Source organism: Prosopis cineraria, unplaced genomic scaffold (assembly GCF_029017545.1).
Source record: "Prosopis cineraria cultivar Desert tree isolate PC_DT_omini unplaced genomic scaffold, ASM2901754v1 PC6, whole genome shotgun sequence".
NCBI lineage: Eukaryota > Viridiplantae > Streptophyta > Magnoliopsida > Fabales > Fabaceae > Prosopis > Prosopis cineraria.
This window is the reverse complement of record NW_026555337.1, coordinates 39,203,627-39,275,715: the sequence shown is the minus strand read 5'-3', so window position 1 is coordinate 39,275,715 and position 72,089 is coordinate 39,203,627. Positions and strand designations below refer to the sequence as shown.

Here is a 72,089-nt window from a genome sequence, read left to right as displayed (position 1 = left end):
TAATTTTAAATAAATTAGCCCTAAATCATCTTAGATTTTAGTACTTATTTGACTGCATGAAGCATATATATATATATATATAATTTGAAAGTTATCATCGATAATTATGATATATAGCATCGACTTGCTCTCTCACTGTTAACTCAGTGAAAAATTCGTGAAATTTCTTGAAGAGGAAATTAAATGCATTGTTTAACTATATGTTTTAATTATTTGATTTTTGGCTTAATTATATCCTGTTTTGGCTTTCAATAAAAAAGTCAAACTGATTGAATCAATGATTGGAGGGCCCCCAATTATTTCAAGTTGGAATCTTTTCGATGACATTTTTTTTTGCACATGATTTCACAATTTTTTTTTAGATCAAGCTCCATTTTTGTATGTATACATATTTTTATTGATGTCAGGTTCCTTAACTATTTGGAACAATGTGAATGCAAACTCTCATTTCTTGTTCCAAAATTATTTGAAAAAAAATATCTCGGACATACACTTAAGAATATTCCAATTATAGTTATGATACAAATAATTATGAGCCATGCCATTGTACTAATTTAAGTCATTTATGGGAGATTTTTCTTGATTTGAAATATAAGTTATTTTTCTTTTAATGAAAGATTTAAATACCTTATTAAACTTTGGGATTAAAAAATTAAGAGAGAAATTGGAGAAGACATCAAAAATAAATTCAATTTACTATATAGGGACTTTAACCATTTAATTTGATTAAAAGAATATATGGATGGAGAATCGTGGAATGATACCATATTTTTAATTCAAAACTTTAAAACTTAAGTTCATAGGTCTTTTCACTTTATTATATTTTATGGATTATAAAACCAACTTGTTATAAGACTTCCTATATTAACTCAAGTCCATTCATATCTAAACAACCTAACAATTTCATTTGAAATGAGTTTATAAGCTCCTCATATTATCAAAATTTTCACAAACTCATGCAATACAGGAGCCAACAAATTTTTTGGATTTCAAATAGTGCGGGGCACAAAAAAGTCCTGTGGACTCAGCCATGGCCAGTTCCAATCTCATTTTAAGAGTCATGAGTAATTATAGATTCTAGATACTTTGATATCATTTATTAAGAAGTAAGAGAGTGACCATCTAGAAATGAGAAAAAAGAACAAATGAGACAAACAATTTAACACTTCGTTGAACTTAAAGAGTATAAATTTAATTGGTTGAACTAACTAGCCATTTTTTTAATTGTTGTGTTGGTAGTTGTGATTTATATTTGAGACTAGAGCAAATGAAAAATACTTCATCAGGTCCAAAACATAAATAGTTTTTAAGAAAAATTCGCATATCACTAAAGTCCTTATTCTCATAAAAATATTATTGTATGCCCTTTTCACCCTTAATTTCAATTACTAATGTATTTTATGAGGAGTGAGAGAGAAATATATACAATGACAGGGATGGATCTAGAGTGAAATGTATGGGGGCAAAATTTCAAATTTTATAAAATATGAGGTGCTACAAGTAGTTTTACCATTTTTTGCAAGGAAAATTTTAAACCAAGTATAAAGGAAGTAAAAAATGTTTGGGGGGGAGCAAGTACCCCCATGCCTGCTTAAATTCATCTTTACACAAAAATTTATGTTAATAAATATGAGGGTTAAAATAAAAAAATTATATATACCAAGTTGTTTATATTTTGAATCAAAATTAGTTGAAAGAAAATACTTATATTTTGGATTAGAGGGAGTAGTTGATATATGTGATAATATTTACTAGGAAAAATGACAAAAAAATCCCTCCGAAATATATAAATGATAATTTAATCTCTCAAAATATCATAATTTTCCTGAAGTCCCTAGAAACTTTTCTGTTATTAATGAATTTATATAAATTATCAAATTGCCCTTGTTGAAAGTAAATGATCCACAACTTTCTTTCTTATGTTCGTAATAATGCAATAACAAATAAGGAATTTAACATACAAAGTTGTGATTTGTTGTTGCATTATTGTGAATTTAAGAAGGAAAGTTGCAAATATAAGAAGGAAATTGTGAATCATTTATTTTCAATAAGGCAATTTGATAATTTATATAAATTTATTAATGATCAAAAAAATTTTAAGAACTTCAGGAGAATTATGACATTTTAAAAAATTAAATTATTATTTATATATTTCAAAGGAATTTTGTTATTATTTTCCCTGTTTACTATCAAATATCAATTTATGCTGCTATTCTGATTATGAAAGAACGTGGGATGGAAACGTTAATGTGTCATTCTCTGTATAATATATGCATACTTAATGAGGACCGTGGCTTGATATGAAGATAGAAGGTGTGTCATTGGTGTGTGTGAGCATTAGTGATGAACAATTGAAAGAATCTCCCATCCTTTGTAATTTGCATCGGACTGGCAGATGCAATTTTTTATTTTTTTTGTAAATTAAAATTGTTTTAAAAAATAATTTTTAATAATATCAATTAAAATTAAAATTATATTTTATGTTTTAATTTTAAAAATTTAATTGTATTTAACAAATATAAGATATTTTTTGAAGGATTGGATATTAAAAATAAAAAAACTTATACACTTAGCCTTATATACTTAAGGTGCTTATTTCAATTAAATCAATATATGTGTATCTATTATAGATTATTTATTTTATAATAAAATTTTTTTATTAATATTATTAACATTTTAAAATTTACATGTCTTAATTTGATTGGATAAAAGTATATTATATATATAAGGTTAACACATATCTTGATTTAAGTTTGATTGGATAAAAAATTTCTTATGTTGTACTAGAGATAAAAAAATATAGTTAATATCCGTTGCTAAATGAATTAAAATATAGTTATTTTTACTTGTCTTGCTTTTTTTTAAAAAAATAAAATTTAACTTTTACTCTTGTCTCTTCTATTTTTTTAAACAATATATAAATTAATGTTCCTGTAAATCGTACCATGTCTAAACTCCTCCATTAAAAAATGTAATGTATTTTTTGTGAAGTTGGATATTAAAAATTGTAAAGCATTTTAAATTTTTTAAGGTATAATTATTATCTTTTTTAAAAGTACCTCTATTGATGAATGACTTTTATTTATTATAGGATGTTTAATAAAAGTAAATATAAAAAGATAGGATTAATTTATAAGTAGGTAATTATTTTATTGAGGGTGAAATTTAATTAAAAATATTTTATATTTTTTAATGAAGGAAGTAGTTATTATATAAATTTATTAAACAATTATTCTCTGTATCTATCTCGATATTAGCTTTTGAATCAGTTTTTATCATTAATTAATCCTGATCCAGGCATAATTGGCCGGGGAAATATAATATGAAATTTCATGAGTTGTAATGATGACAAGACAAGGGACTCGTATATATCAATAGAGAGAGGGAGAGGGAGAGAGAGTTGGAATCCTGCATGTGGAAGACAAAACATTTGTTGAGAGCTTGGGTTGTGAGTTGTCACTAAACTAGACTCATGACACAAAATTTGGTTAAAAAAAGTGGAAAACATTGCTAATAAATTTCTCATATTATAAAAAAAGAAAAATTGATGTACATTAGAACGTGGATTGATGCGACACTATGACAAATTGACAATCTTTGTACTTTTCTTCGTTTCATTGTATAGTTTTTGAGAAAATGACATAAAATTCCCTTTGAATTATCCAAATGACATATTAATTTCATAAAATAACATAATTTCTCTAATATTTTAAGAGATATTTTTATCATTAGGAAATTATAAAAAATGACACTTTTGCTTTTTATTCAAATTAAAAAATTTATAACTTTTCGTTCACAACTTTTATATTTATATTAATAACTTTTATTTCTAAATTGATACCAATTCAATAGCCATTCACAAGTCTTGATTTGTAAGTCCTGATATACATCAAGTGTTGAAAATTTGCAACTCTTCATTTACAACTTTTATTCCTACATTAACAGTTTTTATTTCTAAATTCGCAACAATTCAATAGCCATTCGCAACTCCATATTTGCAGGTTCTGATATACATCAGGTGTTGAAATTTCATAAATTTTTATTCATAACATTTATTCTTATATTAACAATTTTTATTTCTAAATTCACAACAATTCAATAGCCATTTGCAACTTGGCATTTGCAGGTCCTGATATGCATCAGGTGTTAAAAATTCGCAATTTTCCATTCACAACTTTTATTCTTATATTAACAACTTTTGTCTCTAAATTCGCAATAATACAACAAAAAATTGTAATTTATTAGTACTCTCTGTAAATTGACTAAATCATCATGGCTTCAACAAATGAAACACATGGTTTTCCCCTTCCGTCTCTAACACATCCACATCTCCTAAAACTCCAACCATTTTCTATAATTCAAGCCCATGTCCCTCGTCAAATCTTCCTTTGTAATATGCACTAGCACTCTCTTACAGTCTAGCTTTCCCAAGTTTGGATCCTTCTTCGGGTTAACCAACGAATCGTCGCCCCCTAACGCACTTGGACAAAGAAACTTCCATAGACGATCCACTTTGCCAGATACATGGCTTGATTCCGTTCGAACTCTATTAGTTCCTCACCCCAGAAAAAAGTTGCACCAAAATTAAAGCTTTCAGTGTCAGGTTTGATGGCTTTTCTAAACCAACCTGAATCACCATATGGTGTGCGATGTTAGCACCCGTACTATCCCTGACAAAGAATGCCTTCCCCAAATCAGTGTGATGATGAAGCAGAAGAATGCACGCCTATTGAGGCTTGGGAATTTTGTTTTATTGAAGGGCAATTTGGTCATTTTTTTAATTTCCTAATGACAAAAAAATCTCATGGGACTCTAGGGAAATTATGCCATTTCGTGGGACCAATATGTCATTTAGATAATTTAAATGAATTTTTTTGTCATTTTTTCATATTTTTTTGCTGTTATTTTTTTAAAAAACTTTCAAACACAAACACTACAAAAAAAAAAAACTTTCAGCGTGACTCTAAAAATTCGACGTTGAAAATGAACAATCTATGATGACAACATGGTGACATGCACTTGTTGCCGTGAAAGTCTGACAATCAACGGTGACTATGATTGTCAAACTTTTAAAGGCGACAAGTGTATGTCATCGCCGAAGGTCTACATTTCAGCAATGACATATAAGTCGCCACTAAAAGTTAACAATCAATGGCCACTTTAAAGAGTTGTTCCTGATTGTTAACATATTTTAAAATATATTATAATTTCTTAAAAACTTATGTTGTAAAAAATATGTTATAAGTTTCAATAGTGACATATAAGTCACCGCTAAAAGTTGACAATCAACGGCAACTTTTTAGAGTCATTGTAAAAAGTGAGAATGTTGCTGCTAAAAGTTTAATTTTGTATTTTCATTATAATTTTTTATTTTTTTAATCTAATATTTAACTTTTTAAGACATTGATTTTGTTGTATTATTCTAATTTTATAATAAATATATAAAATAACATAATGAGTTTTCATTTAATATATTTTATGGTTAAATTGTAACTTTAAAATAATAAAATTATTTTAAGATAAGATTAAGGTAATGCTAATGAGTTAGAGTAAAGAATTAAACCAAACCATATTATTTTACGTCAATTTTTGTTATCAAGTAATGTTTGGTTTAATTCAATTCAACTATTTAGGCTAATTTGATTAATTAATTTTGGTCAATTAACACCAAATCTAACTGAATTGATTAATGCATACCCCTATGTGAAGTGATAAATTCATTCAAAAATCTAATGTTTGATTTCTTTTTAATTTGGAACGCATATAATGTGGTAATGAGTCTCTATTTTTAAATATTTTATGATTAAATTGATATTTTAAAGTATAAAACTACTTGTTTATAATAATTAGACATGTGATAGTCAAATTTATTCATTTATAGAATGATATTTCATCTAATCTAATTGTTTAATTCAAATTCTATATTTAATACTAGTAACTTTATAACTTGATATCAGTTTAGATGTTCCTAGTTTGATGGCTAATGATAGGAAAGAGAAATATAAAAAGAACAAAAATGAGATATTTTAAAATTTTCACTTTTAAATTTTACAATATATGAAATATATCTATTTATGTGATGCTATATGATTTTTTTTTGTTTGATGCTATCTTGAGACATAAATGTAAAAAAAAGATAATATAGTGTATAATTTTTTTAAAAAATTATAACGTAAAAATAAAAAATAATTAAAAAATTAAAGTGTAATGTAAAAAAAAAACCAATTATGTTACTTAAGAGTTATTGTTAATTAAAATTAAAATTAAAATTTTAAATAAAAATAGCTAGAAAAATAAATAATTATGAACTAATTTATAATCATCTATGTTTTTACTATTTATTCTTAGATATTTTTTGTATTATAATTATAAATATAAATACTAAAATAAATAATATAATAACCTCAAGAAGTAAAAAAAAATTAAAATAAATAATACAAATGATATTGTATCAACTATATTTATAGTTTACTTTAGACAAATAAATAATATAATTTGCAATTTTAATAAATTAAAAGAATTAAATTGAAGTATTTAATGATAGTAATGATATTTTATAATATTTAATATTTAATATGTGTGTGTGTTTGTATAGTTTAATAATAATATATATAATTATATAATAAACTGCAGATTCATTCCAGCTTAGTGGCAAAATGGTAGGACATAAAAGGAAGAAGTCATGGCTTCGAACCTTAGACGAGGCAACTTGTGAAATGAAAATATAAAATGGTGACATGATGACATGGGGTGAGATGGGCGCCACGTGGCGTGAGGTGGCGGCTCCATGTGGAGGGGTGACTTGGCGCCACAAGTTAGGTAAAACTAACATTACTTTTTAGCGACGATAAAAAAGTCACCATTGATTGATAGTTTCTACGGTGATAAATATCGTCGCTGATTCTCAACTTTTAGTGGCGACTATTTTTTTATGGAAATAATTTTTTTTTGCGACAACATTTATCACCTTTGATTCTCAACTTTTTGTGGCAACTTTTATTGTCGTTGAAAATAGAATCAGTGATAAAAGCTCTCGCAGTGACAATGTGGTGACTTTTTATTGCTGTTGAAAGTCAATTTTTTTGTAGTGAAAATGAAAGTTTGTCTGTATCCAAATTAATTAAGTGACATATGTAAAGGCAAATATATATGTATGTATGTATGTATGTATATATGTATATGTATATGTTTATATAGTTAATCCATGCATGATCCTCTCCAACAAAATGAGAAATTTGAAATGCCTGATTAACACTCTATTTATAATTGTGTTTGTGCCACAAATTAAAGTTTCCTAACCTTATCATTATCATTACTATATATCAATATTTTGAAACTCGAACCGGGCGTCGAACCAAAAAGAGTAACAGGTCACAATTTTTATGGTTTAATCGGTTAGACTGATGGTCGAATCGGTGAAATAAAAATTTAATAAAAATAATATTTATACACACAAATATATGAACAAAACATTAATTTGTTGATAGTGTTAAGGATCTTGATGCCAAAGGCTAGACGCTTGGACTGTTGGAGCTAGAGGTAGAGGTATATCGATACAAGTTCATGATCTCAAAGCAAAATGCTGGAGCTGGAGACACGCCATCATGTTGTGACTCACAAGTTTCAGATCTCGATGCCAAAGGCTGGATCACCAGAGCCGGAGGAAAGGTCAGAGATTGAGCCTAGGCCATGAAGGAGAGATCAAAAATGAGATAAGAGAAGATAGAAGAAAATTAGATATTAAAAAAGGAAAAATGTGAATATGAGTGACTTATTCTAATTTTTTTTGGCTTTGAATTGGGTTGACCCGCTCTAGTTTTCAGATCAAATCTGGTTTTCTCAAAATTGGCTTGATCAACTCAAGTCAATCCGGTTCAACTGGTTGGATCAGGCCATTTTGATTAGCGGGTGGTGGTTGGACTGGTTTTCAAAACATTGCTGTATATAACTCAATTTGAATGCATTAGTTAATTAATTAAAGGCTTATTTCTTTCGATCATATTTATAAATCACTTCTAACATATTTCATTAATACTAAGAAAAATATTAAATCTCATTAACTCAATCTTAAAATTTAATAAATTTCCTTTTCTATCTCTAATAAAAACAAGAATAATTATTTTTAATAATTTTTTCAGCATTTAATAAGGATAAAAAAGTAAATATGAATATAAAAAATAATAAAATACCCTATAAATAGGATTAAAATTAGTCTTCACTTTTTGTTCTATAAATAAAACTTGAGGAGTGTATGCTATGCTTGTGATTGCATGTATTACTTGATATTTTGTTTGGCAAGTTCATGCATGAATTCATTAGTGTCTTAATTTGAGAGAATTATATATTGATGGCAATTTGAGAGGATTATATAACATTGATGTGATCTTCTACAATAGATGGTATCATTATTTATGAGTCATAAGTTATCCTTCAGATACATTCAACCTAATCTGATTTATTCCCTTTGATTTTATTTATAAAATAGAGGAAATTTTTTTAAATATTATTTGTAAGTCATGTAATTAAATTTTCATTACAAATTTATTTTTTTACTCTCCATTAAATGTATGCGAGATAAACTACTCTCTCTATCACATTTATAAGATAATTTTTTGATAAAATTATACATATTAATAAAGTTTATTAAATATACTTTATAATATTTATCTTCTTAAAGCATATAAATATAAATTTTTAATTTTTTATTTAATAAAACTTTATTTGTGAAACATTAAATAGACATAAAAAATATAATGAAGAGGGAAGGGTAATATTGAAATAAATAAGCTTGATTCATTTGGCTAAGGTAGTTGAATCAGCTTATTCTAAAGTTTTGAGTTCGAATCCCAATATGTGATGTCATGTTAAATAAATATATTAAAGGAATTCTCAAGTAACACGTGAGGCCACCGTTGGTAATAATGGTCCCAAGCAGCCAAGGTTTGAATTAGTTTAGGTGAAAGGTAAAAATATCCTAGGTTTGTCATGATACCAAGCAATGGAATAAAAATATTGAAATTATTCTAATTAAAACTTTATTTTCATTAAAGTAACTTATATTTTCAATCACCAAATTACTTTTAAAAGTATCTTATAAATTAAGATAAAAAAGTATGCATATATATATATATATATATATAATAGATGTAAAGTTAAGAACTTATTTAAATTTTAGATAAAATAATAATTTTTTGAGATTTTCCTTGATTTTCTAATAAAATTTATTTAGAAAAATTTATAAATGGGATAGAAGGTAAGTAATTGTTAAGTTTGCTGATCTGGTACAATACGATCATTTATTTCTTAAAGCTCTCAATGTTAATATCTCATATTATTAAATGGTGGATCCGATTATCAAATTTTCTATTCAGTGATACGAAAGCACTACAAAAAAGGTCTAATGATTTCATTTGTGGCCAAAAGTGCTTTATTAATATTATTATCTTCGTGGAAAGTTGCCAGATCCGTCGAGCTGGATTCCATAGAAACCTAAAACTGAAAATATTAAAATTTATAAAGTTGGTAACCATTTTTTTTTTTGGGGTATCTCCACAAATACAAAACTTAATGTCTCTATCAATTATGGTGCAACTAAAAAGGGGAAAATCAACATTCACCAAGTACTCTATAATATGGATATTTAAAAACAAATTATAATTTTTAAAGAGAAAATTAGCTCAATAGTCTCAAAAAATACAACTCTCATAAATTATAAATGAGGTTTTTTAATATTTTAGAATATGACCCATTTATAAAATTAATTAGATGTGTTTTTTTATCCTTAGAATAAATTTATTATTAAAATAGAATATATCTGATTTAACTAATCTTTAACTGACTAGATCTTTTCATTTTATCATCAAAAATCATATTGTGCTTGCTTCATTTTTTATTTATCATCTCTGGGTATTTTCTTCATAAGATTTTTTGATTTGATTTTTCTGGATCATCATATTCATCTTTCATATAGTGCTTTTTTTTTCACCAAAATTTTTGATTTGATTTGCTTGGATCATCATATTCATTGCAGAGCTTTTCTTCCCTCTTCCTTTCCGTTTTTCCTAAATATTACGAAGAGGATATTAGACATTGAAGAGGAAACTCCATTGTTGATCGGCAATACTACACTGTATATCAATGATAAATTAATTAGTAAGTTTTCGTTGATATGGTTTATATATCAGTGATATATAATAGTATATCACTGATATACTATCATAAATCAACATAACCATATAATCAGACATAAACTTGTTTATAATTGATATACAGTTGTATATTAATGAAGTAATATCGCATATCTGTAACAGGAAAAACACATTATCATTTGCCCAAAATAGATCAAACATAATTCACAAAAAAAATTGAACTCTTAGCTTATCATAGAGAATCAAATACCCAAATTAATAAAATAAAAAATTATGAATCTGTAGCTTCATTTTCCCGCCAGTGTGGTCTGTTTCGTCGAGTATTGTTGATGTATTTCACCTTGCATTTGTCTCTCATCATCATAACTATGGCTCATTCACACTACTTTACTATTTCACATTTATCTCTCTCACGTCAAGTTCCGTCTTTTCTCTCGCATTTGTCTCTCTCATTTAAGAGATTTCTTGTGTTTTTGAATCTCTTAGTATCTATAAAAAGGTTGATATTAAAAAGGGTAATTTTATAAATGAATTATAATCTAAATATTAAAAAGGCCATTTTTAAAATTTTAAAAAAGATAAACTTTTTTTTTTACTTGGTCTTATAATATAGGTTATTTGTGCAAAAGCCACTTTTTTAAAAATACCAATACAAATATTCAATTTTATTTTGAAGTTTTATTAAAATATACTTTATCAACAATAGTACATATTTTTTATGGATGGCGAAGTTTATTTTTTTAAAAAAATTAAATTGACTTGTATTTTTTAAAAAAAAAAGAGAAATTTTTTTTTGTAATTTTAAAAAGTTAAAATATGTCTATATGATTTAATAAAAATATTATAGTGATATACATATATAATACGGCATTTTATCTACTCCAATTAAAAGAACAAACTCTAATTAAAGAAGGGTATTGAAGTAATTTCCCTTTCAATTAAGCAACGGCCCCGCAAAAATCGCTCGAACCAGGGAAAAGCCTTTCGCGAACTGGAAGGCCGACTCAATAGTTCCATCATTTTTTCCTTAATACCCAAAATGTCCCTATTGTAGGGGAAAAAGAAAGGAGCATCCTACTGGATTTTGTAATTTGGGAAGGAAAGAAACTAGGAAGGAAGGAGCACCATAAATTAAAAAGATTGATATTTATTTAAATTCACAATAAGAAATATAATATTATTATACATTAATTCACAAAAAGAGTATGTATATATTAATTTTATTGTGTCATGGTATGTATTACAGGTGTCTTGGAATTAATATCTCCGTTAAGAAAATTCCAATGACCCACTGAAAAAAATGACCTTTAATTATTTAATTAATTAAGTTGTGAGAAAAACAGGAATCGGTATAATTGTAATTATAATTAGGTGGGTAGGATAAGCAGGGGAAGCCATTAAAACACCTTTTTTTCTCCCCTCAACAACACACCAAAGTTTTAAGGTCTAAAATCACTCGGTCATATATAATATATATATATATATAACCCTATAAATTTCTGTGCCTTCAAATCTCGATACCCAGTGATAAAGGTGCTTTCTTTATTCTACAGTTCTCAATCTCATCCCCTCAATGGCGGCAAAATTAGGACATGTGAAGGCTTGGGAAGAGAAAACGGTGATCTGCTACTTCCTTTTGTTTTCTGTAATAAACATGGCTATCTCAGAGGGAGTCATCACCGCCATTGGCACCAACGCTGGCGGCGGCAGTTCTATGCAGAAGCTTGGAGTTCAGAGACAACTGAACAAGTTGAATAAACCAGCTGTTAAGTCCATTAAGGTGAACAATTCCTCCTTTCTTATATCTAATTCGGAGATTTTCATGTTTCTTGACAGCTTCAATACTATCTGCAAGCCAAAGAAAATTGATTTTCTCTCCCTCTAGTTTAAACTTTTACTTCATTCGATCCAATTAATTAAGCAATATATTAGTTTTTGTTTTTTGTTTTTGGTTCTGGGTTTTATTGAGAACTACAATTTAAGAATGTTCAAATTAAAAATTTGGCGTTATTACGAACAGAGTTCTGATGGAGATATAATCGACTGTGTTCTCATCTCAAACCAACCTGCTTTTGATCATCCAGGGCTCAAAAATCATAAAATTCAGGTAAGAAAATTGACTTTTTTTTTAAATATTTCTTTAGTAATTCAAAATTTTGAAGTCTATTATTGTTGATTTGATTGAAGAGGAGACCAAATTTCCACCCAGAAGGAAGAAGAATTGTTGATGAAAACAAAGTGGGTTCAAATTCAAAGCCAATGAGTCAATTATGGCAGAATAGTGGAAATTGCCCAAAAGGTACGATTCCGATAAGAAGAACAAAAGAAGATGACGTAATGAGAGCAAGTTCCATTGAACAATTTGGAAAGAAGAAGCATCAGAATATCCCTCAGCCCTCATTTGCACAATCTCAATCTGAACTTGTCACTCAAAATGGCCACCAGGTACTATTAATATTGCCATTATATATATATATATATATATTCCTGTCATTTTCTTGCAGATTAAAATAACATAAAAAATAGGAGTATATGACGATGGGGAATATTGGGTATGGTAAAAAAAGTTAATCTATCATAATGTGACAAACTAACATTTTAATTCTTGTTGAGAAAGATGTCGATATTTAGTACCTGACAATGTAATACCTTGTGAAAAAGATATAGGTGTATATGATCTTTTTGCACACACACATATATATATAGAGTAAGGTTTAATTTATTACTTATTTAGCCATTAATTGTATTGTATTTATATTTTTTTTAAAAAAACTGGAATTGGGTTTTAGTTTTTTTTCCTGTTACTTTCCAGTGGTAAAAGTTTTCAACTTATTTCTTTAATTTCCAGTATGAGTCCAAACTCGAATCAAAAGAGAATGCAAAAGAAAAATGAGATGATGACAGGTAGACTTATAATTGTTTTTGAGAAATTTATTCATGACATGACATTTGATAACCTTGAAAGAAAGAAAGTAAAGTATGCTGAAGGCCCCGGAACATTTAAAAATACAATGAAGATGACTTAGATTTTAGTTATTTGCAAAAAAAAAAAAAAAGTGTGATGCTTATAACACCCCACATCTTATTTGTAAAATTTTAAAGATCACTTGTACATCATGATATTCGATAGAATTGTTAATTAATTCCTCTATATTAATAAATTGAATTCGATCAAGTCATTATTTAATGTATTTTTCTCCATTTTTTTTTCATGGTTTTGGAGCGTCTAGCATGCTATAGTATATGTTCAAGGGGACAAATATTATGGAGCCAAAGCAACCATAAATGTTTGGAAACCAGATGTTCAACAACCTAATGAGTTTAGCCTCTCTCAAATTTGGCTTTTAAGTGGCACTTTTGGTAAAGATCTCAACAGCATTGAAGCTGGTTGGCAGGTATATATATATATATATTCTTCAATTTAATTTCTTTAAATTCAATTTTTTAAAGAAATATTTCATTCAATATTATAAATAGATATACTATGGAATAATATAACTTTTAATTCATAAATTTTTCTTCAATTATTGATGTAGCCCTTGAATTTTGACTTAACACAACTCATTCCTTTTGTTTTATTAAATTAAGGAATTATATGATTGAGTTGTATCGAATCAAAAAACTATAAGGAGTGAGTTGTTTTAAATGAAAAAAATTATAAGGGCCGGGTTGTTTCAAGTTGAGAAACTATAAAAATTAAGTTATTTAAGTCAAAATTCAAAAACTAAATTGATAATGAAGAAAAAATTTGGGAACTAAAAGTTATATTTTTTCTACATACCATGTATCTTTATTTTTTTAAATTTCAATGTGTCTCACCTTTTGTATTTTGGAAAATTAGGTTAGCCCAGATCTGTATGGGGATAACAACACCCGATTCTTCATATATTGGACAGTGAGTTTAATTTAAAATTCATATATACCAGCTCAATTATTTGTCATATTTCTTTATGTCAAAATTCTCTCTACATTATGATTAATTATTTAATATTTTTTCACACACACATCTATATAACAGAGTGATTCATATCAAGGAACTGGATGCTATAATTTATTTTGCTCTGGTTTTATTCAAACAAATAACGAAATAGCCCTTGGAGCTACCATCTCTCCACTTTCTGGCTATGGTGGTTCCCAATATGATATCACCATTCTTATCTGGAAGGTACGTGCACGTGCCTTGTTTTTTTTTTTTTTTTCCATTTGACATTATGGCATATATATATATATATATATATATATAAAGGACAAACATTACCTAATTATAAATCCATTGAGCCTGGCGCATTTGGATTATATATGTGGATGTTGTTATTATAGAGAATCCAAAATAATTTCAACCGTCAAAGGATAAAAAGTCAGATAAAACCTTTTCCCTTGACATGGCGAATCATAATTCAAATTTTCATTAGCAGATATATTTAATATCTGATCATGATTTAAATATGATTGATTTTAATAGAACACTTGTGAAACATAAAAAAAAAAGTCAGATAAAGCTTCGATATAATTAATTAAGAATTAAATGTGTTTTTTTAATGATTGATCTAGATCAAAATAGATGCATTTTCTTAAGAAGTTTAGATCCTTTTGAGAACATTACACATGCTAGAAGAGAAATTATTCGACATATAACGTGACTACAAAAAATTAAATGGGTGCTGTCTCCATCTAGTCTCTGTATATCTTTTTGCACAATGTCCTATATTTTTTGTCCACATATGAGATTATTTAAATTCTTTTCTGGTGGGATCCATATACGTCTACTATATTCATATTTATTCATGAGAACAATATAAACGGACTTTCCTCTATTTATCTCTTATTATTCTATATGGTATATGGTATTTTCCACCAATATAGATTCACACATTTCCATGCTCCAATTTTTTTCATATTCATGACTTCGCTTGATAAATAATACACATGTATATATATAGGCAAAATACAATGGTAGGTCATGTACTTTAACTGCGCTTTATTTTTAGTTCTTATAATTTTATTTTGTTGTTTCTAATATTTTTAGTTTGATTTGTCTGCAATATTAGTCCATACAGTTTTAAAAATATATATAAGGACCAGATGAGCTAACATTAATGGAGTTAACTTTGCTGATATATTTAACTTTGTTAACCCCTTTCCTAACTTGTTTGTTAATCCCTTTCCTAACTTGTATTTAATCTTGTCTTTGTCTCTCACATTTTGTTTAAGCCAAATGTATAAAAACGCTTTTTTTCCCCTCCTTTGTGCCTTTATTTTCTAATCATACCTTGTTAATTTATTTCCTTGTCAACATATTTTTATCATGTTAGCAAAGTTACAGTGAAGTTAACTCAATTAGTTTCCATTAGCATAAAATTGTAAAGATTAGCATAAAATTTTGTGAGTAAAATCTACTTATATTTTCAAATATCTGTTTACAGTTTACTCGATGAATTCATCTTTTGTAAAGATTAGATTCATGTAAAAATCACTTGCTAAATTGTTGTAATAATGTGTTTGGTGAACAAAAACAACAAAACAGGATCCAAAACAAGGAAACTGGTGGATGCAATATGGGAACAACCAAGTTCTGGGATACTGGCCTGCTTCTCTGTTCCCAAATCTCTCAGACAGTGCAACAGTGATAGAGTGGGGAGGTGAAGTAGTGAACTCAGAATCCAATGGGCAACACACAACAACACAAATGGGAAGTGGCCATTTCCCTGAAGAAGGTTTTGGGAAGGCAAGTTTCTTCAAGGGCCTTCAAGTTGTCAGTGAGGATAATCAACTTGTGCCTCCTAGTGGCATTGCCACTTACACTGACCAATCTAATTGCTATAATGTTAAGAGTGGTTCTTCTTCTAGTTGGGGCAGCTACTTCTACTATGGTGGACCTGGCAGAAATCCCAATTGCCAATGATCTTTCAACTATTCATATTCATCAAAAGAAAGAAAATCAAAGTGTTATGTATATGGTTATACCGTTGGAATATTATTTTAGATATATCAAGGTGTCAATAGTTAACTTGAATAAATTTCTTTTTTCTTAAATTTTATTGAATTTCTTAATTTTTAAAATATATGTAAACTTTCTTTTTGGTTGAGCTATGGCCAATCCATGTCTCATCCTGCGCCTAAGTTTGGCCTAATTTTGTTGTGTATTGTCTTGCACGTTTTCAAAGGCTAGTTTGACATGTCCCCGCATGATTAGGACAAGGACGGCCAATTGGGACCAAGTATTTTTGCACTATGCCCGTATGTAGTGTTTAGATTGGTGAATTTGAATTTAAGTTTTAGATGTGAAATTTTACATTTTAAATCTCACATTTAAAATTTATGTATTTAAAATCTTGTGTTTGGGTAATTTAAAAAAATTTCAAATGAAGAAGAGAGGTAAATTGATATTCAAAGTGAAAATGAAAAATTAAAATTGACAAGTTTATTTATATTTTTTAATTAATAAGAGATGAAAAAAAATACAAGAATCATAGAGGTATCAATAGTGAAAACATGAAAAAAAACAAAATATTTAAAATGATTGGAATTTTAAATAATTAGAGTGTAGAGGGACTTTGAAATTAAAAAAGAATTATAATTTGAAATGGATTTGGATTTAAATTAAATATAAATTCATAAATTTTTGTGTATTTAAATAAAGGATTTGGTTGAAATCTGAATTCAAATCTAAATTTTTATTAATTCAAACGTGTCATTAATTTTTTTTTTACTGGAAATGCATACCCTTAGTTCTGTGTGTATGTTTTTCAAAAAGATGGAAGCCTCACGTATTACTCGAACTACAAAAGGTTTTTGTGTATACATATTTGATGGGTTAATCAGCAATAAAAGTGTTTTTAACAAAAGAGGTAGGCTGGCCTGCACAAGAATGGGCCGAGTAAATTGGGCTCAGTGGTCAAACAAAGACTAGTCTTTTTTTTTTTTTTCAGTACAAAAAAAGCATGGATGAGTTAAATTTTGGAAACAACATCATCTATTTTATCATTCTTTATTTTGATTATTTTATCATTAATTTCTTACCCACAAGCTTATCTTATAGCCTTTTAAAAACATTCTCTCATGAGCAACACCATCTAATTAAAGCATTTTCTATTTAAATGGTTTTGAATTTTTTAACAAATGAAATATCTAACTAATGTTCTCTCCTTATTTTTTTTCTTTCTGTTAATATATATTATACTGTTTGTTTCATATTATTTTGTTTCTTTTTTTCACGAACTATTCTATTTGAAGAGAGATTGAAAGAACTTATGCTATTAACAATAGTCAGAGAACCTAATTTCATTAAGTCATTGATGCATCAGTAAAATATATGGCATTTATATATGACTAACATTCTCATATCCAATAATCTCTAAATCATTTTTTAATAAAACGAAACATTTTACTTCAAGTACTATTAATTTGAATTTGAATTATACATACATATATTCTTTTTTATATTTAAGATATACTCCTTTCGTTAAAAAAATGTAAGGCATTTTTAATCAAATCTCACCCCCAATAAAGTGGTTACCTACTTTCCAATTAATCCTATCTTTTTACATTTACCCCTATTAAATACCTTATGATAAATATAAAGTCATTATCAATAGGAGTATTTTTGAAAAAAAGACAATGATTACACCTCAAAAAACTAAAAATGTCTTATATTTTTGAACATATAATTCTTTAAAATATACCTTATATTTTTGAACAGAGGGAGTAAATTGTTGTTGTTGTTGTTTTGTTTTCATTTTGTTTGGGTCACAGATCTAGGCATCTAGCTATAAAAGTAAAAGTAAAATATAATGACCATACTTATAAATTTTACAAAAAAATTTAGAGACCTCCATTATATTTTTAAAACCTACATTTTAATATATTTTTTTAATACTAGTGAGAATATTCTGTTAACGATTCTAAAACACTTATTTTTATTAATTGAAATTATGTTACACATTCTAAAAACACTAATTTCCCCTCACAATCTAATTGCTTTGCTCCATCTCACGCATAAATTTGAGTTATGTGACTTTTAATTTCATAAGAGGTTTCCATCAATGCTAGTAATTAGGGCCAAGTCTGATGGGTTAGCCCAAATTCACTCGAAAAATTTAAGTCCAAACTCAAAATTTTTTTGGTTAATGTTTGGGCCTATTCAGACTGCCTGAATAGGCTTGAGAAAATTCGGACCAAGCCAGATGATTCCCACATAAAAAATATTTTTTAAAAATATATGAGATAATAAATAATAATTATTTTTTTAAGTTTTATGTTACTTTTTACAAAAATAACATATATTTGAGTTCATCACTATAGTTATATTTTTCAAAAAAATAAAAATATTTATATTTTCATTTTTTAATTAATAAAATATCTCAAAATAATATTTAAGATATATTTTAATATTAATTTTTATATTTTGAGAGAAAATTTTTTTAAAAAATTTTTGAGTATTGTACATCATTTATGTATCCACAAAAATATATTTATATTTTTTATAAAATAATATAATTAATTTCAAAGTAAAAAAATTAAAAATAATTTTAAAAATAAAATTCAGACATATACAAATTTCTAACTTTACTACTAGATAAACATAATAAATAGAATAATTCTGAATAATTATTTAGTTATTGTCCACGTCAGACTTAGTTAAAAATTAAGGATAAACTAAAGTAAATATCCCTTATATGTAGGGGTTAAATAATATAAAAATTTAAAGAAAAATAATTTAAAAAATAGTATTTTACTTATAATTAAATGATTTTATTTTATATAATATAATGATGGTTATTTTTTCTCATATCCTTAAAAATAAAAAGTACAGTTTACCCAACAGTTATTAAAAATTTTAAACTAATTGGGTCAATGATTTTAATTTAGTGATCTAACCATAATTGAATTGAGATTAACTTGATCATAATTAAAATAATATAATTTAATTAAAATATGTAAAATATTTATATATGACCATGATAAGATCAATATTTAAACAAATAAGACATTAATTTACAAGTACAAGAAACGTTCATAAATAAATTACACATAATGTAACAAAACAATAACAGAGCTACTTAAATGCAAAGTTGATAAGTTATTATTTTGGTTAAAGTATAAATTTAGTCCTTTAACTTTACACAATATTTCTTTTTAGTCCCTTAACTTTATAAAGTGTTTTTTAATTCTTTAACTCTAACAATATTAGTTTTATCCCAACATTATTTTTACATTGAACTGTCAAATATTAATAAAATATTTTTAAATATTGATGTATTAAGTTTAATTTTTTTTCAAAATAGCAGTGACTAGTACAAAAAGTAATTATTTGAAACTAACAAAGTTAGAGTTAAAGGACTAAGAAGATACTTTATAAAAAGTTAGAGAACTAAAAGTATATTTTAACTTATTATTTTTATTTTATTACTTTAACAAAATTATTTAAAAATTAAAATTGATTCAAAAAATAAAAAAATTATTTTTAAAAAGTTTCGAGTATTCGACTCGGCTCGAATAAGCTTGAAGCCCGAAGGTGTTAGTGCCGGGCTTGACTATATAGTCTTTTTAGAAAGGGTATGATACTTTAAGCCTGATCAAAATAAGCTTAGCCTGAATTGAGCTCGACTCGAATAAGCCCGTTCTGCCCGAATCATCGGCTCTAGTTTCTATAGGCTTTGAAAATAAAATAAAAATTTTTGTAATTAAAATAAAATAGAATGAAGTTGAGTACATTTAATTTTTAGTCTAAAAAAATAATACATCTAGATTGTTAAATTTATCTAATGATTAGAAATCAAATTTGAGAACTAATGAGGATTGAATATAGCATAAATGACCAGTTTCTCATAACATGATAAATTAAGATTTGGATTCCCACTAGTAGATGTGACTATATTTAATGCCTGACTATATCTGAAATTAAACATGAAAACTTTTAATAAGAGGATACATGTATGCAATAAAAAAGAAATCAGATTTGAGATAACATTGTTGAATTTTAAATTGAAAGTAACTATAGTTCCACAACTCAATCTATATATATAATATATATAACAGAAGGGGCATATTGCCGATAATTTGTCCTACCAAGAGAGTTGGCCAGTAGTTGCAAGTCATGCAGCAACAAGATAATCAGAATAATAATATATTTTTATTGTGCTTGATCGATCGAGTAAATTAAGAATCAAAATTAAGCATGATGCCTTGGTAGACCAGTAAAAACGAAAAAGGTAACAAAATATCCCAACATATATCTATGAATGAGTCACATTTCGTTTAACACATGTAAATTAGCGGAATTCATAGTCAGATTCCACAACTTCGGTCAGATCAAATATCTGTAATCATTTTTCTAGCACTAGAAAATGGAGAAAAGACTTATTCTCTCCGATCTCTATTATAAAGTACTTTCAACTATTTTATTAGAATTAATAAATGATAATTAACTCATTAAACATGTCTTAAAATAAAAAAAAATTCAACTTAACCCCTATTAAAGAACAGAAGAAGAGAGATACTCCTTTCATTTCTATTTCTACGAGAAACTATCACTTTTCACTTATTTTTTTATATAAGCAAAATCACTAATTTCAATAAGAATTTATTATACATTGTCTAAATCACCCCTCATAATTTATATTAACGAGAAATAATTAATGCATGCTTATGTTGCTTAATATAGGGTATTTTAGTTTAATTTTTTAATTTTCAATATAATTATTATGGTTAACTAATTTTCTTAAATTATGTGATATAATTTTTTTCTCTTATATATAAAAATGGAGGGAGAACATAGTAAACGATGAGACATAAAATTAAATTTATAATAAAAATAAATTTAGAAAATGGTAATAAACAACACTTCATGTAACTTGTATATTATGGACTAAAAAATTCTTTATAAGTGTCTTATAACAAAGAGAAGTGGGAGTATTTAAGTCTAGTGTATCACTCAACTTGAAGTTGTGGACCCAAAAGCACATGCCATTTCCAACATTATTGTCGTATTGATCGTTGGAATTTGGGGAACCGCTAGAAAGCTGCCTTGTTAATTTGAAAGAAATTGTTTTCCAATGTTTTCCTCAACGCATGTGTTATGAATCCCATATTAGGAGAGTGCTGGCATTACGAGTACAAGATTAAAAAAAATATCACTTAAAAATAATATTTTATTAGATGAAAGAGTCCCTTAAATTTATAAATCTCACTTTTTCTTGTAAAGCTCCCCCATATAAATCAAGAATCACATCAAAAAATCTTCAAAGAAAATTATTCATAAATAAGGATTAATTCAAAATTATTTGTTGTGAATTAAAATGGTAACAAACACTTGTTTTTTCCCCCCAAAATGGTGATTGTATGCAAATAAATTTTTTGGGAGTCCTTGAATGCAATTCTCCCTAAATTAAAACTCATAACAATATATTTATTGTCTTGTTAAGTTGTCAATATAGACACCTTTGTGAGAATTTTAAATACAATAATAACAACATTAAGTCTTATCTCACTTGATGAAGTCAGCTATATGAATTGTGCGATGTTATTATACTCTATCATCAACTAAACTTTTAGATATTTATTAATTTTTTAAGTATTCAATAGAGTCCAAAGGATGATTAAGTAATTTCCAAACAGCACAAATCATCCTATAAATTTCTGCTTGATCAAGTCTTAAATATCCACGTCGAAATTTTCACTTAGGAGCTTGCTTCATATCCTCGGCTTCAATGGCGTACAAACTAGGGAATGAGAAGGCTTGGATAGTAAGTACTGTCTTCTTTTTGTTGTCTTTTGTTTACATGACGATGGCAGAACAAGAGACAGTCAGCAAAGCCACCACTGGTAGTGGATTTGCTAAGGAACTTGAGGTTGCGAAACTTTTGAAGAAGCTGAATAAACCAGCTGTTAAGTCTATTAAGGTATACAATAACTTTTTTTTTAATATGGCTATTTAACAGGGTCACATTCTAGCAATGTCAGGCTTAATTTCTGCATCTACATGGACTTGAATTCGAGACATTGTGCTAAGTGACTATGACCCCTTTTACTAAGACCAATGCCTGTTGGTATATATAATTCATCTTCTTCGCCTAGTTTTGATGATGACTAACATTTTTTTTTAATGAAGATAATGACTAACATTTTAATTCAAGACAACTTCAGCACTATTCAGCTGTTTTAATTTCGATTTCATTTAATTCTTTCTCATCTATATTTGTAGCGTTGGCAGTGAAGAAAGAGATTACATTTTAAATAAGCATTAGTGGTTAATGTTCTGGACTCTATATACTTACACACATAAGTATGCATATATATATATATATATATATATAAATGAATTTTGAGTTTCACTAAAAGAAATTATTTCTGGGTTTTTTTTCTAATCATAATTTACTATTGTTTGGGTTAACCATTTCTATATATATAAAGCAGACTCATGATGGTGACATAATCGACTGTGCACATCTCAAATCAGCCAGCTTTGGATCATCCATAACTAATAAATCACAAAATTCAGGTAAAATTAATTTGTCTTAATTTATAAGTTAGCTTTATTGGATTTTCTAGATCAATTCTAAGGCTAATTATTTGTTATTCTTATGAAGATGAGGCCAACATTTCTTCCAGGAGGAATAAGAAGGTTAGGTGAATCAAAGCCTGTTGCTCAAACGTGGCACCATAATGGAAGTTGTCCAGAAGGAACCATTCCTATAAGAAGAACAACAAAAGAAGACATATTGAGGGCAGGCTCTTCCCAACAATTTGAAAAGAAGGATAACAGTAGCATCCCAAAGCTGTCCGGATCATCATCCTCATCTATGGATAGCCACGACGTAGGTACTGTTATTGCCAAACTGTTAGAGCCAAGAAATGTGTGGGTGGAACACATATGAGTTTAAGCTCATAAACCTAGTTATCCCATAATTGATCATTTTTTGAAGCCTGACCTTTACTTTAAGGACTCAAACCAGCCCCATAAGTCTGTTATTATTGTTACTTTTTATTTTTTGAATTTTTTAAAAAATAAAATTTTCAATTATGGTATTTCATTTTTTCAAAATAAAAATTATAATGTTCAAAAATTAAAAATAAATAATAAAAATTTTTATTTTAAAATATAAACATATATTTTAAATTTTAAATTCAATTTAAAAAGTTTAAAAAATGTTTTATTATTAACAAAAATGGGCTACTCAATCTCTCTTTTTTCCAAGCCCATCAGGGTTGGACTTCAAGGCTCATTTTTTTCAACCTCAAACCTTTATAAAAAGGGGATCAAATAGGTGGCCCGTTAGGTTCAGTTTTTATTCTCAACTTTACATACTTACTATTATCAATTTCATAAATATTGGAAGTATAAATTATATTTAATTTGCAAAATCTATGTTGAAATGCCATGTGTGAGTTGACTTGACTTAATTGAAGAAAAGTCCCATATGTAATAGAATTGGGTTGGGGAAAAAAAAGTGAGTGGGAAGGCCTGCATAGATTAAATAGATAATGTTATTCAGGCTTAATTAAATAATAGCCATTTATTTTAAATATTTTCATGTATGGCCCATATGTTGAATTTTATTTCCAACGTATTAAATATATTTTTTTTGTTTAATTTCTCTGACGGGCATTGGTGCCTGTAGTATGCCATAGCAGAAGTGGGGGGAGAGCAATATTACGGAGCCAAGGCATTCATAAACATTTGGAAGACAAATGTTCAACAATCAAATGAATTTAGTCTCTCTCAAATCTGGATCATGAATCAAGATGATACTGATAATGTCGAAAGCATCGAAGCAGGTTGGCAGGTATTCTATAATTTCTTTCACATGTACGGATGATTACATTACAATATTTCTTTAATCAGAAATATGTTGCTGTATCTCTATCTAACTCTATGGTTAACTAGATCCACCCAATGCTATACGGGGATGATAAACCAAGACTTTTTTCATATTGGACAGTAAGTTCGAATTTCTTCGAACCAACCTAATTTCTTGTTTCTTCAAATCATTTTCTTTGTTATAATTTAACATGTATATATATATATATATATATATATTTGTGCATCCAACAGAGTGATTCATATGAACGTACTGGGTGTTATAATCTACAATGCCCAGGCTTTATATAAGTTTCCAGTGCAGTAGTCATGGGAGGCACTATTCAACCAATTTCTGTAGATGGTGGTTCTCAATATGGATTATCTATATTATCTGGAAGGTACCCTTTTTTCTTGGCTAGAACATAAATCCATTTAAAAAACACTTTCAAGATATAAAATCCCAATAATTCATGTAGATATCGTGAATTGGATAAGTTGGGCCTATCATTATGTGTTTATCTCTTTATGCTTATTTGTTGTATGGGTTAGGCAAGACTTCTAATTAATTAAACCTTAACGAATGATTACTTATAATGGCATATATGTTATGAGTCCGACATCAAAAAACATCACAAGTAAAATGGGCTTTATAAGTTCTTCTAGGAGTTCTTTTTTGAACTTATACATGTAACATTGGTGCTTTTCCAATAAGTGCTAGTCTTTTGGAATGAGTTTTTTCAATAAAAGAACGAATGTTACAAGCATAAGTTTAAAGAAAAAATCTATCTCAAAAGATTATCTTGTTGACTGGGAGAGCCTCCTAAATGTATAACTTCAATTTCACTTGAAAAGTTTCTTGATGTGGGACTCATATTATGTTATGTAATGGTGAGTTTGGTTTCTCTCTACCAAATTTCCTTCCACTATGTTCTAATGCAATCTCGTAAATCAAATTATTTTGTATTTTCACAAATTGTCAAATATAAACCACCAAAATTTAATCTGATGTCACATAGTGATAATAAACATAATAATACTAATGAGCAGGATCAAGGAAGTGGAAACTGGTGGCTGCAATTTTAGAATACAGTTGTGGGATACTGGGAAGCCTCTATGCTCGATGTTCTATCTGAGAGAGCATCAAAAATACAGTGGGGAGGTGAAGTGATAAACGGAAAATCTGATGGGGAACACACGACAACAGAAATGGGAAGTGGTTATTTTGGTCGAGCAGGTTTTGGGAGGGCTAGCTTTTTCAAGGACGTTTCCACTGTTAATGCAAATAATTATTTGGTGACTCCTAATTACTTCACCACTTATGCTACCAAACCCATGTGCTACGACATTGTCCTAAATGGATATTCTGATGATCGGGGTGCCAACTTCTACTATGGTGGTCCTGGACCAAACCCATTTTGTCCAATTTAATTAATGATTGCCCAATTAGCAAATCAGCATAATCCTAGCTTGTTGCGTAGTGACATGAAAGTTTCCCTATAAATGAAAGGTTGTGGGCATGTTCGATCTCCTTTGTAACCACAAGCTATTATTGCCTACCCTTTTAATTTAAAAAAGAAAAGAGGATTTTCTCCCATAAAGTTTAATGGTGTATTTTGTAGGATAAAGCCTCATGAAATAAGGCCAGATAAAATTTTAATGTGACATGTAATGTTTGGTGTGACATTGTATAATATTATGTTGTATAATATAATTCTGTCCTATGTTTGATTACGTATGGTGTATGCTTTCACGGGGAATATTATTTTTGTTTTGTTTGGACCACGTATACATTTTTATATAAATGGAAAATAAAATGAAGAGGCTCTATAATTTGATATATATATATATATATATATGTATGTATGCATATGTATGTATGTGTAAATCTATTAACGAGAAATTTATGGAACAAATTATCTTCTAAGCATGATCTTGATGCTTAAGAGGCATTCCTTTGGTCTTATTTAAAGAGCAGAGAGAGAAGATTAATTTGGGTCCTATTTATAAAACACTTCACTATTTTTCATATTTATTTTTACCCTTTTGCCCTTATTAAATGTTATAAAAAATTATTAAAAATAGGTCCTACTTTTGTCCTTATTATGGATAAAGGTGGAAACTTATTAAATTTTAAAACAAAATTAATGATGTTTAATATTTTCTTTAATTTTAGTGAAACATGCAAAAATGACTTATAAATAGAACTAGAGAGAGTATCAAACTATCCCATTCTTTGTTGTGTTGACTAAAATAGCCCAAAATTTCCAAGTCATTAATTAGGTTTAGTTACCATCATTCTTTCTTCCTCACATTTTGATTTTGAATTACTTCCTTTAATCCCTCATATAGGTCACTGATAAGGGGTCATTTTACCTTAATCTTATATGTATTTTGCCCTTTTATCTACTGAATAATACACAAAATGAAATAAAATATCTCAATTGTCTATTTTATGTTGATTGCAAAGAAAAAGGAGCAAAAATAATAGAAATCTGGTTAATTAAAAACGACAAAGGCCCAAGAATCATGCCCAATTGCTTGCTCCGTTTGTGGATGAAAGTTGCAAATGGGACCTTGATGCATGCAAAAACCAATAGATACCATAAGTGTATGAGTCACAATTGTAGTTAATAGTAATCAAGGTTGATCCCATAGGGAATTAAGTAAAATGGCAAATAGACATTAAATTTTCAATTTTGTTCATGTTAAGCTAGCAAATTATAGTAATGAATGATTCAAGTAAAAAATAAATATGTAAAGCAGGCGACTAAGATTTTGAAGCAATCTAAAGTCAATAAACTATTAGGAAAGCACCTTAGAATTCTAAACCCTCATTTGCTCCATTGCACTCAACTTACTGATTAAATTGATTTTAATTTCAGTTTTAAGGGTTGGGACACTATAATTAATCTTGAATATCTTCCAATTATCCAAAATCCTCTTTAATTCTAACCCAAGAATTCCTTGCCAAAATTAAATTAAGAGCATTAAGTTCAAATATCTTCTAACCACTTAGGTCTTTAGGCACATTCCTGTTCTAGAGGCAAATTAACTAAAGTTAATTCGAAGTATTCAATTCCAATAGTCTAAATAGAAATTTCATTCTCAAGTTCATTGCATTCTTCCAAATTATCACCTAATGGTGGCCAATCATCAAGGAACACAAAGCTAAACTAGAATTAAAATATAAAACATTTATTAATCACCAAGTAATCAGTAAATCAAGATACAACTAGAGCAAATGAGTTCATAGGACTCTAAAGCATCAAGGTTCAACCACATATAGCTAAACACAGTCTCAAAACAACAGAATAATGGGTCAAAATCATATACATAGGAGAAAGAAAGAGAAAAGTGAAGGAAAACTCAATGAAAATGTAGATGGTGATGAGTAGTCTTTCTCCCAAGCTCCAAAATCACCCTAAGCTCTCCAAAATTTCCCCTGGACCTTCAGAGAAAGTAAAAAATGAAGCCTCTTTTGAAAAATCCTACTTTTACTCTTTTATCATATAGAAAAATTAAAACTGTGCATTCTTGTATGAAATTCGCTGTAGCCCTCTGTTAGTGATCGGCAGTGAATATGACTCTCTTTGAGGATAAAACACCTGGGAAGAATCAAGGCTCTATGTCCATGACTGCTTGGGGGCAACTAAATGAACAAGCGGTCTTCGCTCTCCACCCATGCACGGATGTGCCAAAAACTAGGCATGATCCCAGGTGGACAGTTTTTAAGGGGAATTAGATAAGATATAGAAGTGATTTAGATAAATTTGAGGCTAAAAGGGAATGGATACTTATAAATGGAGCCTTAGAGGACCAGCTCCTAGAAATCATCTAATCACATAGTTCTAAGTTGAGAGGCACATGAGAGTCCGGAGAAGCGACCTTTTTGATATGGGAGTTTATTCTTCTCCGGCCATTTCATCTTTATTTCATTTTCATGTTCCTTTATTTAGGATTTTTTTTAGATATGTCTTTCAATTTCTAAGCTCCCAGTTAGGATAGGGAGTAGCTTGGCTATGATGAACTTTTTGTATTTTTGTTTCTATTTTCTTGTTGAACTGATAAATTTATCATTTATGAATTTATTTAATCCTTTTATATTTATTCCTCTTGATTTAATCTTCATTATATACTTGACCACTATATAATATGTTTGTGGGACTGTTTGATGAACTAAGAGGTGAAGAATGGGCCTAGACTTAGAGAAATATACACAAGTAACTAAATTAGAGATAATTTAGGAATTCATGGCAATTATAATCATAGCTTTAAGATCTTTTTAGAGGTTTGTTGGGGTTAGTGAGAGCTAATTCAACTCTAATTAGATACCACTTGATATGCTGAAAGGTAATTAGGATACTTTCATAACGATTATTGCTATAATTGAACAAGAATAGACATCTAAATAGAGGACGCATCTTAGTAGATAATCTTGATCCCTAGCGTTCATTGTGTAATAATCCTAAATTTTAAATTAAATAATTTTTTCCTCCCAATTGATATTTTATTTAATTGTTTTAGTTTTATAGAAAATAGAGACTGGTAGCTTAGTGGAACTTGTGATGGTTGCTTATCTAAAGTTCTAGAGTTTGAATCGTATTGAGCAAAGGTTTGGTTTTATTTTGTTTTAAATTATGAAAAAGTTACAAAAGTGCCCTTGTCTTTTATGTTATAACAAAAAATTTCGTGACATTTCTTGTAATTTTCCCAATTTTTCTTTGTTTTAGATTTTTTCTTCTTCATTCTTCTCTATTATTTGAAGACTAGACCAATGTAAGAGAAAGAGAGATAACTTCTGAATCATTCCTTCCTTCTCTCCTTGCTATGCGTCTTTAGACCCTGCCATCGACTTCCCCTTTCACTACTGGTGCTCGTCCACTACTCTTCTCTCCATCCATATCGCCAGTTGCTATGGGGATTAAGTCTGAATACTCCTCTCCTATTGTCCTCCTCTACCCTATGTTGGCGCATGTGTGTGCGCGCTTGATTTTCATTTTCCCTTCCTCTTTACCTAAGGGTGCCATTTGAGTAAGAGTGGTAAGCTGAAATTCTTCTCTCGTATAGTCAACAATTCTGCCCTTGTTCTTGTTGGACAAGGCTAACATCCAAGAGGGAGGGTGAATTGGATGACACTTAATTTTTCTAGAAAACTTTGAAGAGAGGAAGACAAATGCAAGGAGTTGAAAGATTTGACACAATATTTATCTTGATTTAGCCCAAATCTTGTCCTACGTTCAGTCCTCAAGATTACCCTTGAGATTTTCAGCTATAATCACAAGTTTAAGTGGGTGCTTGCAATCTCAATACAACTTATAAGACTTGACTAGTTTTGTTTTAATTAACCAACCTTGCTACAACTGGAAAGTTGTTACAAATCATTTGAAAAATTTCTTTTCAAAATTTCAACTTGTTTATAAAGTAAAATTTTCACAAAGATAAACTCTTTGGAAAGAATAGATTGAGTATAATGAAAGCTTATAAACTAACGAGATATTTTTCATAAAATTTATCAAGAATGATAAATGAATGAATGCAAAACTTTTGATGTACAAATTGAAAGCTTTTAAGAATGTTCAAATAAGGAGTAGTTCACTTAGATGATTGGAATTCTCTTTTTAGACTTGAATTATATCATAAATATAGTTTTGTCAGTGTATAGATCATTGGAACAATAATTGTAGCCATTGGTGACATTTCTTGTGTGCAACCAGAAGATTCATGTGTTAAATGGAGCTAAGCAAGTTCCAATCAAGTATATATGATAATTCAAGTATGAACACCTAGGATGACTTATGCGTGTTTTGTAAGATAAAAAGATGCAAACCATTTTGTGTGACAAAACAGGCATGGTTCCCTCAAACTCTTATGCGTGAATTGGCTGGCAAAATGCTAAAGCCAATTTGGATGACAAATCATGCGTGGAACCAACTAACTATCACGTGTGAAATGGTTGGTTACAAAACCCAAACCATTCTGAAAGACAAATCATATGAGGAATATTCTTCCTCTCACACGTGAAATGGCTAATAAACAGACTAAAATAAATAGAATAATATTAATATATTTTATTTAAGTTAAGATATTATCTATTATAAGTATAAGAGAGAAATTAGACTACTACTAATATTTAGTTATTTAGTAGTATTAGTAAAAGTAAATAAGTAAATAGAAACATTAGTAGTATTATGTAATATCCCAAACAAAAAAAAATTAGTGAAACAAAATAAAATATTAAATTTATATTAAGGTATTTTAATTGTATTTTTATTAATTTTTTTTCTTTTATAAGATATAAGAAGATAGAATATTGGTATAGTGGTAATTGTGTAAACAATTTATTGTAGTAGTCCTTAGTTTGAATCCTGTGTTTGCCAAAGAAATTTTTATTTCCTTTATGCCATTGGTAAATTACCATTTTACCCCTTTGTTATATTAAAAAACAAAAACAAAGCAGAAAAAAAAGTACACGGTTTTATTTCCTCCTCCTCTATTGCTAGAATACTCCAGAACCTGTCGAGAGAGAGAGAGATAGAGCACCTCAACCTTCTTTCCCTTCCACCTTCACTGCCTTTTTCCATGGTCGTTGAACCTCGCCGGCGTATGTGTGTGAGAGAGACAGCTCCGTCTGCCGCTGCAAGAGATCCAGGTCACGATTTTTCTCCTCCCTTGCGTATGTCATTATTGGATCTCCTTTCCCATTCTCCTTCCTCGACCTGTTACTAGTGGCTGAGTGAGGGAGAAGCCGAAACCTTCCCTTCTTCATTTCTACCATTTTCTCGCTTCTGCGATTAGAAGGGTCCGTGCTATTGTAGGTGTTATCATCGGCTCTCTCATTCATCTTCCTTCCCCTACTCTCCTGTGCTCATGCGTTGGCCTCCCCTGCTTCTTCTGGGTTCATGTCGCTGCTGTGTTCAAGTGTTGGTGCGTTGTTTTCATCCTTTATTTTTGCTCAGATGGTTTCCTCATCTGGCTTCTAATTTTTTGATTGGAGGTAGGTGATTCTGGTCCTATTTTCCCTTGCTAATTTCGTGTGTGTGTTATTTGGCTGAATCGTGACTGCTTCTTGTTGCTGCTGTGCGTGATGGGAGGGTAGATGAAATTTGATCAAATTTGATTTAAGTGCATAATTGTCGGTGGATAATTTCATTTTGTCAATTCTTGTAGAACAAGAAATTAGATTTAATTTTCTTTGAATTTTATTGATTAGTGTTGAATGAATAAAAAAAAAAATTGGGAGGCTTGATGAACTCAAGTATTGGTATTTGAAAACTTGGACTAAGATTTGGAGAGAAAGAACTTAGAATTTTAGTTTACAGATTAATGCATATAAATTGGGAGAAATCTTGATTATTGTGGCAAATTATATGTGATGCTTGTACTATGATTAATTAAGTAGTTATGAAAATTACACACACACACACTTGATCAAAAATTTAGTATAAGAATTGGAAGGCAGATTAAAATTAATCAAAGAGTCAAATAGAAAGGTAGACATAGAAAGGTAGACATGTAAAGTATTGAAAGGATTAAAGAAACCAAGATTGGTTATAGTGTTATCAATATTGGAAGATAATTTATTTGGCTAGAGTAAGGCCATTAAATTGTTCATCATCTTGAATAGGGTGCTTAGAGGAAGGGAGCCTTGGATGAAGTCGTGAGAAATGAATTTTGGTTCTTGGACACAATAAAGGTAAGTGGATAGCGTCCCAACTACTTTATCAATTAATTTTTCTTATTAAAATTTATTTTGTTACTTTGATTATTTTAATAATAATTATGTTGATTAGTGGATATATTGTTAATTAAATTTCTTTATTTTTAAGTTTTAAGATGGTGGTGAAAAACGATTCATCATAGCATATGAATGTTTTATCCCTTATGAGATATCCTCTTAGGATTAATAAAATTTTTTTCATTGGCATTAAAAATTTTTGATTATTCAATAAATGTAAGCATGAGCATTGGATATGAAATTGGATTCTGGTAAGTTTTAATGCTTAAAAGTATTCATGTGAGTTTGATTTTGAGAATGAGAACTGTATCTTGAAAGTGATGATTTTCTTGCATGTTTGAAAATGATTTTAAAAGGGGACTTTATATAGAACACTGATTTCCGTTAGCCCTTGGCGCGCCATGGTTCACCCAGCTAGTGGGGTGTTTATAGGGGGTGCTAGCCTCGTACAATGGCCAACGCACGTAGAACGGAGGGATGGTTATTCGTGAGCATCATACTCACGTTTGTTTCTTGGCTTCAAGCCGCGTTTGGTTAGCATACCCTGTGAACTGTGTGTCCACGTTTGTTTCGTGGCTTCGGCTATATTTGATTACTTACTCTTGTGGACTGTATGTCCACATTTATTTTTGTGGCAAAAGCCGCGTTTGGGTTATTTACTCTTGTGGACTATGTGTCCACGTTTGTTAATTATTCTGATAAGTTTCTATAATTATGAATCCAATCATTTGATAATTTTATATTCTATTGGTTTTTATTTAGTAATTTATTTATAAATATTTATTTCAATTATGTGCTTTCTTGAAATCAAATGATATTATCATTTGCTATGATGGTTTAATGATTTGAGATTTTATTTGAAATTTTATAAAGTCATTTTTTTATGAAGTTTATTAAATTTTTAGAAATTATTGTCTCTAACTTACATAACTATTTCAAACTTTTCATTTTATTCATGTTCTATTATTTATTGTTGGGACATTATTCACTGAAAAATATATTTTTGGCCTCAGGAGTGTAAGTTGAACTTGTATATCAAGGTGTACTTGAGGCATTTTATTGCTAAAGTGGAGTGGAAGAATTATTTCAAACAAGTTTTGCTTGATGAAAATTTGAACCCTATATTAATTTCATGGTCTGGTTCTAACTGCTCCACGTATAATGTAGGTAGGATTTCATCTTTCTTTAAAGATTGTATATATGTTAGTAGGGAGCGAGATCCTTTTATTTGATTATTATTGTTCTTTGTCATACATTTCAGGAAGTCTTATTTACATGAAAGTTCTATTAAAAATTTTATAAGGAAAAAAAATAAAAAAAATGCTTATAGTTTTGCATGGATGAAAGTATATTTGTTCAAGGCTTAAAGGATATGGGTTTTACACACATATTCTGTGCCGGTCATGCCTTAAATTTTTAGGGCATGACATATTAGTAGGAATATTAGGGCTATACGGACTCGAATGTTTCACAGTTTAATGAATCTTCTACCTATTTGATGGGATGGTTAAGAGATTATCTATGGTTAAACTCTTCACAACTTATCAATGGATATAACCCTTTTGGTATGAATAGGATATCTATATTGATTCGGTATACTCTAAAGACACCCTTGGTACAATATTTGACGATCTAACAAAGATTGAATTTTAGTAAATTTCTACTTACTAATCTCATCTTTTATGGAATCGATCCCTCTTTGACTGTACAAGAATATGTAGAGCTCGACATGTTTGGAAAGCAGTGGTAATTTTAAGGATTCCCTGAGGGGGGGAAATAGAGATGTCTCCTACGTTACCCATAATATATGGAAGTATCTTGAAGACCCACCAAAGCACGAAAGCCAGGATCTTTCAAAAAATGGATTCCTATTCAAAGAGTGCATAACCGCATGGATAAGCTCACACTAACTTGTCATATCACGTGTGGAACTAATATGCATTTAAGCGTGGATTACATGATTAAAAAGACTTAGATCTATACGTGACAAATCGCGCAAGTGCATAAAATGAAACTTGCTTGAATTGGTTTAAGACTCACTTAGGCTAAATGTGTTCAAGAGACTAAGTGACAAAATAGGCATGAAAGCATTCCTTTTCAAGTATGAAATGTCACTACACAAAATGTAATGAAACACAAGGTGACAATTCAAACGTGCGAATACAAAAGTGTCTTGCAATAATTGGAGTACAAAAGCTTCATCAAAGCATAACACAAACAAAGGTGACAAATCAGTCATAGACTACTTCTGATTCAGGTGTGAAATGTCGGCCGGTGTGTCTAAAGTGATAAATCACATGTGGAACCATTCTGAATCATGCATGAAACATCATTTAGTGAAACAAATAAACCTCTATGATCCAATTCAAGTCTAAATGACATTACTTCCAAGCTTGAATTGACTAAGACAAGTCCTAAGATGATGCATTCACTTTAAAATTGATAACATGTGATTAAGCTCTCATAGTTTTCACATTTAATCTAAGAGAAATAAATAACTTAAAGCTATAATTCTTCTTCTTTTCTTAATTCTTCAAGCTCTTGAAGGTTTTATCTCATCCATGAATCTTTTGTATCTGTACAAATAACACACACCTCTTCTCTTGGTTTTGTAATCATCAAAACATATGATAGAATAGTTCTTTTTAGTTGTTGTCGTGATTTGCTTGGGAAATTTAAGTATTGGTTAGTTGACACTGTGCATTATTTATTTTGATGATTAAGTTGAATGTGATAACAGAGTTAATGTTTGAAGTTGATTAAGTTGTTAGATGCTTATTGTAAACTAAATTTTGATGCACTCAAGGTGTTTGTAAAAATGCTTGAGTGAGGGATTTAGTGAATAAATGTTGATAAATTTTCATTTTATATCTTGGAGGTATTATTTATGAAATCTTCATTTCCTATTCCTATTTTTATCATAACTGACGTATTATTGAAACTGTCTAATTCTTTTATTATATTTTAAATGTAAGTTGGTAAAGGAGATTTTGAATGTGATATGTGATAGATTACTCATTTTATTCAAAAAAATTTTATTATTTAATTTTATAATTTCTATAAGAAATGTTAAAATAATGACTGGAGTGTGGAAAAAATGGAAAGAGAAGTTTCTAGTTGAATAAAATAATTTCAAAGAAATGATTTTTAAAAATTTATGTTTTAGTCTATGCATGCTTTTTTTAGATTAAGGGGAACTAAGTTAGAACAATGGATGCTTCCATTAGCCATTGGCACACCATGGTACACCCAGCTAGCAAGGTTCTAGTCTCATGCAAAAGCCAACGCATGTGGAATGAAAGGATGGTTGTTCTTGAGCATTGTACTCATGTTTGTTTTCATAGGCCTCATGCTTGCGCTTGTTTCAAAAGCTTTATGCCTATGCTTGTTCTCATAGCCTTGAGCCGCACTCGTTATTCGTTCTAATAAAGCTCTCTTAGATTGTATTTAAAATTTATTGTTTCTATATTAATCCTTCAAAAGAAAAATTTATTAGTTGTATCATTATTTGAATTTATCTATGTAAATTAAGAGCAATACAATTTTGATAATTCTATAAAGTTCCAATATTATTGGTAAATTCCACGGTTATATTATTGAGTAACTTTGTCATTTATTGTTAGTTAAAGTATACATGGTTAAATTAAATTTATTAGTTACTACTTTTACATGGTTTTATCTGTCATTTATTTCTTTGGTATCAAATATTATAGCTGATTCTGTACCTCCATTTGATCATTGAGGGGCACTATTACTTTTTGAGATAGTGGGAGCACATTTGGTTTTTTTTGATGTAAATATATATTGTATTACATAATTGTAATTTAGTGCTCCACCTATATCGTAGTTAGGTCTTAATTTTATTTTGCTAATATGTAATTTGCTGGTGTAAAGCTAGGTTTATTGACTATAAAAAGTTTGGGAGGTTCTAATTATAGGAGAAACTTGGCTGAAATTTCTACATAATGTTTAAGATGTTACAAACTTTATATGTATGTGTGTGTGTGTGTGTGTGTGTGTGTGTGTGTGTTGTAGACTTATTGATTACTCTCTTTATTCAAAATGTAAGGCATTTTTTGAAGAGTTTGATGTTAAAAGGATGTAAGGTATTTTTAGTCTTTCGAGGTGTAATCATTATCTTTTTTCCAAAAGTGTCCCTATTGATAATGACTTTATATTTATTGTAAGGTGTTTAATAGGGGTAAATATGAAAAGATAGGATTAGTTGAAAAGTAAGTAACTGCTTTATTGGGGGTGAGATTCGATTAAAAATGTCTTATATTTTTGAATGGAGGGAGTAGCATAAATTATTTATAGCTATTTTAGCTTAATCTCTAACTAATTAAGATTTATTAAATGTGAGTTTATCTCATATTCCGTGTTGGTATTTTCATTGTATTTATTGCTTTTGTTTTCTTTAAATGCTTTTCGTTAATTCTGTTTAGATAATTTAACCAAAAATCAATTTAATTCTTTCATAATGACAAAGACTATTGCTTTCCTTTGGCAGTTCAACACTTGGAATACTCTTGGATTTTTATTTGTTTCTTGAAACCAAACTGCTGGTAGGGTCTTTTGTAGCCCATAAAACTACTACAAAAGCGGAAAACCAATAAATATGCTTACAAAATTTGAAATATGTCCTTACCAAAAAAAAATAAAAATATGTCAATGATAGTTGAGACTTGATTTTTTTTTCATTAATGCTAATCATCATGTTGTGTTCTTGATTGCATATTGACATCATTCGTTAACAGAATAAATTGCAACAGTAACCGGTACACTTGATTAACTAAGTGGACGTTTGCTCTTACCTCACCCCTCTAACGTTGTAAATTTATTTTATGCATCAATAATATCATCGACCAATATTAATATTAATATTATTAAAAAAACTGTATTTATAATATTGATTGACATATTGATTTTTTTGTTATGGATCAAATCTATCTTAACAAGACCCAATTGAAGGAAATTATTAGTTGATGACATCATTGACCAATATTAATAATTTAATATTATTACATGTACCCCTACCTCATCCTTGATAAGTACAAATTAAAGGTGAAAAAAAATAAATTTAAAATCTAATGTGCAACAAATGCTCCACACTAAAAACGGGAAGTGGTCATTTTCCCTCAAGAAGCAGGTTCGAAAAAGATCACCAAGTTGAGTCCCCAGACGAATCAAATGCCAGAAATTTTAATCTTAATAATGGAAACTTGGTGGCAGGAAATTGGATGATGACCAATATGCTAAGGTTAACCAGTAATTATGGGTAGAACTTAGAGTGTAAAATCAATGGAGCAATGATATATACAACTATGGTGCATTGGCGCTATAGTTGGAAAAGGTCAATGTTCATCCAACCTTTGCTTTACCATGAACCCCATTTGCCAAAAAAACGCGCATTGCCACTTTACGCTAATTAAGAGAAAGGGGGAAAAAGTGAACGACTAGTATAGGGACTCTGCTAACAATATTTTTTTAGGTTATGATTTATTTTTATCGTTAAACTTTTTTTAATGAGCACCGGACATCCTATATTGATAAGTGGGGGCCATTTTTTCTCTGAACCATTTTTTTTTGAAAAGCAAACAAACTCTTTTTTCAGGAACATTGGGTACCCTGAAATTATGTTAAAATAAAATTTAATAAATATTATTAAAATATTAAATAATTTAAATATCATTATTTATAAATATTCATAAAAAATTTATAAATTATTTTTTAAATATTAACATCTCAATTTAGTTTTTTAGAAATTTATAGATGACTTATAATTTTTTATGTATTGATTATATTTTTAATAAAGACTAAGTTCCTTAAAGTTTTTAGGTTCTTCTCTATAATTATTTATTCAAAGAAAAGGTCTTTATTCAAAATATTTCACTACCCAAATTTAATATTTTAATATTTTGATATTTTGTAATTTTGTATTAAAAATGGAGTGAATGAATCTCATATTGATAACTTGTTGAAATTGATATCAATTTAGCACATTTTCCTACACTTTCATATACTATTTGGTTCAAGTGTGAATATTTTGAGTTCAAATATAGAAGATGGGCTTTTGTTCAATCAAGCTTTGGTAATAGGCTTATTGGCAATTTTCGTAAGAATCTTGCCTTGATTTAATCTGTGAAAGATCTCATAGATGTTTTTGGTGTTTTAAGTGACCTTTTATGAGCAACCACGTTAATTGAGAGCTAAATGATGCTTATAGATGGAATTAGAAGCAAAAAGGCAGCAAAAATTAGACCACAAGTGAAGAGTGAGCTCTCTGTGCTGGGCTCATGCACATGCCACGCTAGCAAAAAACAAAAAAGTTTATGGGTAACTAATGGAAGGGGTTTTGCTCCACTTAAGTGTCGTTCTATTATTTTTCCATCATATATTTTCTATAGTTTCTTTTATATCAGCATCAATATCAGGTCTACTTCCACCATGCAGTTCTTACATTTTTCTCAATCTGATTTTTTCATGTTTTTATATTTTTGAGCACTTGCAAGTTGCATGTGGAGAAATTGCGAAAAAGGACCGGGAACTCAGCTTTGATTTAGTAAATAAGTATAAACATTGTTTGAGAAAAACTCCTTCAGTATGCCCGCAACAACAAAAACAACACCAACAGTGACTAATGAGATAAATATTTCAATGATATATATATAATGACACTTATGAATGTTACGATATATTATCTATTGAAATTTATTTTGTTGATATTTTTTATTTGTTGAGACTTAAGTAATATTTTGCATTCATTAATTATTATTAGGATATTTATTAGTTATTATTAGGACTATCTATATATTGTAAACTTTTCATATTAATAGAATACTGCACTTTTTTTAAGTTTTATTTTCTTCTCTTGTAACTTATTTCATGGTATCAAAGCTAGGTTAAATTTTTATAGTTTATTTGGGTTGGAGCTTTATTTTAGCCCTCCGTTCCTCTTTATTGTTCATTCCTTCAAGTTCCCCATAGTGATTCATTTATCCAAGAATCACTCACTTGAGTTTTCCACCTAATGATTCATTTCTTGGAGAATCACTCTTGAGTTTTCCTCCTAGTGATTCATTCCTCTAAGAACCACCCTTAGTGTTCTACCTAGTGGTTCATTATTCTTCTGAGAATCACTCTTGATTCTCTACCTATTGATTCATTTCTCAGAGAATCACTCTTGAGTTTTTCAGCCTAATGATTCATTTATTTGAGAATTGCTCTTGAGTTTTCTGCCTAGAAATTGTTCTTCTGAGAATCACTCCTGATTCTTCTGCCTATTGATTTATTTCTCAGAGAAGCACTCTTGAGTTTTTCAGCCTAGTGATTCATTCATCCGAGAATCACTCCTGAGTTTTCTGCCTAGAGATTCATTCCAAATTTGCTTAGTGATTCATCCTTGAACCACTCCTGAATTTTCTGCTAATCAATTCATGGCCTTTGAGAATCATTTTAATATTTGTTCAATGATGATTTATGATTTATGCATATGAGAATAACCCCAAGTTTGTATTTGCTCTCTTTGAAGCCCCTCTTTGTTATAAATTCTTTAAATTAAGCAATACAAGTTGTTATAAATTTAAGGGCATCTTGAGTTTGAGGGAGAGTGTTATGGTATATTGAGATTTATTCTTTAGATTGAGGAATACAAGTTGCTAGATCAAGCAATACAACTTGTTAAGGGGGAGTATTACGATATATTATCTGTTGAGATTTAAAGATTATTTTGTATTCATTAATCCTTATAAATTATTTATTAGCTATTGTTAATTAAGGCTATCTATATATTGTAAGCTTTTCATATCAATATAGAATACGACATCTTTTCAAGTCTTTTTTTTTTTCCTTATCCGCTTAGTGTATATACATTTTATTGGTTTTAGTTTTTTCAATCGAATAATCTATCTATTCACCATATTTAAAACTATATTAGTTATGATTAACTTAGGTAGTGGGTACAAGTCTTCTTTAATTTGGTTTAACCCCACCCAAAACCAAGTTGTGTCTCCTAATGCTAATAAATTTACTTTTCAATCGCATTGAACATTCCATGTGTTGCGATCTATTGACCATTCACAGGAGCCTCTATTGCAGCCTCCTGGCTCCTTGCTTGGATTCCTTTTCCCTCTTTCATTCCACACACCATGCGGAACTCATTTCTTAGCATGCACAACACACCCCTTCGCTCCTTATTTAGCTCTTTTTTTTTTTTTTTTTATCTTCTCTCTTATTTGGTGATTTTTTTTGTTAATCCCTATAACATTTTTTTATTGATATGCAAACATATATTTCATATATGTTCTTCATGGCATCTATCTATGTTCTTTATTGATCAAGATATTTTAAATTTCAATATGAATTAGCCTCTAAAAAATATTGAAAGAACATAGAACATTTTGATTTTTCTCTCCAATATAAATTTCTTTTTTAAAAGATATTTGATCATTTTTTAATCTTCATAAAACTTATCTTAATATTTGGACAAATACTTAATATACTTATTTTAATTTATTTATCTATATTCTAAAATAAAATGTCCTAAATTTTAGTTTCAATTTCCTTTAAAAAGATTGTAGATGATTCTCATGCACATAAATGTACTTATAATCTTATTATTTCAAAACATATAATTAAAATGTTTCAATTTATTAACAATCAATTTTACCACGGTTCCATTAGTGAATCGTGATAACCATATCTCAGCTAGTTTAATGACTCGTTTGAACCTTGCTATTAACAACAATAAGAGAATCTAATTTCATGAAATTTTTTATGGATGAATAAAATAGTAATTTTATGAAGTTAATATTCTTATATCTAACTTAAATAATCAATATCTAAGTCATTATTAAATACTTTTGATTTTAGATTTAATTTTCTATAATAAATTAAAATAACTTGTAAATTTAATGTTAGTATAAATTTCCAAACGAATTACCAGAAGATAGTCAAATATATAAACTTCTCATATTTAATTTGGGCACTTTTTTATCTATGAAAAATTCAATTATTCTTGTTGAAACTCAATAATTAAATAATTTAATCATCCTCTTGTTTAAGTTTGGTTACATATTTTTTCTTATATTTAATTTTATCTAAGTTCTCATATTTTTTTCCATTTTGTTTTGTTTACAGGTTTATAATAATTAATTCATCTAAACTATAAAATTTTTGCTAATGATTAGAAATCAGAATTGAGAAAATATCCAAATTCGCTCAACCCTATATATATACACACTCCATCCGTTAAAAAATGTAAGACACTTTTTGAGGAGTTGGATGTTAAAAAATGTAAGGCATTTTTAGTTTTTTGATGTGTAATTATTGTCTTTTTTTTAAAAGTGTCCCATTGATGAATGACTTTATATTTATTGTAGGATGTTTAATAGGGATAAATATGAAAAGATAGTGTTAGTTTGAAAGCAGGTAACTACTTTATTAGGGGTGAGATTCGGTTAAAAATGTCTTATATTTTTTAACGGAGGGAGTATATATAACAGAAAGAGCCCAATTTTTGCTGACGTACGAGTTGTCAAGTGGTGTCAACTAGAGCAGAAACAAGATAATATATAATAAGAAATTTTTACTGGGGGTGCTCGATCCATCGAGTAGATTGAAGAATCAAAATTAAGCATGATGCCTTCGTGGACGGGTAAGAGTAAAAAAGGCAACAAAATGTCCCAAAATATCTCCATATGACTCTCATTTCGTGTAACATGTGCAGTTAGCGGAATTCATAGTCAGATTCCACACCTTTGGTCCAACCAAACCTCTTTCACAGATCAATTTTTCAGCACTGGAAAAGTTTCGATTAGTATGAAGCCGAACTTTGAAGATGCATGTGGACCCAGTAGCAGCAACTGCTGATGATTGACCAATTAAAAGTTTATGGAGGAAGTTCCAATATTATTGTGGATTATATTATTCTGTTATTGATTGGTTGAATCTAGGAGACTGCACGAAGACAGGGTACAGCGTACCTCCTCCACGTACGTTTGTAACTGAATTGATCAACGAAGGTGTGGGGTTTTGTCGGGATCTGGTGATCTAGAATACAAAATATTGATTCTCCAGTTTTCCGCCATGTAAAAGGAACTCAGGTCCCGATTGATTGGTAGAATGGAATGGATTTGGAAAAAAAATGTTAAAAATAAGATGATCAAAATGTGAAAGGGAATAGGTAAACCATATTTATAAGAAAGAAGAGTAATTTAATTCATGGGATCGGGAGTCTTAATATAAAATAAATATTAAATTAGTTATTCTATGTTATGAATCTTAGGGAACTTTACATGATTAATAAGTTTAAAAGGCTCTTTCATTTAACATGTTAGTTTTTTTGCATAGGCTAACATTGATTGTTTCATGGAGAGGTCAATCACATGGAGAGAGATACTACAAAGGATTCTGATTGGCAGAAGGCTAAGTTAAGTGCCATGGAATAGAACCGACTTTCAAAGTAAGGGGCAAGCTCTCCTTTCTAACATACTAATATTTTATAATGTATTTTTTCTTTGAATTTACTCCTGCCAATATATAAATTCATGGAGACAACCAATAATAAATTTTTTTAAGGTTACATTTTCTTTCTAATTGTGTTGTATGTATGACTGCATAGATTTACTATTTTGTAACATTTCATTAACAAAAGTGTAGAATTGTAGCCTCATCAATCCCTATAATATTTCCCTAACCTTCAAGAAATAACTTTCTTTTTTTGTTTGTGAATCTTCAAGAAATATTTTAATCCTTATAATTTTATTTTTCAAAATGTAAGGGCCATTGATTCCAAAAAAAATAATAATAATAATTGATCTGATTCAAAAAAAAATAAGGGTCAATATTTTAAATAGTTAAAAATATAGAGATTAAGTTGCATAGAGTCAAAGTAAAAAAAAAAATCTAGATTAAAAGGAGAAGCTTATAAAAATATAATTTAATTTCAAGAGATGATTGAAATTAATCTCAATATTCTTCTGCTGCATAACCAGCTAATGCACATTCTCAATATATAGGCAATTGATCTTGTTTAAGAGCATGGTTAGATAATAAATGTAAATAACTTTTTTTAGCATGGATTCGAACTTTTATTTATAAAACTTTCATATAATGTTTATACAAGTGAGTTAGTGCTACTTTGGGATAAACGGCCAAGTGATATAATTAGAACAAGCTTTACACCCAAAATTAATATTATCAAATATTAAGACAATTAATATACAATATACATATAATATTAAGGGAAAATAACAATTAAGGACCCTCTAAGAACATTAACCCAATTAAAGACTATAACATTTTAAAATCCCAGTTAAGGACCATGGTCTTTAATTGGGATAAAAAAATGTAGTTTGTAAGGTGAAATTCACTAATGCTACTTAAAAATTTACTAACCCAACTTGAGAAAATTGTTAATATATATTGTGAAAACGTGAAACTCCACTTAGGAATTGATTGTTTAACAAAAAGCGCCACTTGAGAATTCACTAACCCGACTTGAAATTTTTTTAATGTATATTGTGAAAACATGAAAATCCACTTGGAAATCAATTATTTAACAAAAAGTGATACTTAGAAATTTACTAACTAAACTTGAAAAAATTTCTAATGTATATTGTGAAAAAATGAAACTCCACTTAGGAATCGATTATTTAACAAAAAGTGACTTGTCTAAATTGGGGTTTTTTGTAAGAAAATCGATTCTTAATGGGGTTTTATATTTTTATAATATACATTAAAAATATTTTCAAGTCGGATTAGTGAATTCCCAAATGGCTCTTTTGTTTAAAATAATTTATTCCCAAGTGGGGTTTCATGTTTTCACAATATATATTAGCAATTTTCTCAAGTTAGGTTAGTGAATCCTTAAATGGCATTAGGTAATCCCACTTCACAAGCTACATTTTTTTTGTTCCAATTAAAGACCATGGTCCTTAACTAGGATTTCAAAATGCTATGGTCTTTAATTGGGATTAATATTCTTCGAGGGTCCTTAATGGTCATTTTCCCTAATATTAATAATAAATAAAAGAAGATTTCTTCTTCCATTAATTTCTATGTGGGTCTATTCTCATCGTATACATATTTATTATTTTAGCAAAGTTGTCAATGGATGCCATTTGCAAGAAAGATCTCCTCAACCTAAAGGGCAATTAAGTAATTTCTGAATAGCCTAAATTATCCTATAAATTGCTCTGCTTGATGAAGTCTGGAATATGCGCTTCAGAAATTTCATTCAAGTTCTCAGTTTCAATGGCGAACCAACTACGAAATGACAAGACTTGGATGGCAAGTGTGGTGTTCTGCTTCTTGATGTTGTCTTTGGTTGACATGACAAAGGCAAGTCAAGATACAGTCACTCAAGCTAAGGAACTTGAGGTTCAAAAGCTTTTGGATAAGTTGAACAAACCAGCCGTTAAGTCTCTAAAGGTACACAATTCATCTTGTTCCACTAGTTTTGATGATAACTCGCATTTTAATTCAAATATTGCTTCGGCTTACAAGTAGGGACGTACCCACATTGAGCATAAAGGGGACAATTGTCCCCACTAAACAAGCAAAAATTGCATTTGATTTTTAGTTAAAATTATATTTGTCCCCCTTTAAAATTACAATTGTCGCCCTTTGAAATTATCAAGTACACATACTTAAAATATTCTTTACTCTTATATTTATTATTAAAATAAATTTATGATACAAATGAAACTAGCATATATTTTTAAACTTTCATATAATTTATTTATATGTTACTTTAATTCATATTTAGAATTATATTTTCTTCAAAAATATCAATATTTATATTTAGCTTAAATATTGCCCATGTGATAAATTTTTCTGGGTCCGTTGCAAGATAACCTCAGCACTATTAATTTAAGTATTTGATCTCCTCCATGTTTGCAACGTTGGGAGTGAAGAAAGATGAGCTTTCAGAGTGAAACAAGAGCATAAATATTTAATTTACATGCACTTGATGGTTGATATTATTTACTATATAAAACATAATTAACCAAGCAATTGGTGGTATTAGAATTTTGCATAATCACAGATTAATTCTTAATCACTTACACCAAAAAAATTAGAAGGATTCACTATGCATTTATGTAGTTTGATTGATTTTCAACTGACTCAAAGTGAGATATAATATATCTAATATTTGTTTACTATTTTTTATTTCATTGCTTTTCTTTTCTTTTTCCCTTTTTTAATATCATTTTTTTTCATTTGTTAGCAGCTATTCTTCTGAGTTTCACTTTAGAAGAAATTATTTTTGGAGTTTATAATTTATGGTTGATTTGGTTAACATTTGGTGTTAAAAAAACAGAGTCCTGATGGTGACATAATTGACTGCGTACATATATCGCATCAGCCAACTTTTGATCACCCCAAACTGAAAAATCACAAAATTCAGGTAAAATAGTTTACGATTTTGTTTTATTGGATTTTCTAACTCATGAATTCGGAGGCCAATCATTTTATATTCAATGAAGATGAGGCCAACATTTCTTCCAAAAGGAATAAAAAGTTATCCAGAATCAAAGACAATTGATCAAATGTGGCACCAAAGTGGAAGTTGTCCTGAAGGAACCATTCCAATAAGAAGAACAACAAAAGATGACATCATGAGGGAAAGCTCTTTCCAAAGATTTGGGATGAAGGACAACATGAGCATCCCTAATTTGTCTGAATCACTCTACTCTTCCACAAATAACCATGAGGTACTTATAATATTAGAAAATGTAAAATATATTTAACGTGCTGTGCAAAACCTTATTGTTTGTAAGCAAACATCAAACTATAGGGCTTTCTACAGCGACAACATATGAAGTGTATATATTATACACTTCTCATGAAGAAGCTTGTTTGTGTGTTTTAGATTTGCATATTAACTATATTATTCTTGTTTCTTTGATTGTTCTGTTGCCCTAGTATGCCACAGCTGAAGTGGTGAAAGATATATATTATGGAGCCAAAGCATTCTTAAACATTTGGAAGTCGAATGTTCAACAACGCAATGAACTCAGTCTGTCTCAAATTTGGGTCATGAATCAAGGTGATAATAATAATGTGGAGAGCATCGAAGCTGGTTGGCAGGTATTCTATAGTTTAATTTCTTTCACATCACATGCACGCACGCGTACACTTCAAATATTTCTTCAAGAAATATATTGCTGTATCTCTGTCTAACTCTGGTTAATTATTGTTCATATATCTGCAAAACTAGATCCATCCAATGCTATATGGGGATGATAGACCAAGACTTTTTGCATATTGGACGGTAAATCCAACCAATTTCTTGTTTCTTCAAATCATTCTCTTCATTATTTTTTAACATATATGTTTATATATATTGCATTCAACAGAGTGATTCATATGAACGTACGGGGTGTTATGATCTAAAATGCTCTGGCTTTGTTCAAGTTACCAGTGTAGTAGTACTGGGCGGAACCCTTGCACCAATATCTCTCTATGATAGTACTCAATACGGAATCAATCTCCTTATTTGGAAGGTACCTCTTTTTTTCTTACAAAGAACATAGATCCCTTAAAAAAAAAAAAATACTTTCATGTGATATTTTTAGAAATGGGGAGCTACTGCCTAAAAACGAGTGAGAGAACAAATGGGCAATAAATAGTGGAATGACACATCCCACTTTATCTCTCTCACACATTGTTAGAAATGGGGAAAACACATGGCAAATTAGTCAATTGTTAAGAATCAAGAGCGACTGCTTGGAATAGGAGGAGAGAAAACAAATGGCCCATGAGTAATAGAAAGACACGCCATCTGAACCTGAAAATTGAAGGGTCTATTTTGATGAGTCATCAGTTTTATTATATATTAGTTATTGAGTCCAACATTTTATTTGATGCAAGACTTCTCATCATATTGGTTAAAGTTTACTTACACTTGGACCACCTAACATATATAAATCAAAACAACTCATATGGCCAATAACCTTGATGCAATATGCAATATGTAATTGAAGAGTGATAAAGATATAGTCGTAAATATAATTCAACGCAAGAGCCTACAACATCAAGCTTTGATCTCTTCAGTTGTTCTTGTATATGTGTACTATGTTGTTAGAGAAGATCCTATAAATAAACATGATAATAATAATCATGAACAGGATCGAGGAACTGGGAACTGGTGGCTGCGATATCAAAATATAGTTGTGGGATACTGGCCAGCTTCCATGTTCGAGAGCTTGTCAGCTGAGAGTGCAACAGTAATACAATGGGGAGGTGAGGTGATAAACAGGAAATCTAATGGCAGACACACAAGTACAGAAATGGGAAGTGGCTATTTCCCTCGTGCAGGGTTTGGGAGGGCAAGCTATTTCAGGGACCTTTCCGTAGTGAATGAAAATTATTATCTCATCAGCCCTAATTACATCAGAGGTTATGCCAGCAAACCTAGGTGCTACGATATAGTCCTCAATGGCTATTCTAGTGATTTTGGGGCCCACTTCTTCTTTGGTGGTCCCGGAAGAAACCCATACTGTCCAATATAAGCACTTAAATGAAGAAGATATTATATGTATGAGGACTATGAAAAGTCTAAAGCTGTCTATGTGAAGGAAATAAAGGCACTGTGTCTGTAGCCTTATCACTGGTACTATATATAAGGCCTCATGCAAGGGATATATTGTATGTAAGGCCTGATAAAATAAGACTGGCCGGAGAAAATTTCAATGCTCTGCACTATGTAGTAGTGTTTTGTGTGGGCATTGTATGATTTCATATTGTATAATGTAATGTTATTCGGTGTTTGATTATGCATGTCGTGTGATTTTACCTTGGATGGGATGAAAAGTAAAGTTTGATCATCAAGGAGTAACACTGACGGGGAAAAAATAAAGACGGATGTAATATATTATTTGGCTCAAATGATCTCATCAGCCTTTTTATGTGTGATTGAAAAACGAATGAAGTAAAATCTAAACCATGAGAAGCAAAACAAACACCGATAAGAACACATTTTGATGTTCATAAATTTTTAATTAATTGGTGATTTCATACGTAATGGTTTTTAATTTAGTTAGTACTATTATTTTATTATTTATTTAATCATTTTAACTTGTCAAAATCAATTGTTACAGTTGCTTTGTCATTATAGATTTAAATATTCTTATCATTGAAGCTATATAGAACTTTTATTCTAAGTTTACAAATTTATTTACATTGAATTACTTTCTCTTTAATTTATGTAATTATTGGATTTTATTCATTTTGATTTTACAAAACGTCATGGTTGGGACGTTATCCACTGTAAATTATTTTTGATTTCAGATGGCATAGCTGACCTTGTACTCCATCAAATCAGTGAAGAGATTTTCCTTTTGGATTGAAATTGAGACGTCATTTTGGTTAACCTCTATTTTGATTTAAAATCATAATTTATATATTGTATCTCTATAAATAATGTTTTAAGTGCTCTACATAGACTATGGTTAGGATCCTTATTCGGTTACTTATATTGTTGGTCTGTAGATAGGAGTTGAACTTCCTATTGCTATATTGTGTGAAAATGTTCTTATAATATTTTTGAAAAGTTCTATTCTCAAGGAAGGTGTTGTTGGATTTCTACAAAAATTTATGAGTTTGGTTATCATAAAAGGAATTTTATTAAATAACTTCACTTTGTATGATAGATACATTTATGATTGCAGTAGGCATTTCTCGAGTTAAGATTTAAGAGATGTAGTTTATGCGGGTATTCCTTGTCGGTCACTCCTTTAAATCTTGGGGCGTGTCAATGATAATAAAAGAGAAATTCATTAAATAATGATGTTCATAGCATAATGATTGGCTCTAGAGTACAATTTCTAATATATCATTCCTTAACACATTTCTTGTCGACAAGGATATCATCGAAGCGCTTTTGAGTTGTGAAAGAGTGAAACAAGAAACTATCAAAAGGTATACTAGAAGTCTCCCCTTTCTTTTGCCTTTTCCTAAGAGGCATCTTATAGTTGCAAGAAACCAGCACTTACATAAAATAAAGAAAGAAAAGCACATAAAGCAAGGCAAGGAAAGTGGAAAAAAATCAATAGTCCACTTAATTAGATTAGAGAAACATAGCAAGTAAAGAACCTGAGCAACAAATGAAAACACAGAAGGGAGAGAAAAGCAACAACCCCCTTTATTTTCAACAAAGTAACCAACGCTGAGTACAAGGACAAAGATCATTTTCAATAATGCCTCACAAATTATTGCCTCAAAATAACCCTAAAGAATTCATTAGGAAAGTTAAAACCATTTTCAACATGATAGCACATAACCCCTAACCAATTAGAGAACTTAGACACCCATCAAACTATTAGAAACTCAGCAACAGTCCTTGAGTAAAATGTCTTTGAAGGCCATATAAAAATGAGCAACAATATCAGCGAGCAATCATTTGCCATCCAAAACAAAAAACTGAAGCCAAAACAAGCAGAAAAGTGCACATATAACTCAATATAGTAACCCAGAACAGTTGTATATAAAGAAAGATAAATCTGAAGCTCAGAAAAATAATACTTTAAAAATGAATCCGAACAAGAAAAGGGATCATGGCCAAAAATTTAAGTTTGAGTGATCAAAAAATCTAAGAGTGAAGCTAATATAGTGAAAACAAGTACCAACAACACACCAAAACACTACAACTAAATAGAAACAAAAGAAAAGGAAAAAAAATTCATACCTGATCGCAATGGAGAAAATGGAATGGATGACAATGGTGAATAAACTCAAAAGAAGGAAAGAAGGGGAGCTACAACTTTACCAAGTGGAATAAAGAAACTCAATTAGAGAGGATCGAAGAGGTGAGTGAACTGTGAAACTTGAAGAAGGAGAACGCGATTACCCTTGATAGATGTCAAGGCCTGAAAATATAGGGTGATCAGCACAGGATATGAACCCTATCATATATCCCTTAAGCCGTAAATTGAGAAATCCTTTCATTTTTAAAACATAGTTGAATTTGCACCAAAAATTATGACATACTTAATAGAAATCAATATAATAAAGTTTGACTATTTTTGTAGAAATTTCGGCAGAACCTCTCCTATAAATAGGATTTCCTGAAAATTCTATAGCACACTATTTTACATAAAATATAGTATCAATTAAGAGCATCAACTCCTTCTAGCCAGCAATAACATATATCAAAATAGCAACCTAGTTATAGGCTATGTGGAGCACTTAACCTTACTTCTAAAATAAAATACATGAATTCAAATATTTACATTAAAGGAGTTAATGCTAACAAAAATTCCACCTAGAATAGTTGTATGCTCTTTAGAGGTCAATAGTAGGATCATCAAATAATAAAAAACTGAGACCACAATATTTCCAGTGAATAGAATCCTTACAATAAATAATTAAATGTATATAAAAAGAAAGTTTAAAATAATTGTGTGTGCTATAGACAAAAATTTTCGCAAACAAATATTTAATAAACTTCAGCATAAAAGGGCTCTATGTAATATTAAATAAAATCTTTATTTATTAAAAGTATCATATCAAACGTCATTATCATTTAATTTTAATAAAGTAAATAATTGCATTAAATAATTATAAATACGTCACTAATTAAAACCAATGAAAAGTAAATCTTTCAAATAATTAAAACTCATAATTACAGGGATTTATCAGAACAAGTAACAAACGTGGACACACAGTCTATGTGGGTAAATAACCAAATGCAACCTGAGTTATGAAACAAATATGGACACACAGTCCACGAGGCTAAACTAACCAAATGCAGCTCGAAGCTATGAAATCAAATACAAGTATTAGACTTATGAATAATAAACGTAAGAACAGAGCTCATGAAATTCAAACTAGCTAGCCATTAGTCAAGGTGCCAAGGGTTATCGAAACTACAGTTAGCAACCAGTGTTTTGAATAAAGTCCATTTCAAACCCAATTTCAAACATGTAAGAAAATATCTACCATTAGAATAGAATTTTCAATTTCCATGTCAAACTCACATGAATTATTTTTCATAGCAATTCAATAATTTTCATAATGAAATCCCATAATTAGAATCCAAACTTGTATTTACTGATTAACTAAAATTATCAAATATGGTAAAATAATTTCATGAAATAAAGTAATTTAATCAACAAAATATCTAATAATCACACTGTTGTTGTAAAAAGAATTTGCATAAAAATGTAATATTTTAGTAAAAAAATTTATTAAAATATCAGTTAGGACGTTATCCACTTACATGAAATTCACAAAGTTCAAAATTTCCCACTAAACTTCAATCAAATCTATCCTCTTCCAAATACCTTATAAATGATATTAGAAATTCTTATTAAATATTCAATCAATATAATGATTCCTTTCAATCCCCAGCACCATCAATATTGAACTATAATACATTTGAAACTTTAAGAAAATCAAGACATCACACTTTAAAGTACCTATTAGCATTTAGTCAAGGCATCAAATATATATATATCTCACTTCCAACCCACTCATAAAAAAATATAATATTCATATATTTTCTCAATAAACTATCCATTCCCAAAAATTCCAATAATCAGGTATTAATTATTTTATAGTCAAATCTCATTTGCAACTTTCAAGTTAAATTTATAGGTTAATAATATTTAAGCTAACTATACTTCCCATAAGAATCAATGAAATTTCAAAATTAAGTTTAATTCTCCTAACAAGCATTTCAACAAAGACCTTACAAGCACCGATTTTCCAATTTCATGTCTTAGCTCTTCTCTTCCAACATCATCTTAACCAAATCTTTAAGATTAACCAATCCAAAAAAAAAAAAAAAATGAATTCAGCTTAAATATTTTGAGCCATATATATGCCATTATTAAGCTTCAATATACACTCCAAGCTTAAATCTGAATTATTTTCCTCTCTACAACAGTATAGGTGGCAGCAGCAGAACACAATAAAATGCTGTAACTTCATGCACAGCATAGCAACAGCAGAACATACACTCACAAAGCTAACAAGAAGAAGAAGATGAATTGAAGGCTTCTCACCTTGGGCGGTCACGACACCTAAGCAAGAAGAGGTAACGGATCTACGGTAGAACAGGGAAGAAAAATCAACGCTGCTACACACTACAGGGAGGAGAAAAATCGACGAAGCTTCCACAGTCTTCACCAGTGACAAAGAGTAATGAAAGTGAAGGGGAGGAAGGAAAAGAGGTTCGACGTGCTTGAAACAATGACAGAGCCTGAGGAATGGTGGTGAAACAGAGGAAGAACTTACAGCTGTGTTGGACGAAATGGCGACGGGCACACTGATGACGGTGACTCACACGAACGACGGGCAACCAGCGATTAAGAAAGGAAGAATGTAGAGATTGACAGGTTACAGGACAAGGGTTTTAGGTGCTGTTTACTCTCTCTCTTTGCAACTCTAGAGTGGGATCGAAGATGAAGAAGAAATGAAAACAATAGGCTGCACATGTGTTCTTGACTTTTGATGCCTTACTTTTCTTTAGGGGTGAAATAGTAATTTCGCCAGGGTTTGAAGGCTAAAAAAAATTTCCTCATGTCATTTGCACTAAGGGTTCAAACTCTAAACCTCTTTGATAAATGGCAGAGTATTGTCCACCAAGCCAACACTTCTTGTCGTCATAATTGTCCCAAAAATAATATAATTACAATTAAAATGCAATTTTATTATATATTAAATTTTACTTACATTACTGGATTATTATAGTACAGAAACGCAATGCAGGGCACTCAATGGTACGAAAGGAGATCATGGTGGAGATGAACAAAATGCGAACTAGGGTTCAGGAGGACTAAACAATGGCGTACACAAGAGAAGAACACGCAGATGGAGTTAGGAGTATGCATGGTGGTCGGCGGCAAAGATTGAGGTGAATGATGAATAGCGTGATCTGAATAGGGACAATGGTGAGAAGGGTCGATAGTGAAAAAAATATGGAGAAGAAAGAGGCTCTGACGAACAAAGAAGGAGGGGACCGCGAATGATGCAGGAACACGGTGGAAGCATGGCGGGCTCTGTGGTATCTCACGACGGCAAGTGAAGTGTGGAGGCGCACGAGTAGAGGTTGTTTAGGGGGCAAGAGGTGGAGAATTCAAAATTTGGTCCTATTTCTGTTTTTATTTATTTAAAAGAAATAAAAAAAATATGAGGACACGTTTTTCTTTAAAAAAAAAGCTACTTGCAAATAACAAGGGAAAGAAGAAAGACAAAATAATAATAATAATAATAATATTATAATAGTAATATTTACAAAATATTATTTTGGTTTTTATAGTAAAAAATATTATTATAATATATATCTATATATTTTTAGATAATAGCTCTTGCTCCTTTGGAATTTATGAAAAACTAAAAGCATAACCCGCTACAACGGGAGCCACAGTGAGTATGATTTTTGAAAGAGTTTGAGTAGCCAAAATGCCTACCCGCTATAGCCCCTGATATAGAGGTTCCCTTGTTTAAAAAAAATTAAAATCTATAACATAAGTGCATGCAGTCACTCGAATGCATAATTTCCATCCATTTAATCAATGTTAAGGGCAAAAACAATTCAAGATACCACAAAAGCATTGAAATTAAAGCTCCAAGATTAGGAAACTCCCCCTTGTTTTTCTTCAACATTAACATGACTCCAAAGCATTGCTCCATTGGAGTTTGGTTTAGATGTTCATCACAGTGGTGCTCATCACTATGATAAGATCTGGATCATCCAAATTTTGATCTGGATGGTCAGATTTGACCAATTATTATATATTATATTTTTAAAATAAAAATTTTTAAAAATTATAAAATAATTTTAATAAACTTTTTTATTTTTAATATGGTATATATTTAATTTGAAAGGTCCATTTTAATATTAAAATTTTTATAATTACTATATATTGACTATCCAGATGTACCCTACACAGTCCAGATTAAATCTAGACTGTGGAGGGTATATCTAAATAGTCAATATTCATCAATTATAAAAATTTTAATATTAAATTGGACCCTCCAAATCAAATCTAGAACAAATTAAAAATAAAAAAATTATTAAAATTATTTTATAATTTTTATTTTAAAAAATATAATCTATAACAAGGGGTTAAATCTGGACCATCCAGATCAAAATCTGGATGGTCCAGATCTCATCATAGTGATGAACATCCAAACTGGGTCCTGCTTCATTGTCCTAAACACAGCCTAAGGACCAATGACCCACAAAAAGCACACAAACAAAAAACTAAAAGACAAACTAAAGGAATTAAATAAAACAAATTAAAAAACAATAAGCAAAAAAACTTAGGTTGCCTTCAAAAAAGTTCTTAGTTTATTGTCCTTTGCTAGACTATCTTAAAGGGTTATGGAGGATCTGAAAGCTAAACAGACATCTTCATGCGATCAATATCACCACCATAGTGAAGATTTAGGCACTACTCATTAACTTTGAAAGTTCTTTTTGAATTCTCTTCCATGATCTCAATGGCTCCAAGGGGTGAAATAGAGACAACTTTGAATGGACTAGACCACCTAGATCTTAATTTACTTAGAAACAACTTCATTCAAGAGTTATAAAGCAATACCAACTGTTCATGTTGAAATTGTCTAGGCAAAATATGCTTATCATGAAACTTTCTTGGTCCTTTCCTTATAAATCCTAGAACTCTCATAAACTTGCAACCTAAAATTATCTAGCTCATTTAGCTGCATTAACCTTTTCTCATGCACATTACCCATGTCAAAGTTCAATTTCTTAATGGCCCAAAATACTTTATGATCTAGCTCAATGGGTAAATGACAAACTTTACCAAATACCAATTGATATGGGGATATATCTATTGGAGACTTGTAAACTGTCCTATAAGCCCATAATGCATCATCAAGCTTATTCGCCCAATCGTTCCTAGTGGGACCTACTTCTCTAAAATCCTTTCAACTCTTTATTAGATACTTCACACAAACCATTGGTTTGAGGATGGTATACTGATAACACTTATTATTCACACACATTTCTTAGCTAATTAGGACCATTTTACACACGTTAAGAGTCTCCGTATGTATTCACAGCACATTCTTAGTGCCATTTTGCCTAAATGTTCAAGTACATGCATTAGAGGTAATTTGATCATAAAATGCACTTTTTCACCAAATTAAGGTTAAGCTAGAAATTTATGTCTTTTAATAAGTTAAGATGATTGATTTAATTAGTTTTCATTGATTCATCCTAGGTTGAGAATTATTAGGAAGAGACAACATTTTAACGTTGTCTCCCTAAGGGTTTCCAATTAAATTTTGATTTTGGTTCAAGTATGTGCTAGCATCTATACTTGTGTCTTGTGAGGCTTTCATATTCATTTTTCTTTAGTTATTTTAATACATTATTATTTGATTTAATTGTGACTTAGGTGAATTAATGTGACAAATGAAGACATAACTTAAGGTAATTGAAGAGAGCTTCCAAAGGACAAATGTAGCATGAAAAAATCAAATTTAGAGTGGTCTAAATTAAGCTTAAAATGATGCATTGTATTGGATCAATCATACATTGTAATCATCACCAATTTTCCCTCCAATTCACTAAATAGTTTTGTCACTCGTGCAAGTAGTTGAAGACCACAACCAATTTAGAGGTTTCCATCACTTTTCTCTTATTTTCAATCAGCCAATTTCGTGCTCCACACTCACAATTCAGATCTCTCACTAATTTTTCCAACTTCAAATATTTTCCTTTACTTTCTCACTTGTTCTTCAATTTTTCCATCCAATCAATCACCCATATCTCTCTCATTTCTCATCTAAATCACATAAAACCACATCTATTCTTCTTCTCTTCTAATTTTCATCCAACCCTCTAATCAAATCAAGAGTTGAAGGCTCATATCATCATTTGAAGGGGATGAAAAGGGATTGCCTTATGGGTTCTTCCTTGGAGATTTTGAAGATGATGATGGATTGCTAGATTTCTTAAGGGATCCTAGAAGGAAGATGGATAGAGTATGAATCAATGATCTTCACATGACTAAGCTCTTCTAATTTTCTTAGTTTCTCTCATTTGATTTGATGTTTAACACCTTAGTCTAGGGTTATTTTATCATTGCTTTGTAATTTTATTTGGAATTGATCTTGATGTCATGAGAGATACTTGTTTGGTTGATTGAATTCTTGTGAATTTTCTTAGTTAATTCGGCCATCTATAGAAATATACATAGTCTTATGTTTTTCTATTGATGAATCTCTTGCTTTGCTCGTATATAATCTTGAGGGTAAGGTTGAGACACTAGAGAGAATCCCTATAGTCTTGGGGTTCAATCTAATATTGATTTGCGATGGTTTTCACTAGAGTTTGTCTAACCTAAATACTTAGTCAATATAAAATTAAACTAGAAAAATAACCTATGGACATTAGTTGATGACTTAGGGAATTGAACTTGCTAGATCATATTTCTTAAGATAGTCTTCATAAGGAACTACTAAAAGGCCAAGAAGAGAAATCAATCACTAAAGCCATAAATCTTGATAAAGATAGTGATTCTTCTACTATCTAAACTCAAGGGTTCCACTTTTAATAAAAAGGGTATTTACACTTTAGATTAGATTTTTAGCATTTTAGTTCATTAGTTAGTAACTAACCTCTCTCAACTTTTGGGTAATTTGTCTACTAAATAACTTTATAATTTAATTGAGACACTCACTAGAGAGATGACTTAGGGTTGACCCTATGCTATATTAGGGTTAGAACTAGTATTATTTTGATAGGTGTACGACTAGCCTCCATCATATGCCAAAGACATCTTATGAGTGACTCCATATTTAGTAAGCAAACAAAACAACATATTTTTAAAATGAGTTCCCTCATCACTAATGATTGCCTTAGGTATGCCAAAATGGATAAAAATATTATTTTTCACAAAACACACAATTATGTTAGCAACATTAGTGTGGAAAGCCATGGCTTCAACCTATTTACTCATATATTCAACAGCAACTAAAATGTATTGATGACCTCTAGATGAAACAAAAGGTCCCATAAAGTCTATTCCCTGTATATCAAACAACTCAACCTCAAGGATATTTGATTGAGGCATTTCATGCCTTTTTGAGATGTTACTTGCTCTTTGACATGTATCACAATGATAAATAAGGGCATAAGCATCTTTAAACAAAGTTGACTAATAATAACCACATTGTAACACTTTGCAAGCAATGTGAGAACCACCAAAGTGGCCTCCATAAAGAGTAGCATGATAAGCATACAAAATATCATGTTGTTCATGTTGTGGCACATACTTTCTCAAAATTTGATCAGTACATCTCTTATATAAGAAATGCTCATCCCACACATAAAACTTCATATCATGCAAAAGCTTTTTCTTTTACTATGGTTTTGCATCAAGGGAAAGACTCCACAACCTAAAAAATTCATATAATCTGCATACCAAGCAATTCAACACATTTCATAGCAAACACTTGTTCATCAAGAAAATCATCATTTATTTCATTCACTTCTATCTCATTTTCTAACCTAAACAAATGATTAGCTACTTGATTTTCACATCGTTTCCTATCAATTATCTTAATGCCAAACTCTTGCAATAACAAAATCTACCTTATTAATCTAGGTTTAGACTCTTTCTTATTCATCAAATATTTAATGGCAGCATGATTAGTAAACACAGACACTGTAGCACCCATCAAGTAAGCTCTAACTTAGTCACAAGCAAACATAAGAGCAAGCAATTCTTTTTTAGTGGCAGTGTAATTTACCTGAGCACCAGCTAGAGTCTTACTAGCATAGTGGATAGGATGGAAGATCTTGTTTTTTTATTTGATCAAGAACAGCTCCAATAGTATAGTCACTTGCATCATACATCAGCTCAAAAGGTGGAGACCAGTCTGACGGTGATTTAAGGTATATTGGAAGATCATTCTAGGATCTGGTTTGTGGTAGTACATTGTTGTTCTTATGCCTGTATACTGTGCCACGGCATATGTCACCTATGTCGTGGCACATTGCATAGGTGAGGTTAATCGCTGCTCATGGATTTGCGATAAATGTCTTGTATTATTAAGAATGAGGTTTAATTGCTATGCAAATGTTTTCAAGTTAAATTAGTATCCCATGCTTTTGAAGTCTATAACTCTTATTTATATTTGTTTTAATGGAAAAGTATTTTAGTATTTAAATATAAAACTTAGGATCTCATTTTGGAACAAAAGAATTTCTATTCATCATGGTATACTTTTAATTATGATCATTACATAATTACCAAGATAAGCATAATTAGGATAGGTTAAGTTCAAGTTGAACTTGGAGATTTTACAGTAGGTGTCCTCAAAATCTCTTTTTCATGTCCATTCTTTCCTTTAAGCATCTCTTTCACTTCAGCCATTGAGTCACCCTGTAATAACCTAAATTTTTTTAATAAAATTTAAAATAGGTAATAATATATTTTAAAAGTATTTTTATTAGTTTTGGGAATAAATTTATCAATATGAAGAGTTGGTCTGGTGGAGGCAATGCAGCTACTTACCTAATTGGTCCTGAGTTCAATCCTTTCAAAGACCAAGGGTGAAATTTTTATCATTTTACTTCAGCCTTTATCAAATTATCATTTTACCCATAAAAAAAACTAAAGTAGAGAAGAAGGCAGACACATTTAACGTGGGCCTTTGTTCATTCTTAATCCTTTGTTCCTTCATTCTCTCAATCATTCCAGACTAAGTGAGAGAGCTCATCCTTTCTCTTAAGATCCCTCTGTCCTCTTTCCATTTTTGATCAGGTTGCAGGCAAGCTAGAGAGCGTTCGCTATGGTTTCCTCATTTCTTTTCTCACTGGTTGCTGTAACAGATCAAAATTCCCCTCCTCCTATCATCGCCGGCATCATCTGTGAGAGAAGTAAGTCGCTAGAGAAGAGGTGCACGTATGAGTGTCTTGTAGCTACTGTTGGAGGTTGCTGTTAGCCTCTTATTTTCCTTCTGCCATTGCAGCTGTGTCTAGAAAGCATAAATCTTCCCTCCCCTATTCTTTATCATGTTCTTCTCCTTCCTCTTATGTGTTGATAGTGGTTTGTTGGGGTAAGAAGCTTTAATTTTTCACTTCCTTGTTGCTGCTTGCATGTGATTTTGGGTGGAGCTTGTCAATTTTTTCCTCCATTTTTTTGCAAAACCATGAGTAATGCAAAGTTGGAAATTTGAATTTTCTTCAGTATTAAAAAATTATATATGCTGAATGATTTAAATGAGAGAGCTGGATTTTTTTCAATTATTGATATTAGAAAATTTAGGAAATGAAATTTAAGGAAAAGGAAGTTTGATATTAGTTAGAGGATTTAGGCTCATAAGCTGTTCGATAAAATGCTCCTTAAGAGAGTTTTGCTTGACTTTATGTCTCTAAAATTTCATTAATTATTGTGAGAGGTATATTTAATTTGGGTGTTACAGATTGATGAATTTAGCTTGTAAGTTGCAAGCTAAAGGAATTTGATTATGAATTAGTTTGTAACTACTTAAATTTTTAGGGATAGAATGGTTATTGATAAATTGTTAGATAAAAGATGGAAGGCTAGAAAATTTTAATTGTGTGGTTGGAAATAATGCATTTAGAGTGTTTGATGTAAAGCCTAAGAGAAAATCTTTTCTCAAGTAAATAAATTGGTATGGCTAAGGTATTATAGAGGAGATTAGCGATATGGATGATAATGGTTTGACATTGTTAATTGTAAATTTAATTGGGTTTTCATCATAGGAGTTTATGTAGGAAGTTATTGATATCTTATTGAGCTCTAGATTACTGAGAGTCATAAAGTTAAAATTTTATAAAGTATATTATCGCTTTAAAAAGGCATACTTAGATGCTTGAAAATGATTGGGACAAGAGAATTAAAAGTTACATGTTTTATCAAATGGGTTGGAATGTTGCACATTAGATGTTTGGTAAAAAGCCTAATAAGAAACCTTTATGTGTAACTTGTTGCTAAAACTTGAAGTTTTATTATTAATTATGGTTGAGTGAATTCTCGTAAAGAGAGACTTGTTGGTTCAAAAGTAAAGTTCATTAAGATCTTATGATATATTATAGAGTGGTTGTGAAAAGGGTAGCTCAATTGGAGTTGTAAGAAATGAGTTTTGAGCTTTGAAGGCACTACAGGTAAGTGGATAGTGTTCCAACTAATTTTTCAATAGAGATTTCCTTTACTACAATAATACATTTTTATGCAAATTGTTTTAGTAAAAATGATGTGGTTATTGAATAGTCTATTTATTAAACTTTTTTATTTTGTGAAATTACCTTTTATCAGTTTTGAAATTTTAATTAATTAATAAATATAAGTTTGGACTTTGATTATAAGATTTCATTCTATCGAATATTGGATTGATACAAAGAATGATTCGTGTGAATTTGACTTTGAAAATGAAAACTTTATTTATTACTGATAATTTTCTCGCGTGTTTGAAATTGGATTTGAAAGGGACTTATTACAGAACATTGGTTGCTAGCAACAGTTCTGTTAGCCCTTGGCGTGCCATGGTTATGATTAGCTAGTTCGACTTCGTGAGCATCACACTCACGTTTGTTATTCGTAGGTTTCATACCTGCGTTTGATTTCATGACTTTAAGCTACGTTTGGTTACTTATCTTCATGGACTGTGTGTCCACATTTGTTTTGTGGCTTCGGCTGTGTTTGGTTATTTACCCTCATGGACTGTGTGTCCATGTTTGTCTTCATAGCACAAGCTGCGTTTAGTTACTTACGTTCATGGACTGTGTATCCACATTTGTTAATCATTTTGATAAGTCCTTATAATTATGAATCTGATTATTTAGTGATTGTGTATCTCATTGGTTTTTTATTTAGTAATTTATTTACAAGTATTTATTTTATTTATGTGACTTCTTAAAATCAAGTGATATTAACATTTGCTATAATAGTTCAATAGTTTAAGATTTTATTCAAAATTTTATAGAGCCATTTTATTCTGAAGTTTATACATTTTTATGGAAATTATTGTCTCTTTAACTTACATGATTATTTCAAACTTTTCTTTTTATTCATGTTAAATTATTTATTGTTGGGACGTTATTTACTAAAAAATTATTTTGGTCTCAGATAGCATAATTGACGCTGTATGTCTTGTTTACTAATGATAGATGTTTGTGAAACAAAATAGAGGCTTGTTCTGTAAATATGTCCTATTTATGTAAATATTAAATTTATGTATTATGTCATGAGATATATGATTAGGTGCTCCACATAACTTGTAATAAGAGTCCTTAGTTTATTATATATTTTGTCTACTGGATAGAAGGAGCAGAGCACCTAATTGACATAATGTTTAAGGAAAATTTTTGTGATACAGAATTTTTGAAAAATCCTATTTACAGAAGAGGTTCTGTCAAAATTTTACACAGTGTTGAAATAATTATTATAATGATTAGTATCAATAGTGTTAAAATGTCAATGTAAAATTGATTACATTTTAATTAAATGAAATAAACCTTGAATTTGTGGCTTATGAGGTATGTGATGTGGTTCACATCCTGTGTCGGTCACCCCCTATTTTTGGGGCGTGACACACCCAAACTAATCACTTGTTCTTTTAGGACATCAATTTCATAATTGTAAAATTCTTGTTGTCTTTCCAAGCACATAATGAGCACCTTAGACAGAGTCTTGAACTAACTTCCAACTATCGAATGGTGGGAGTACCAACATTAGGCATTTTTACATCCTCATTATTTAGTATTGAAGCACTAGGATCTAGTCTTCTCCTCTATAAACTAAAGGTGTAAGCATATGAGGTTGGATCCACAAAGGATAAATGTAAAGTCTCCTATATAATCTAGACTTTACCAATCTATACACACACTACCACACAATAACAATACAATATTAGACTTATAGCCCTTAATTTTATTTTTAAAATGCGAGATCCCAACGTTATAGAAAATATGTTCAAATAATAAGGATAATAGAGGCGCAAACTCACACCTAGCAAACATGATAAACAACCAATCACTCCTCCTAAACTAGGGCCATGCACCTCAACTCACACTACATGTGCCGTAGCATGTGACATAGAGCAACGTGACCTTTAAGACTTCCTAGCCTTACACAGAGTAGGGCCGCAACTCCCTATCCTAGTCTAGGTTACACTTGCAGATGCAAATGCACAAGCCACTTCGCATACATCTCAAATGTGACTCACACACCTACATGCATATTCCTTTCACAATACTGCTATTCTATCAATTCATAAAACACAAAGCATTCAACTATATAAAATACTTGTAAATAATTTCACAAACTAATAAGTAAAAGGGTTACTCCAGTTATCTTTTACCCTTATTACCAAGGGTTACTGTTTTCACATTCAACTCCTAAGGGTGTATATTCCCACAAGCAACTCTCAAATGGTCAATCTACATAAGGAACATTCCTTAATCAATTCTCAACATTTAGCACAAGCACTAATTTTGCTGAGCCAAATTCCTTAATATACAAAAAAACTCAATTAACACCTCTTGAATTCATATTATCCTTTCTCTATAGTCATTTACTGTTTAAGTTATCTAAATGACCAAAGCACCCTCCTAACTCACTTGTTCACCAATTTCTCCATTTTTGACTTGATAAATTAGCTTATTTATATCTATATCCTCAAAGTTCAACCATTAAACTTTAAACTATTTGTAAAACCTTAATTTCACACTTGAAAAACCCTTTTTAAACCTTTTCCTTAGATTATAACTCCTTAAAACTTCTTGAGTCAATTTCTCTACTGACCAAACTTAAAGAAATTAAGATAGAAATGTAGTACAAGGTGGTACAAAACTTACCCAACAAGTCACCAGTTGAAGCAAACTTCTAAACATTGAATAATTGATGCCCTAGTAAAGAAACCTCCTTCTCACCCCTTAAATGCATTTTCCTTTCTTTCTTCTTCTGATTTCATGAATTAAAGACGTCAAGTTTAAGTAAAATCTATGCCATATGCTATGGCATGCAGCACATGTTGCGGCACATGGTACAGTAAGACTAATCTCATTTATGTTCACACGTTATGATTCAAATCGCGATTCTACTACTTGAGCCTATTAACATACCATTCAAATAAAATAAAACATTAATCCATCATCCAAAACCATAATCAATCTACTAATTATTAATTTACCTATAATTAACAATTAGTCTCCTAGATTAAAATTCAGGATGTTACAATAAGGCTTCTCCTTGTCCTTCCCTTTCAACCAGTAACTTCATTTTCTTAAGAGTGGTATTTCCCATTATGTCAAACTCAGTAGTAGAGAGTCCCTCCAAGGACATGATCTTCTTTTCATCTAAAATGTTGAGATAAGAGATCTATATGTACTTGCTTACTAGTTCATTGATGGTCCTGAGTGACCAAATTCTTCATTTTCTCTAGTATGATTGTAGTTGGGTTGATCTTGAAGCCTTTCAACATTGTTGTCATATAAGTAAGCTCCTCATAGTTTAAGGAATTAAGTCTAGACTTCTTACACAAGATAAATTTGGTGAGAATATGATGAAGAATCCTATAAAGTAAAGGCATTGCTGCTGTCTTGGTCACTGGTTCATCAGTAAATTCTAATGTTAGCAAAATGGCTTTGAAAATTATTGGCTTTGAGAATTCAAACCCCGTGAGCTTCAACATTGAGCCATCAGTAAGTAGACCCAAAAGCTTAATCAAATACTCCTATGTGATGTCAAACTCTTGGCCTGTGACCTTTACTCAAAGCCTTTGGTTATCATCAGACACTCTCATAAAGCTACAAAATGCTATAATGACTTCTTCAAACATGGGGAAGTTGAGTTCCAGTAAATTCTTTTAGGGAGCCACTATTTTCTTTACATCATAGTTATTGTCTTCAAACTCTTTAAAGTTGACACATGCACTAGCTCAATTCAAGTTCCTTGCACATTTTCTCCCATCATACTTTGATAACTCCATTATACAAATCCTTATGTTTTCTTCATTTCACTTTTCACACTAGCTTCTCCTAAATTAGGATTGCTAGAGCTTCTCATCTATGAAAGAACCCCTTTTAGGGTTCTGTCAAATAACCCTGAGATAGGAACTTGTGAATGTTTAGGATTAGAAGTAGAGACTAGAGGCTTAGTAATTTACCCCTTTTAGACTTAGCTTATGTAGGCTTCGAAGACTTTAGGATAGAAGTATCGCCTTGTTTGAAGTGAGGGAGAGTAGAATCATCAACAAATGTGGGTTCTTCTTGAATCTTCAACTTCTTTATAGAATCTTCTTCTTTTTTCTTGCCTTCGCGAATTGCTTAGACTTTTTCAAAACCTCTATTTGATTGCTCATTGTAAATGTGCTTTTGACTTGATCTACACTTTTTCACTACCACATCTATGTCTTGAAAGATATATTGCAAAGTAATCCCTTGAATAATAAGGGACTTCTCTGTAATCTTTCATTCAAGCCATCTTCTTTCTTGAATGAGACATTTAAAGAAATAAAGAGTGATCTTGAGTAGTTCATAGGTTGAATTTGTAGAGGGGTTTTGGTCAAGTAACTATTAGAGAGAGATTCTTAGAGAGAGTTTAGCTAATTTGGTGAAACGATTGAGATTTAGTTTAGAGGATGAGAGCTTTATAACAATTGGGTTCAAAATAGTGAGGATTAACTAAACAGAGGACCCTAAATAAAGTATCTTTATTCTAGTATAGTTACCTTCTATAGCAATGTAAACAACTAGCCGTTGTAATATTAAATGAAAAGTAAATGCATAAAAAAATGAAACGTTTTCTTGTTATAGCAATGAAGGAACAACTATTTTGGTACAAGAGATGAGTGCTCATTTTATTAATATTTATATATTTTCCTCCCATCATTTAGTTATAAGATAAAAAGGAATTTTGATATAAAATCTACTTAGATTCTTCCTTTTTATTTTGTAGGAAAAACAAGTTAAATTAAAGAAATAAAAAGATAATACATAATTATCTAAGGAAAAGGAAGGAAACAACAAATCTCATGTGAGTGTAGGAAAAGACAAAAGATTATGGGAGATGCAAAGCTATTGGACATGATTTTTTAAGAAGGAAAAAAAAAATATTCCCCTTGAATTATGAATATCCGTGTGCAAACAAGGTCAATAGAGACATGATCGTGCATAGACGAGCATATAAGGAGGAGAGTTCTTTACCTTCATTTTTGCTGTGTATGGATAGGAATTCACTATGCATGACGCTTGCAAACAATAGAAATAAGAAAGAAAAAATATAATTTAAATATTTTAAATTAGATATCATCATATCTAATGAGATAAGGCATGATCTGGACATATTCTAAGCCTATATGGTTGATTTATTATAAATAAGCCTCCTAAAAGCCTCTCAACACATCAAGCCTCATATGTTAAGGCTAAGAGGCATATTACGGAGTCTGAAAGAGTCTTCCAAGCTAGGAGCTTTCTTTTTTCTTTTGATCCTTTTTATGTCCTTTATCTAGGATTGTAGTTTTGACTCTTTAAGTTCTTGCTAAACTCTCAATCAAGGTAGGGAGTGGCCTGGTTAGGTTGGATTTTATTCTTTATTTGGTTTTAATTATTTTTCTTATTGAACATTGAATTTTGTCTATGAAATTTATATTTGGTTTTATATTTATTCTCTCATTTTAATTACTTTTTATATATGTGGCTAGCATATAGATTGTTTATAGGTGATTTGATAAACTGAAAGGTGAAAAACTTACCTAGACATAGAGAGATAAACATAGATAACTAAATTAGAAATAATTTAGGAGTTTTTGGTGGCTTATATTGTAGCTTTAAGGTTTAGTTAGAGAGTAGAATTTAGTGAGAGCTAGATTTAACTCTAACTAAATACATCATAATTTACTGAAAGGTAATTAAAACACCTTAGAAACGATTGTCACTATAAAAGAAGGGGAAATAGTTAATTGAATTAGGATAATCTATCCTCGTTGGTGAATCCTGATCCCTAACATTTATTTGACTGGTTGATTCATCATTATTATCACATTTGTTGTTTTCTTATTTAATTTCTTTATTTAATTATTTAATATAAATCTCTTTTCAAAACTTTTATTTATTTTTTTAAACAATAAAGATTACTATCTTCCTTTAGGTTCAACTCAGAATATACTTTAAATTTTTTTCTATATCGATATTGTGCACTTGCGAGGCTGATCAATAAGCATGGGTTATACCCCCAATAGGCACTTTATTTTCAAATAGGCTCTTGATTCCTCTCTAATGCTTATACCAGTATAAGTGGGGTTATACTAGTATAAAGAACTTTATACCCCTAATAATGATGTTCCTTCAGAATAGGTTGACTTCATCTTCATTCTTCACTTGTTCTTCATTATACCTGTATAGTTGGTGTTATATCGATATAGCCATAGATAAATGGCAATTTCATATATTTTTATCCTTTTAATTTAGACTTTTAAATATTTATTTGAGGCTAATTGAGTTTAATTGGATATTATTTGATTTTTTAGCCAATATTCAATTTTTGAATTTTAACTAAATCTTGAATTTTAAAATATCAATGATATTTTTTATATTTTTGCATAGTTGCTATTTAATTTATTTTATTTGTGCATATTTTTTGAACCTAATTTAGAAGATATTAATGAAGATTATTTTGAATAGAAGAATATGGCCATGATTGATGATTAAGTCAAGAATTAATTACAGAGACTTTGCTTATTTTTATTTGAGTTTTTTAGTATAGATTTCAATTAGGGTTCTTGAGGATAGTTTTGTCATTTTAGTAAATTATTAAGTTTTATATATAAGAAGAGACACAGCATATGAGGATGACTTTTTAATTGAGAGGAGGAATAGAAATAGGGAGTAAACTATAGAGGCACTCATGCGAAGTCGCGTGCAAGGGCGATCGCTCTTTTCCATTCAATAATTCCTGATGGCTTCTTCTCCTCTCATTTTCACCTATTGATGTTTGATATTTAGTTTTATGGAGAGCTAATTTTCTTGGTGTAATCAATGACAAACCATGATCGTAAACTTTAATCAGAGTCTTTGATATTTAAGGAAGATTTTATTTTACATTCATTCTACATTGCTCTTCTTTTTCTATCTCTAAATTTTATAATTTAATTGCTATTGCTGATTAGAGTAGTTTTGTTGCATGATTTTTATGTTACATATTTTATCTGAGGTTTTGCTTGCTATAATCGATTGATATAGTAGCATAAGAGTAATTTGGCCTAGCTTGAGTGATTGTTTGTGCTTTGTTTCTTGTGTGGTCAATAGACATAGCTATTAGGTTGTGGGTTGAGGGAGATTTTACTTAATCTATAACTTAATTTTTTGTTTAATTCTTGAATGATAATTTGAAAAATATATAATAAAATTAGAATAATAAAGTTAAATAAAATTAATTTATTTTGTGGATGAGGAAGATTAAGCTTAGTTGATTGAGTTGTGATTGATTGCGCTACTTATGTTTAGCAATTTTCTCAGTTGAACTTGCTTTATTTATTTAATTTTAATTTATTTTTTAAAATTAATTTTGTCATAAAAAAAATCTCCCCATTATTTAGTTATTCATAATCATAATTCAAGTATTTAATTCATTGACTCTAACAGAGTCAACTTACATTGCACTTTACTATAAATCTAGTTTTATTAATTTTGGTGCTATTCGATAGTAGTGTCAAAATTTTGGCGCCATTATCAGGGAGTCAAAGGTGTTAACTTTTTTGGTTTGGTTAGTTTTTTTTCCTTTCCTTGTTTTTCTCATTTTTCCTCATTTTTGGATTTTTTTCAGATTTAGTGTTTTATTTTTCTTTGCTTGTTTTTGGTATTTTCATTGATTTTATTGGTTTATTGGTGTAACAAGATCTTTGCAAGACAAATTAACTGGTTTGATCTCTAAGTTTGAGAAAACTTGTCCAGTAACCGTAAGAATCAAAAGCACCATAAAATTAAGGATAGCGCGATTTATGAAATTTTGTCTGAATTAATTGATAGTGTTATTAATGATTATGAATCTGATGTTGAGTCTACAATTAAGTTGGAAAACATGGTTGAAAATAATAATGATAATAAGACAATTAAAGAATTGGTTGTTCCTAATGTGCACTATCAAAATTTGTGTATTCAATATCCTAATTAAGATGCAAAAACTAGTTTTGAATTGAAATCACTAGTTTAGTATATTTTCTACCTAAATTTTATGGTCTTGTAAGAGAGGACCTAAACAAGCACTTGAAGGAATTTTATATTGTGTGCTTCGCCATAAAGCCTCAAGGAGTTTCAGAAGAGCATATCAAATTGAGGTTTTTTCCTTTTCATTAGATGGAGTGGCAAAAGATTGGCTATAATATCGATAACCAGGTGCCATTACCTCTTAGGATCAAATGATGCAATTATTCTTGAAAAAATTCTTCCTTGCCTCTCCCGCAGCAGCAATTAAAAAAGATATTTATGGGATTTGTCAAATGACTAGAGAAACATTTCATGAATATAAGGAGAGATTTAAGAAGATGTGCAAGCTGCCCACACCATTAAATACGTGATCAGCAGCTGATTCAATATTTTTATAAAGGTTCTTACTAATAGATAGGTGGTTTGTTGATGCCACAGTTAGTAGTGCTTTGGTAGAACTTATTCTAGCTGATGCCATAAATCTTATCTTTAAGATGGCACAAAATTCTCAACAATTTATTACACGGGCTAATTCAAGTAGTTAATTCATTAACTCTTAAAGAGATGACCTAGATTGCACTTTACTGCAAAATCTAGTTTTTATTAATTTTGGCTATTCGACAATTGTGCCAAAATTTTATTAATATAACCAAATAGCTTTCATTGTTCCAGAATAAATAACTTATCCTATAAAACTCAATAAACACATTAGTTTTGGTATAGCTTTGCTTATACCAATATAAAGAACTTTATACCTAAATAAACAATTTCACTTCAAAATAAGAAACAGAGACTTGCAAATCAACCTAAGAAATTCCAATGCTAAAGTTAATCTTTGATTCAAAATAAATTTAAAACACAAATTAAGTTAGAAATACTTGCAACTCATTGGGATTTAACAAACCCAATTATAAAGACTGTGAGCAATAAAGTCTCGAAGCAATGCATTCTGACTCTATTAATTATTGAGACTATGTTTTGCTTCTTGCTTGTCGAAGAGACAAGTGAGCCACCAAATAAGTGACAAATCCCACTCATACTCTTTCTCTTTGTTTTACAATCTCCAAAGTTTGCATTAGAATACCGAATCAAGAATTCACTTTTCTCTTTTAGGACACCATAATCTTAATATGTTAGTATCCTTAATGTATTAAAAGACTCTCATCATAGCTATCACATAATATTCCTTTAAGGTTGATTGAAACCTTGCATAGAGACCCATATTGAGGGATATATCAAGATGACTTGTTGTCAAATATAAGAGAGATCTAATTATCCCTCTATATGAGTTACAGTTATACTTCACTCCTAAAGCATCTTCATCTATCTTAATGATTGAGTTTATTGGGGCCTCTATTCCATTAACTTGATCCATACTAAATTTCTCGAGCATCTCTGTTAGATACTTAGTTTGGCAAATGAAAATTTCATCTTTCCTTTACTTGATTTGCAGACTCAAGAAGAAATTCAATTCTCCTATCATTGACATTTTAAATTCTTTTACATTAACTCAGACAACTCTTTACAAAGATATTTGTCAGCAGCATCAAATATTATATAGTCAACATAAATCTCTATAATAAGTAAATGATTTTTTTTTATTTTAATAAATAGAATAGTATCAACTTTACCTTGATTGAACCTTTTTTGTAAAAGGAAATAGCTCAATTGGCTATACCATATTTTGGGTTCTTGCTTAAGTCTATAAAGTTCCTTCTTAAGCTTCTATACTGCATCAGACTTTAGTAGATCTTCAAAACTAGGTGGTTGCTCAACATACACTTCCTTAAGGATGTACCTATTAAGAAATGCACTTTTCATATCCATTTGATATGACTTGATGTCATTCACAGTAGTATAGGCTAGAAGCAAACAAGTTTCTTTCAATGTTGCAACTCAAACAAAGTCTCCTCATAATCTATTCCTTCTTCTTAGTTGTATCCTTTAGTCATTAAATGAGATTTATTTCTGACTATAATTCCTCCTTCATCAAGTTTGTTTGTCCTAATAACATGATGATCTTTGGGTTAAAATTCTAAATTTTTAATCCATAATTTAGAGTAAGTAACTAATGGTTTATTTAGTTAATTAGGGTGATTAGAAGATAATTATAGAGTTTGGATAGCCATTTGGGCCTATTGCCCTATAAAAGGCTTAAAAAGGGGTTAAAGATGCTATTGGGCTTATATTTTTAGGCTTAAGTGATCCTTCCTCTTTTGGACAATTTGCCATAGTGGATGGTGCAATTCGCCTTGGCGAACAATGCGAAATTTATTATCCTGATGTTGCTGTTTGGATTGACAGATTTTGAGTGATATTGAGAAAGAACTGAAGAGAAAGGTGTTAGAGCTTTACTAAGGTTATTTTGTAGAGAATTTTTGAAGGGTTTTAGAGCCCTTAAAGCCTTGGGTAAGCCTCATATACTCTTATTTTACCTCTTTTTTATACATTTTCTACTATCTTTAGGATTGGGAATTTAATATCCAAGCCTAAGCCTAAGTTCTAACCATTCCTAGGATGTTAATGAAGTCTTTGGAAATTATTATGTGCTTCCCCACCTAGGTTTTGGTTGTTGGTAGCTTTAAATGTCAATAAACAAAGGTTTCGAGTAACCCTAATGCTAAATAATTAAGTTTAAGCTAATGAGGTTAATTAATAATGTTTCCTAAGCTTAATGGGAGTTAAATATGTTAATAGAATTTTAGGGTTGGTTGTGCTTAATCATGCTTAATAAAAATTTAAGGCCTTAACTGTGATTAAGGTTAATTAATGACAATTAGTCATTAATGATGTCTATAAATTATTAGTTGTAAGTTGACTACTTCAGAGCTCATTGGGCTTATCAAGAAACTCCTTTAGAATCTAAAGCGTACTCTTAGGGTGGTAACCTAAAGGTAGAAGCAAACGAGAGTTAAGTTGTTATAGATAATTGTTGTTTGCAATTACAAGTTGTATGTTACCGATTACGATGACAATGATGATTTGGATACATAAGCATGTTGGTAGCGATTGTTTTGAATCATGTGATTTATGGTTATGAGCTTGTTTGATGATGAAATAAAATGGTATGAACACTACTACAAAATTACGGGAATGCATGTTTTTGGCCTAAAGCGCTCCTGCAGGGGTGGCCTATAAGAGCACTTTTTAAAAAAGCTCACCCTTACAAATCATGATAGAGTTCTCCTATAGATGAAAATACGAGCATACGAGAGCACTAAAGAAAAGAGTGCTCCCGTATGCCTACATATATGAGAGTGCTCACACAAAGAGCGCTCCTGTGTACTTCTTACAGGAGCACTCTATTTTTTAGCACTCCTATATGTAGTTTTTTATTTTGTTTTATTTAAATTTTTTAAAACTTCCTATGTTTTAAAAATGACTAATCTCAATATCAAAAAATAATCCAGAAATAAAATTGTTAAATGTAAAAATTTGTATACAACGAACTTGAAAATAAAAACTACTTCAATCTCCTAACCAGTCTAATCTCTAGCTATTCTAACAAATGAAACTATTGGTATTTTTCTAATACTAAAAGCTAGTTACCTATCATAAATAATCAATTATATATTCTGACCATTCTTCAATTATATCTTCTATTTGCTCTATGGTAAAATGTGAGGATTTTGCTCCCACAAAATACTATATGAGAAATAAAAGCAACGTATAAGTAATTAACTAACATTATATTAATTTAATTTTAAAACATTTGGCTTACATTCTTAGAAATGATCAACTCTTATTGTGTGATTACTTCTCTCATAAACTTCATCATATAAGTATCCACACTCCTGACCTTGTATCTATATAAGTACCCATAGAACAATAAAAGATATTATTATTCAAATAAGATAGAAACAAATTCCTACTTAATTACTAATACTTTAGGCATGAAATTATATATATAATTTTGATTTGCTGATGAAAATTTAGCAGAGTCTCCCTTATAACTTAGACATTCCAAATTTTTTTAAAAATTTTACATCAATTCAGAACAGCATATTCAGAAAATAAGCTTAAAATATCAATCAAACAATCATTTAAATACATACCAACTTCTTTTATTAAGCAAATAATAGGGTTAATATATAATTTGAACCCTAAACTATAGATCTAGTGGTAATTTGAACCCTAAACTTTAAAAAGATACATTCTAAACCCTAAATAATTAAAGTTGGGACAATTTTGTCCCTACCGTTAACTTTCAACAAAAGTTTGTCAAATTCATTTGGTGAAAATTGCACA

The 72,089-nt window shown here is 29.9% G+C and overlaps 2 protein-coding genes and 1 pseudogene across 2 annotated transcripts; all 3 read left to right on the top strand.

Moving 5' to 3' along the window:
* The first annotated feature begins 11,645 nt into the window (after positions 1-11,645).
* Positions 11,646-16,181, top strand: LOC129312663 (uncharacterized). Its single transcript, XM_054955338.1, has 7 exons — positions 11,646-11,928; positions 12,169-12,255; positions 12,336-12,593; positions 13,379-13,543; positions 13,990-14,043; positions 14,167-14,313; positions 15,673-16,181. Exons 1-7 carry the CDS (start codon positions 11,722-11,724, stop codon positions 16,048-16,050), a joined length of 1,296 nt encoding a protein of 431 aa, XP_054811313.1. The 5' UTR covers positions 11,646-11,721; the 3' UTR covers positions 16,051-16,181.
* A 5,675-nt stretch (positions 16,182-21,856) lies between these two features.
* LOC129314156 (uncharacterized) lies at positions 21,857-25,377 on the top strand (annotated as a pseudogene).
* Positions 25,378-43,954: 18,577 nt separating this feature from the next.
* On the top strand, positions 43,955-47,481 carry LOC129312696 (uncharacterized). Its single transcript, XM_054955374.1, has 7 exons — positions 43,955-44,116; positions 45,009-45,095; positions 45,175-45,402; positions 45,614-45,778; positions 45,909-45,962; positions 46,048-46,194; positions 46,819-47,481. The coding sequence occupies exons 1-7, from the start codon at positions 43,973-43,975 to the stop codon at positions 47,200-47,202; spliced, it is 1,209 nt and encodes a 402-aa protein (XP_054811349.1). The 5' UTR covers positions 43,955-43,972; the 3' UTR covers positions 47,203-47,481.
* Positions 47,482-72,089: the final 24,608 nt, after the last annotated feature.

Coding starts and splice junctions, on each gene's coding strand:
- LOC129312663 (XM_054955338.1), top strand. CDS start 11,722: ATGGCGGCAAAATTAGGACATGTGAAGGCTTGGGAAGAGAAAACGGTG. Junction 11,929..12,168: donor CAGCTGTTAAGTCCATTAAG/GTGAACAATTCC, acceptor TATTACGAACAG/AGTTCTGATGGAGATATAAT. Junction 12,256..12,335: donor TCAAAAATCATAAAATTCAG/GTAAGAAAATTG, acceptor ATTTGATTGAAG/AGGAGACCAAATTTCCACCC.
- LOC129312696 (XM_054955374.1), top strand. CDS start 43,973: ATGGCAAGTGTGGTGTTCTGCTTCTTGATGTTGTCTTTGGTTGACATG. Junction 44,117..45,008: donor CAGCCGTTAAGTCTCTAAAG/GTACACAATTCA, acceptor TTAAAAAAACAG/AGTCCTGATGGTGACATAAT. Junction 46,195..46,818: donor TCAATCTCCTTATTTGGAAG/GTACCTCTTTTT, acceptor AATCATGAACAG/GATCGAGGAACTGGGAACTG.